General features: G+C 42.3%; 2 protein-coding genes and 1 long non-coding RNA gene across 5 annotated transcripts in view; 1 reads left to right on the forward strand and 2 right to left on the reverse strand.

The window, feature by feature from the left end:
* Positions 1–1,597: 1,597 nt before the first annotated feature.
* Positions 1,598–3,741, forward strand: LOC112267541. 2 transcript variants are annotated; one of them, XR_002956094.1, is made up of 4 exons: positions 1,598–2,044; positions 2,521–2,673; positions 3,407–3,538; positions 3,620–3,741. It is a non-coding gene; the product is annotated as an uncharacterized LOC112267541 (long non-coding RNA). The 2 variants fall into 2 exon arrangements; XR_002956095.1 differs by having other exon boundaries at positions 2,535–2,673.
* Positions 3,742–16,196: 12,455 nt separating this feature from the next.
* Positions 16,197–35,374, reverse strand: LOC112266609 (insulin receptor substrate 2). Its single transcript, XM_024444236.2, is given in 4 exon segments — positions 16,197–20,455; positions 31,615–32,120; positions 32,391–33,856; positions 33,859–35,374. Coding segments are annotated over 4 exon segments (3,144 nt in total). The 5' UTR covers positions 35,026–35,374; the 3' UTR covers positions 16,197–20,450.
* Positions 35,375–62,760: 27,386 nt separating this feature from the next.
* Positions 62,761–72,089, reverse strand: part of LOC112266610 (ankyrin repeat domain-containing protein 10) — a 24,382-nt gene continuing 15,053 nt past the window's right edge. The window contains exons 4-7 of one of the 2 annotated variants that reach the window (XM_024444238.2): positions 69,057–69,169; positions 68,743–68,833; positions 63,320–65,130; positions 62,761–62,919 (exon numbers count right to left, since the gene is read on the reverse strand). In XM_024444238.2, the coding sequence (XP_024300006.1) occupies positions 65,127–65,130; positions 68,743–68,833; positions 69,057–69,169 (208 nt within the window). In that variant the 3' untranslated portion in view covers positions 62,761–62,919; positions 63,320–65,126. Of the gene's footprint in view, positions 62,920–63,319; positions 65,131–68,150; positions 68,834–69,056; positions 69,170–72,089 lie in introns of those variants that run through there. The other variant, XM_024444237.2, reaches the window with a different exon arrangement.

The following is a 72,089-nucleotide window of genomic DNA, read 5'->3' on the forward strand; positions in this document are numbered from 1 at the left end:
ATGAGTAGGATTGTTTTGTCAAATGTAAACGTGATTGCTTTTGATAAAAACGCTATATCTGCCTTCCCAATGAAAACTAGTTAGAAATGTCAAAGATATTGTAGCGACTCTGGTTTATGAACATGGATTTTCGACTCTGCCACTTGAGCAGGCTTTTGTGGCAGTCAATGGCGCGCTGGACTTTGAGGGTTCGAGATGTGTTCCCTGCCTGTTTCATTACATTGGTGTTGGAAGGGATCAGACCTGGCATCCTTGGCCAGTGACCGCGTTCTTGTAAGACTGGGTCCTCTGGTCTAGTGTGTGAGGACGCGCTTTGAAAGGAGGGAGTTGTGGAGCGACCCTGGTTTATAAACGAAGATATCAACTTCGACTTTGTCACTTGAGCATGCTTTGGTGGCACAGTCGATGACGCGCTGGACAAGGCCCGCACGCGGGTGGCAGCCCGGGATGGCCCTAAACAGTTTCTCATGCATTGTCAACCAACCCGGATGTGATATAATTCTGGCCACATGTTGATTCAGTGGGGCTTCTCCGTGCAGGACGTGGGAAGGGGGAGGGACGCACACACTGTAAACAGGAATAGGTTCATCACCGGTCACTGAGTTAGCAAGCTAAAGTTAGCTAGTTAGTCACATAAATGTACGTTCAGCCTGTTAATTATTTCAGTTTGATTTGACTTATCTTACGAAGGCAGCATGGCTTAACATAGTTTCTTTCGTTTTTGACCTCAACATTGTTGCTCGATAGGTATTTTCATAGCTACCATGCTGTCGCTGTTAGCTAGCTAATGCTAGCATCGCTAGCTAACCTCATATCTGGATGCCTGGAAGGTTCCCGAAAGTGAGCAGCATACTGGTAAGTCAACTTTAGGTGGGTGGATAATAATGTGATGTACAGTAGGCGACAGTACCGTTATAGCATTACTGAATGACAACAATATAGCCTATATAATCACTACTATTTGGTTGATATGGGGTGCAGTAGGCTACAGTACAACATTCCTAAATTATAACAACGTAGCCTTGTGACCAGCTAGTAGTTGGGTTAGGGTACAGTATACAGTAACAATAACCTTCCTACTCTTTTGTTATTCGTTGGGTCGCTTTACAAATTATGTTGTTTTTGACATGGTAAAATAAGCTAATGGTTGTGTACACTCTCGCAAGATAGAATTGTGTGGTTTGGTAGCAGATTTTCAGAAGAAAATAGACATACAGTATAACATCATTTCTCAATCAGATGAGGGTACACAGCTAACCCATATTGAATTTCATTCATTCTTAAGTGTGGACACTAATTATTGTTAATATTCCAATTATCTAGGCCCTCCATTCCCAAACCTGAAGCCAACTGTTCCCAGCAGGAAAGACCAGGAAAAGGTGTTTAAGTTACAACTTCCTATTGAAGAAATGTAAGACAACTCAATGTCATATTTACTGACATGAAAAGGAGCATATACACGCAATCTATCAAATGTATTTTATAAAGCCCCGTTTACATCAGTAGTTGTCACAAAGTGCTTAAGCAGATACCCAGGTTAAAACCCCAAAGAGCAAGCAAGCAGACGTAGAAGCACAGTGGCTATGAAAAACTCCCTAGAAAGGCAGGAACCTAGGAAGAAACCTAGAGAGGAACCAGGCTCTGAGGGGTGGCCAGTCCTCTTCTGTCTGTGCTTGTGGAGATTATAAAAGAGTACAGCCATTTAGGCCAGATTATTCTTAAAGCTGTTTCAGCGTTCACAGATGACCAGCAGTGTTAAATAATAGAGAGTGCAATAGTTCAGCACCTCAGGTGTAAATGCCAGTTGGCTCTTCATAGCTGAGCATTTAGAGGTTGAGGCAGTAGGTCCAGTAGAGAGAGGCAGGATCAAACAGCGGGTCTAGGACAAGGTAGTACCTCCGGTGAGCCTTGAGCAGGTCAGGGTTCCATAGCTGCAGACATAAACAGCAGAGACTGGATCAGCAGCACGACCAGGTGGACTGGAGACGGGGAAAGCCAGGAGTCGTCAGGCCAGAAGGTCACACACGCATATCACATTGCAAGGGTAAGTACGATGAGCAGTTGCAAAAAAGAAGTCTGCTGCGTGGGTTGCCAGACACACACACACACACACACACATGAACATAATTCATTTGTTGTATTGTATTTATTGTGGATCCCCATTAGCTGCTGCCAAGACAGCAGTTACTCTTCTTCGGGTCCAGCAAAATTAAGGCAGTTATACAATTTTAAAAACATTACAATATGTTCACAACACATTAAGTGTTTGCCCTCAGGCCACTACTCTACTACCATATATATATATATATATATATATATATAACACAAACTCCTTGTGTACGTGTGTGTACAGTGCGTATGTTATCGCGTGTATGCATGTCTCTTCACAGTCCCCGCTGTTCCATAAGGTGTATTTTTATCTGTTTTTTAAGTCTAATTTTACTGCTTGCATGAGTTACTTGATGTGGAATGGAGTTCCATGTAGTCATGGCTCTATGTACTACTGTGCGCCTCCCATAGTCTGTTCTGTTTAGGTTAGTGTGTAGTCAAGGCTTTGCCAACCTGCTCGGTGGGTGACGGGTGACCGTCTTTCCACCAAGCTGTTCCAGGCCTGGAGTGGCACGCTGGAACTTCCAAAGGCTTGTAGACCTGAAGCAGTGTGATGTGGTCCAGGTACTTATCAAACACACGTATACACACTCACTCACTCTGTTTTGTTGTATAATTATTTTAACTTAAGAAAATTGTTCCTCTCTGTCGTCTGCTCCTGCATCTGCTACACTGGCCACAACAGGTGATACAGATAATTATCACATGAATGTATACACACATGCGCACTCTCCCACACTTGGGGCTCTATTCAATCACATCCGCTTTAGCCGACATCCACATAGCGGTTGTTTTGGCGGTGTCTGAGGTGGAACTGTGTTAGAGCTGGCAAATTAACAAGCGGCTCCTGGCATTATACCTTAAGCGGACATTGCCATTGGCTGCATGGAGTCGCATTAACAGAAATCTCGTGCAGCCCTATTTACAAGTTAGAACAGTGGAATTTAAGATGTAATCTGCATCCCAATTAGGCTGATAGAAATCCTCATTATTTAGATGAATGATTTTGAATTTGAGTGTCATTATTTCTATTGTTACATTTTCTTGTTCTGAACTTGTAACGCGAGTAGGATGGGTGTGGGTTTGTGACAATGATCAAGAGCTGCTTCTTACCAAGTTGACAGATCCAACGCAGATCCAACCTCCGACACCTCCAAGACATCAGCTATACGGGTGTCAGCTATCGCCGGTTAACGCTTAATCTGATTGAATCTAGGCCTTACACTCATACAGTCTATGACTTTTGTATAGTTGTATAGTTATTGTATGTTAAGAAAATTGTGCCTCTCTATTTTAGATCTGCCACGCCCAGCAGTTCAGCTGCAGTCACAGCAGTCTTCTGCTGTGGTAGTTAATTTACCAGCTGCACCAATGCCTTCTACACTGGCCGTGAAAGGAGAAACTTATGGGTATTCCCAGATGGATACAGGTAATTCAGAATTATTAGATGTACACACAGACATGTTGTTGAGCTGTATACTTACTGTCACTTTGTGCATCTCTCATTCAGATCTGCCATGCACTCCACCACTGCCTGACAGCCTCACCCAGAAGTGCATACACTGGGCCTATCAGAGATGGGTGTCTGACAAGGAAAAATAAAACATGCACACACACACACACATCCACAATGTAAATAAGTTGTAATTACTTGTTTAATGTTTGCTCCATTTTATTGTAGGATTGGAGATATCTACTCCCTCATAGACATGCTCAATATCTACATAATTACTCAAACTATCTATCAAATCAAAGTGTGATTGATAATATTGTAAAAGACTTGCTTAATATGTAGTTTTAGGACATTTTGTGTGCTTTTTTTCTGAGTTGAAAAACATGCCTCATACACACATTAGACCCAATGTAAATCAGTTGTAATAACTTGTTTATTTTAATGTATGGTGAATTTTATTTGAGGAAAATATCTGCAATAAAGTACATTCACAGTTAAAGCAATGTCCTATTTCTCAGAATACAATGTGTGGCCAGAAGGAAGTCGGCAGACCTGCACCCCTTGGCCTGTGTGCAGGTTTTGTCATCTGTAGATGGGGAGGAAGAGTGAAGTTTAAAGGTTTATCATTAATATTCTATAATGATTACATATTAGAATAATACATAAGAGTGTCCAATAGTTTCTGTATTGGGATTGTTTCATGTTTTATTTACTTAATCCTTCCTAAGGAGGGATCGAACCATGTCTCAAAAGCAGCAGAAAAGGTCAAGTAAGGTCACCAAAATGTCCGTTACAGCTATACACGACTGGCCCCTTGTGGGTAGCCAGCACTTCTGCTTCAAAACAAGCCGTTCTGCTTTATTTGACTAGGCAAGTCAGTTAAGAACAAATTCTTACTTACAATGACGGCCAAATCCGGACGACGCTGGGCCAGTTGTGCGCCGCCCTATGGGACTCCCAATCACGGCCGGTTGTGATACAGCCTGCACCAATTAATGATAACATTAGTATGATCCAATGTACTGTGAAGGTATCCCATATTGCGTAATCCTGGGGCTTAATTTATAACCGGAAACTAGAGACCTAGCCAAGAAGGTGGCTCTGGTACAAAAACATAAGGTGTAACATTTAAGTACAAAGGGTAAAAATACCATATCTGTGTCCAAATGACACCATATTCCCAAGTGCACTACTTTTGAACAGAGCCCTATAGACCCCACTCAAGAAAAATACTAGTGAATTACTACACGAAACCTGTTTGAGCAGTAGTGACTGTAGTTTATGCACTACTCAAGATACACAAGTAGAGTTTTGTAGTGTTCAGTAGGAAAACAGTAGTGTTTCCAGTAGTAATCAGGTAGAGATTTTTAATACTTGGTACTACACTAGGGCCAGGCTACCAGCTTTTCGCGACCACAGAAGAAGTCAAAACAGAAAGTAGTAGTAGGTTAGCTGGCAATAATCTTCCATCCTTTGTAGTCCTCTCTTTCATAGCCCTGTAGGTTTTTAGGATATACCCAAAAGCTCAGTAGTTACACAGTAGTCATTAAGGGAGAATGGAAATAAATTGTAAAAACACAGTGTTCACCAGTAGTGAAGCATCCCAATGTATCACTCATTACTACTTAAATGACTACATAAATCACTACCGGTTTATTACACATCTCAATAGCAATCAAGTAGTAAAACCAGTAGGTTTTGTGTAGATCTTGTGTAGTAGTGATGAGTAGTAATTCAGTAGTACTTTTTCATGAGGGTAATGTACTACATAGGGAATAGGATGCCATTTGGGACACAGATTTTGAGTAAACAGACCAGGTGGATGTTTGGGTTGTTAGAGGCCGGAGGTTAAATTCAGAGGACATTGTCTCGTAATTGTTATCTAATCCTGTAACTTAATTTAGAGTCTCGCATAAAATAGCTGTTGTGTATTTTGTGGTCTTGATGCATGTTGCGCCTAATGTGCCAACTGGGTTTTGAACCCAGGTTGTCTGCGCACCAGAAGACAGTGTTAGGCCGCTAAACTAATGCAAGCTAAAGCCTGGGCATTAGTTTGGGGAGTTAATACTAGTCTCAGGCAAGTTTACTCATCACATAAGCATGATGGGGCAACGCATTGGACAATGCCACTGTTTGTTTGACTTACGTGAGTGCAGGTTTTCCTTTTCCAGTTTCAATGCCATTGAAGGCATATATTCCCCTTGGAAAATGTCTTGTTTTAGAAAACTTTATTTCAATGTGCCTATCCAATATGCATCAGTTAAGATATCTATCACAGTGAGTTAGTTAGCAGACATGGTCTAGCCACCCTAGACCTGAAATGCAACTATCTCCAAATGAATGAATGTTAAATCTATTCAGTTCTTACATATATTATAGACCTGGCCAATCAAGTGTGACCTGTGACTGCAGTGTAATCAATTAAAAAACAAGCCAACCTGGAAACCTTAGTTTAGCATAATCAGTTTAACTCAATGGGGAAGCTCCTAGTCTCTGGGAATTAAATAAACATTTGGGAACTGAAGATCTGCTTGCAAATGGGCACGCAGTCCCCATTTTACAGGAGTATTTATTTTTTCTTTGAGCCACTTTCCCATGATCATACCTTTAGCTTTTAACGGGAGCTCGTCCGCGGTAGTCCCAATCTGAAACATTTGGCATGCTTCTCAACCCAATTAGTTGGTAAAGACCTTTCGAGTCTGTTAATCTGTAAACAAACATAGCAAGCCATTCATAGAACCCAACCAGGAAGCAAGCATATATCTAGTTCCATACCCTTTACACTAGGTGTGTGTAGCGACTGGCCTATCTAGTATGCAAATCATAGAGCAATGACTTGTATTTAAATGATGAGGGTATAGGAACACTTTGAGTTATATCATGAGGTTATGTAAAGTCATAGTTCAGTATTTTACAACTTTATGTTAGATGGTTCTTCAACCTGATAGTAGTCTATTGGTCAAGAATAAATGTAATCCAGGATTCTGTTTTTTAAACAGCCACTACAAACTTCAGCTAACCTTAGCCACCATAAGCAATGTGGTGACAGACAGACAGAGACCGATAGACTGTGTAAATCAGTGGTGTGTGTGTGTGGTGTAAATCAGCTACTGCAGCTTTACTGCTGAACTCACTGGCACTTGACTTCTCCATGTGTCTGATCCATCAGGGAAACCCTGGGCTGCAGAAGGGCAATCATTAGCCAAGTGTCAAGTTTGGTCTCCACATTCAACACCACAGTTCATGGTTTGGTCATGCAGTGATGTAGTCGAGTCACTAAAACAGTCAAGTCCCAGTCGAGTCCCAAGTCCGCAATATCTGATTGTCAGAGTCCGTAATATTCGAGTCAGGAGTCCTTTGGTAGTGAAAAAAGTTAGATTTTGAATTCTAGTACCCCTTTAGGTATAGAAAATATATATTACAAGATTATTTGATGAAACACTGAATTTGGCCTTACTGCTATTAGCCCACACAAACCCATTGAATAACCGATTTGTACGATGTAAAAAAAATAAAAATCTCACAAAAAAATCATAATATTGAGTCGTCGGACATGGTCTCTACCAGGTGTCGAAAGCAATGTCAATGCTTACCACAGTTGTGTCAAGTTGGCTGGATGTCCTTTGGGTGGTGGCCCATTCTTGATACACACAGGAAACTGTTGAGCACTGTTGAGCAGGCTACCTTCAGATTAGTCTTGTGAGGCTTGTACAACATGTACGTATGTGTTTGTGAGAGTCTCACCTTTCCACAGAGGGGTCATACTAGTGTTTAGGCCAAACTGTTCGGACGCAACAGGCAGAAGTTGGCAGATCGGGTGTACTGACTTCAAACGAGTCCCGTGACTCTTGTGGGCGTTGTAGAGCAGAACGGAGAAAACCATAGAGTTCGTGAGAGTCTCATCTTAGAGTGGTCATATTAAACCGTTTGTGGACGCAAGAGCTGTTTTCGTGAGAAAAAAAATCTATTATTTTTTTTTAGATGTCTCATGGTCTGACAAACACCGCTGTATCTCAGCCACCTTCCACCGCAGATCTGGAAGGTCGCCATTGGTAGATGTGTTGGATTGAGCCACGCAAAAAACAGATATCTCTAGTTTAAACAGACGGATTTTGATGGGAATATGTTTATTATGTTAATTACATTTTTGCAGGGCGCAGACACCGTCTCTAGGGGGTTAGGCTCCATTTGCTTACAATGGTGCACATTTGGTAGGCTAAATACACTGAACAGAAAGTTACATTTCATCAGTCAATTGAAATAAATTCACAAGGCCCTAATCTATGGATTTCAAATGACTGGGAATACAGATATGCATCAGTTGGTCACAGATACTGTACATTAAAAAATAAGGTAGTGGCTTGGATCAGAAAAACTGTGAGCATCTGGTGTGACCACCATTTGTTTCATGCAGCGCAACACATCTCCTTTGCATAGAGTTGATCGGGCTGTCGATTGTGGCCTGTGGAATGTAGACCCACTCCTCTTCAATGGCTGTGCAAAGTTACTGGCGGGAACTGGAACATGCTGTCGTACATGTCGATCCAGAGCATACCAAACATGCTAAAATGGGTGACATTCTCTGGTGAGTATGCAAGCCATGGAAGAACTAGGATATTGTGTACAGCTTCCAGGAATTGTGTACAGATCCTTGCGACATGGGGCTGTGCATTGTCATGCTGAAACATGAGGTGATGGCGGCAGATGAATAGCACAACATTGGGCCTCAGGATCTCATCTAGATATCTATGTGCATTCAAATAGCCAATGATAAAATTAAATTGTATTTGTTGCTCGTAGCTTATGCCTGACCGTACCATATCCCCACCGCCACCATGGGGCACTCTGTTCACAACGTTGACATCAGCAAACCGCTTGCCCATACCAGGCCATACACGCTGTCTGCCCGCTACAGTTAAAACCTGTTCAGTGATTAATCCGTGAAGAGCAAACTTCTAGAGTAGGAGAGGATGAGTGATATATAATGAGAAGGATGGATGATATTGTTCTCCCCTAAGTGGAGAGCTGAACAGACATGGGGTACATGATGTAGATAAAGAAATGGAGGGAACTACTCTACACTCTACCGTACATCTCAAAAATGTAGAGTAATTTCCTCTCCTTTTCTTAATCTACACTGATCTGAGAAGACATCTGGATAAAGACCTTTCAAATCAGCGCAGATTACAGAAATCAAATAGGGTCTGCGTCCCAAATGGCATGCTATTCCATATGAAGTGCACTACTTTTGACCAGAATCACTATGGCTCTGGTCACAAGTAGTGCACTATATACAGATGTAGGATCTTAATTTGATCACTCTTTTGTTGTGGAGAATTTTCCTATATAGCAGGAAATGCAAACTTGCAGTGTGTTCAAGATTTTAAAAGGCTTTTAAATGTTGAAAATAAATAAAGGTTAAATAAAGGTTACATTTTAAAAAATGACATGGTATGTTTGCAGTCAGGAGAACAAACCTCTCCTGAAATCTATCTGAACTATGTGAAGGGAATAGAAATAAAATATTTCCATGTTTTTGCCAGGTAAGTCAGCAAACATTTCCTTTGGGAGCTCATTTAAATGGCAGCATCAGCTACAGCAGTGTACAACTATTGTATACTATAACAGCTACTGTATACAACAATAAGAGAGAGTTTGTTGAAATATCATTTGCAATGCGGAAAACTTGCTGACTGCACATACAGTTATATTTTATTATCATCATAAATATCAGTGCAATAACTTTTAGGTATAAGCAAACGAAAGTGATACTTCCGGGTATAAGACATCGTATTGTAAACGTATTCATTCAGAAAAAGTCATATGAGTCATATGTGAGCAGAGTAAATAGTTGCAGTGAGTTCACATAGACTTTAGTGTAGCCTCTAATTTTCAGTTGTCATTTCCATTTTGTGAAATAACCCTGTGGACTGCAACAGGGAGGGACTACCTGCGCATGTCCAATAAAACATTTACAAAATCTGTTTACATTGCAAAACGTTTTGCTACATTCTACTAATTACAATACCCTTTAATGTCCATTAATTACGGCGGACAATGGAAATGTGTCTTCTGCTCCGTTCTCAACCCCCCCAGACAGCCACATCACACGTACAGTTGAGATGAGTGTACAAAACATTATGAACATGCTCTTTCCATGACCTAGACTGACCAGGTGAATCCAGGTGAAAGCTATGATTCCTAATTGATGTCACTTGTTAAATCCACTTCAAATCAGTGTAGATGAAGGAGAGGTGACAGGTTAAAGAAGGATTTCTAAGCCTTGAGACAAGTGAGACATGGATTGGGTATGTGTGCCATTCAGAGGGTGAATGGGAAAGACATAAATATTTAAGTGCCTTTGAACTGTGTATGGTAGTAAGTGCCAGGTGCACCGGTTTGGGTGTGTCAAGAACTGCAACGCTACTGGGGTTTTTCACACTTAACAGTTTCCCGTGTGTGTCAAGAGTGGTCCATCACCCAAAGGACATGCAGCCAACTTGACACAACTGTGGAAAGCATTGGAGTCAACATGGGCCAGCATCCATGTGGGACTCTTTCGACACCTTGTAGAGTCCATGCCCGAATTGAGGCTGCTCCTAGGGCAAAAATATTAGCAAGATGTTCTTAATGTTTTGTACACACAGTGTACATTTTCATTATGTCATTTTCAAAATCTGTAGTAGACAAATTAGTATAAAATCTATAGGTATACCAAATGGATAAGTGATTATCAATTAAGAGCCGTCATATTAAGTAATAGTAAAATGTATTGCAACAAATGAGAAGAGAATATCAAAAGTAAAGTGAGCATTGCATTGTGAAAGGCAATTACTTTATATGAAGATGTATTGTAATGTGAAATATGTATTTCTAGATTAAACATTGATTAAGTTTGGTGAAAAGGTGACTATGATTTTGTGTGTTGTACTTGCCTAAGTACAACACACAAAATCATAGTCACCTTTTTAGTGAAACTTAAAACAGATCATCAGAAGCCAGTTGTTTCAAAACTCTAAGCACATTTTCAATTGACTAATTGAAAATGTGCTTAGAGTTTTTAAACGACTGGCTTTTGATGATCTATTTTAAGTTTTTTAGTAAGATTTGTGAAAATGTACCACATACGATAAAAAAAAACGAACATAAGTTTACATTACGTTATATTGCATTGAGGATCCCTACAGGTTCATGAATAAGCACTTTATGTCACATTGCACCACAAGCTTTGCTTTTATGTCCAAAAACGTAAATCGGAGGTGTTTGATGGGCCATGTGCTATTATGATTTAGGGTGGAGGACTTTTGTCTTTAGGGAAATCAAGCCTAAGACGGTTGAATTACAGTCAACACTGGGACTTCCTATAGGACCATCTTTCCATTATTATGGGTTAGTAATGAGAAAGTAAATTATAATTTTATTCTATATGGTTAATGGCGTTAACCTGCAGTCACATGGGTATATGGTAATAATAGACCTTATTGGTGATTGGGTGCAGAATGGGGGAGGGGGGTAAGGTGCGCATGGAGGGAAGAGCTGTAAGAACCAGCTATTCACTCGGATTGTATTTTTACATCAAATTTGTGTCCCAAATGGCCCTATGTTGTGCACAAGCTTTTACACTGGCCTATAGGACTCTAGTCAAAAGTAGTGCACTGTATAGGAAATGGGGTGGCATTTGGGACACAGATCTAAACCGTTTCTCTGTGAAATGCTATTGGGGCCAGTTGCACGGGAACCTGAACAGAATGGACATCACATAGACACATCATTGAAACCTCTTCCCACATATGTCTGAGGGCCTCCTGCTGAAGAGAAAGAGGGAGAGAGGGGGGAGAGGGGAGAGAGAGTGTGCAAGGGAGAGAGAGAGAGAAAGAGCACGAGAGAGAGGGGTGGGTGGGTGGAAGGAAAGATGGACGGATGGAGCGGAGGGAAAGTCTTCAACCATTTCTGTTGCTGAAAGTACAGTTGGAACACAAAAATAAAATACTATGACCTGTGAAGACACTCAGATGGCTGGTGAATGTGTGCTCTCAGCAGTGTAAATAACTAAATTACCAGGGGTAATATCTGTTTTTCAAATCAAATTTTATTGGTCACATACACATATTTTAGCAGATGTTATTGTGGGTGTAGCGAAATGCTTGTGTTCCTAGCTCCAACAGTGCAGTAGTATCTAACAATTCACAACAATACAAAAATCCAAAAGTAAGAGAATGGAATAAAGAAATATATAAATATTAGCACGAGCAATGTCAGAGTGTCTGTCACGTGTGCTCCCTCTCTGGCCTCTAGGTCACCAGGCTGCTCGTTAGGGCGCACACCTGTCACCAGCATTACACGCATAATGACACTTACCTGGACTTCATCACCTCCAAGATTACCTGCCTTTGGTTTTTTCCCCAGTCGTCATTGTTGCTAATTATCCGCATAATTTTCCTCCCTCATACTGCCATCTATTCTGTGAAGTGCACCAGTCCTTCCTGCAGCAAAGCACCCCCACAACGGGATACTGCCACCCACGTGCTTCACGGTTGGGATGGTGTTCTTCGGCTTGCAAGTCTTTTTCCTCCAAAAATAACGATGGTCATTATGGCCAAACAGTTATATTTTTGTTTCATCAGGCCAGAGGACATTTCTCCAAAAAGTACAATCTTTGTCCCCATGTGCAGTTGCAAACCGTAGTCTTGCTTTTTTATGGCGGTTTTGGAGCAGTGGCTTCTTCCTTGATGAGCGGCCTTTCAGGTTATGTCGATATAGGACTCGTTTTACTGTGGATATAGATATTTTTGTACCTGTTTCCTCCAGCATCTTCACAAGGTCCTTTGCTGTTGTTCTGGGATTGATTTGCACTTTTCGCACCAAATTACGTTCATCTCTAGGAGACAGAAGGCATCTCCTTCTCTCTCCTCAGAGCCTCAAAAAGTTCTACACCTGCACCATAACTGGTTGCATCACTGCCTGGTATGGGAATTTCTCAGCCTCCGACCGCAAGGCACTACAGTGGGTAGTGCGTACTGCCCAGTACATCACTGGGGCCAAGCTTACTGCCACCCAGGACCTCTATACCTGGTGGTGTCAGAGAAAGGCCCTAAAATTTGTCAAAGACTCCAGCCACCCTAGTCATAGACTGTTCTCTTTGCTACCGCATGGTACCGGAGCGCCAAGTCTAGGTCCAAGAAGCTTCTAAACAGCTTCTACCCCTAAGCCATAAGACTCCTGAACATCTAATCTAATGGCTACCCAGACGAGTTGCATTGCCCCCCCTCTTTTAAGCAGCTGCTACTCTCTGTCTATGCAGTCGCTTTAATAACTCTACCTACATGTACATATTACCTCGACTAACCGGCGCCCTAGCACATTGACTCTGTACCAGTACCCCCTGTATATAGCCTCGCTATTGTTATTGTTACGTTCCCCAGTTTCTGTGTTGTTGTGGGTTTGTATGTGTGTGTGTATTTCAGGAAATGGAATCCTGGATTCCTCAAACAGCTGATTGGTCGGCCCCATCGATGATTGGAGCTCTGAACCCTCCCTCTCGTCAGGAGAAACAGCTGTCTTCAATTACCAACTCCTTCTCAATAAAAGCCAGTGTTCCTTTTTCAGGAAGAGAGAGCTTATTTTATGTCTTGTATTGGTTGTTAGTCCATGAAAGTATTTTGTAGCTGCTACTCCTGAGGTATGTGTATGCCAATACATTCATTATTCTGTTTTATTTGTTCCCTGGGGGGAAGGGGAACACACCTTGGGAGTGTTTAGGCAAGAGGCCTGGGGGCCTACATATCCTGTAGTCTTTACTCGGTCTATACACACTAGGTAAGACCTAGGTGGATCACCCCCTGTATTTTGGTTAGCGCGCCAGGAGGTGCTAAAAGATTAGGTAATTAGTGGGTAGGCAGGTAAGGTAGGAGAGGGGACTCTGACTTTTACTTTCTTTGCTTTGGTTCCGTCCAGCTCCTTTTCCCCACAATACCGTGTTAGGATTTTTTTTTAAATCCCTGTAAATGGTAATTTTCTCTGCCTCTGTTGACCTTCCCCTGCACCTACAATCACATACCTTTTTCACTCCACTGGGAGTTGAGTTGTAGCAGGGTGTTGCGTTCCCTCCGCCAAGTCATTTTACTGCTGCTCTTTAAATTAGTTAAGGGCACAGGGCGAGACCCAGGTTCAGACACAGGAGGCAGATGGTTTGAGTCTCTATGTATTATAATCCAAGGGGCAGGCAAGTAAATAGTTGTGGACAGGCAAAAGATCATAAGGTCAGAGTCCAGGAGGTACAGAGTGGCAGGCAGAAGGGTCAGAGTCAAGGCAGGCAAAGGTCAAAACCAGGAGGAAAAGCAGGAATACAGAACAACCTTATGGTTGAACTGGCAACAGGAAACACTGGAATAAGTACCCAGGGACTAATGGGGAAAACAGGTGACACCTGGAGGTGGGTGGAGATAATGACAAAGACAGGTGAAACAGATCAGGGTGTGACAATTTGTTAGATTAAAAATATATATATATATATTTGTAATATTTATTTTTTAAGGGCTTGCAAGTAAGCATTTCACTGTAAGGTCTACCCCTGTTGTATTCGGCGCATGTGACAAATACAATTTGATTTGAAGTATGTGATGCTTGGTGTGTGGATACAGTGTATTTTAGGCTCTGCAATCCAATTTCTCCCACACCTAAAGTTAGTGGTGGCACATTCCAGGTTGTCTTTTTTGCAGTCATCTCAGTAGATTTCTACATGATATTGATGGGGTTTGTGGGGTTTTTTAGTTAGTGTGTGCATGTGTGTGTAGTTAGTGTGCGCATGTGTGTGACCTGTTCTTATTATTGTTGTCTTACCGCCCATGCTTCGTAGTCCAGCAGGCGTCACATGTATGCAGGTACACTACCGGTCAAAAGTTTTAGAACACCTACTCATTCAAGGGTTTTTCTTTATTTTTACTATTTTCTACATTGTAGAATAATAGTGAAGACATCAAAACTATGAAATAACACATATGGAATCATGTAGTAACCTGGGCCTGACTGGACCTGATTGGAGTCTACATGTGGAAAATTCAATTGATTGGACATGATTTGGAAAGGCACACACCTGTCTATATAAGGTCACACAGTTAACAGTGCATGTCAGAGTTAAAAACAAAGCCATGAGGTTGAAGGAATTGTCCTTAGAGCACAGAGACAGGATTGTGTAGGCATTGAAGGTCCCCAAGAACACAGTGGCCACCATCATTCTTAAATGGAAGAAGTTTGGAACCACCAAGACTCTTCCAAGAGCTGGCTGTCTGGCCAAACTAAGCGAACATGGGAGAAGGGCCTTTGTGAGGGAGGTGACCAAGAACCTGATGGTCACACTGACAGAGCTCCATAGCTCCTCTGTGGAGATGGAAGAACCTTCCAGAAGGACAACCATCTCTGGTGGAGTGCTGCAATCAGGCCTTTATGGTAGAGTGGCCAGGAGTGTGCCCCTGACTATTCTTAAATAAATAAACAAGAAAATTGTGCCGTCTGTTTTGCTTAATATAAGGAATTTTAAATTATTTATACTTTAACTTTTGATACTTATGTATATTTTTGAAATTACATTTACTTTTGATACTTAAGTATATTTTAAACCAAATTATTTTACACTTTCACTCAAGTAGTATTTTACTGGGTGACTTTCACTTTGAGTCATTTTCTGTGAAGGTATCTTTACTGTTACTCAAGTATGACAATTGGGTACTTTTTACACCACTGTCTAAAGGACTTTCAAACCAAGAGGAATCAGATTCTCTGGTCTGATGAAACCAAGATTGAACTCTTTGGCCAGATGCCAAGCATCACATCTGAAGGAAACCTGGCACCATCCCTACGATGAACCATGGTGGTGGCAGCATCATGCTCTGGGGCTGTTCTTCAGCGGCAGGGACTGGGTGAATAGTCATGATTGAGGGAAAGATGAACGGATAATAGTACAGAGAGATCCTTGATGAAAACCTGCTCCAGAGCACTGAGGATCTCAGACTGGGATGAAGGTTCACCTTCCAACAGGACAACAACCCTAAGCACACAGCCAAGAGAATGCAGGAGTGTCTCTGAAAGTCCTTGAGTGGCCCAGCCAGAGCCTGGACTTGAACCCTATCTAACATCTCTGGAAAGACCTGAAAATAGCTGTGCAGCGACGCTTCCCATCCAACCTGACAGAGCTTGAGAGGATCTACCTGACAGAGCTTGAGAGGATCTGCAGAGAAGAATGAGAGAAACTCCCCAAATACAGCTGTGCCAAGTTTGTAGTGTCATACCCAAGAAGACTGTAATCGCTGCCAAAGGTGCTTCAACAAAGTACTGAGTAAAGGGTCTTAATACTTTTGTAAATGTGATATTTTGTTTTTGTTTTTACAAACTGTTTTTGCTTTGTCATTATGGGGTATTGTGTGTAGATTGATGGAGAAAACCATTATTTAATCAATTTTAGAATAAGATTGTAACTTAACAAAATGTGAAAATGCACGGTATGTACATATAGTTAAGGGTAAATTGACTAGGTAACATGAGAGATGAACAGTAGCAGCAGTGTATGTGATGAGTCAAAAGAGTTCAATGCAGATAGTCCGGGTAGTTATTTTGCAGTCTTATGGCTTGGGGGTAGATACGGGCTACCCACTGGGCAAAAACTGGTTTAATAAACGCTATTTCAACAAAGAAATTACATGTGATGACGTCGAATCAACATGGAAAACTTTTTATAAATGTTTTATTTAACTAGGCAAGTCAGTTAAGAACAAATTCTTATTTTACAATGAAGGCCTATCCCAGGCAAACCCAGATGACACTGTGATACAGCCCGGGATAGAACCAGGGTCTGTAGTGACTGAAGGGGTTAAACCAAGGCCTTATACCTTTTAAACGTGTTAATAAATTGTAATGATAAACTGTAAGGTCTCCTGTAAGGAGAAACTGTAAGGAGAAAAAATAATAATTTGTTGCCAGGGAAAGTCACACAAGGAGGACTGGGGAGGCTATATGTTACAGGATGTCTTAGACATTTTGCAGAACCTGGGGAGAGCTATCATATACTGTACTCTGTACCAACTTCTGCCTACAATTGTATTACTAAAGGAGATTTTTAATACTTAGAGTCTGTGTTTACTTTCCATTACTAATATATGTTTGATAATTATATAGACTTGATCATCTGTTGAAGAAATTTACCAAAATGACTCCTCTAAGCACTGAGATGCAGTGCCTTAGACCGCTGCGCCACTTGGGAGTTTGGGAATTTCATATTTTTTTCACCCAACTTTGAACCTAAATCCAATGTCATTGTGTCATTTTTTGTTGATTTCACATTAAATTCACGTTAGTTAACAAATTAAATCAAAAATAGACATTGAACTGACATCTGTGCCCAGTGGGCAGTTGATCTGGACATTAATAAATAATCTCTAAGGTCTGCCATGACCAACATGACAAGAGGAAAACTCCTCATGGACTTCCCAATTTTGAAAATGCACCCTGTGCATTCTATTTATTGCAACTTTCAAGAGTAAATTGAAAGCCTGAAAAGGCAGATGGAAGATGGTGGATGTGTATTCTTTAATGCTCTGGAACTGTTTGGAAAACTCTGATTTAGCAGTGAAGTTAACACGACCAGATGTTGGGAGATGGAGAGAATTTGAAGGACCCTTGAAGGAAGCTTAATTTGATGGGCCAAATGTCACTGTCACTCTGAGGTCGTGGTGTGGTCCTTTTGTGGAGGTCAGTGCTTTTTGACCACATTCGGTCGTGTGGTTGAACCTCCGGTCGAGCCCCAGGGTCAAAAGAAAACCAAGGCAGCTGGGGTTGTGGGGGTTCTATTTGTGTTTCAGTGTTCCTCTCAGCTGGGTGCGTAGGTGTGAGAGCAAAAGAGAATGAGACCGAGAAAGGATTTGGTTATAATTTTTGTGTGTGTATATATGCAGCAGCGGTGAAACAATTATGTTTTCCCATATCCTCCAGATGCTGATAAAATGATCAGATGAAACTATTTCCCCAACACACTCCACCAGCGGTCATACAACAAGCTCTCTCAAAGAAGACTGAAGGCGCCCTTTCTTCTATTTTCTTATCCATCCTTTCTTTCCTGCTGTAGTTTGAAAAAAATATGTCCATAAACAGGGCCTGTGAGACTGGAACAGAACAGTAGCTCAGTGGGGGTATGGAACACTTTGTACTTGATATGATGACAGGCGTTGCATAAGACTCATATCTGCCTGGCTTCTGAGCTCCAGTCATCTAGTACTGCACGTATGTGTGAGAGAGAGACCCTTTCTGGCTGCCTTATTAAGCCCTGTCCGACACTAACCAGGAAGGAAGTCATTTGCTGAACATGAGCTTCCTATGGTCTCCTTCTAAAAGGGGAAAATGTTTCCAGGCAGCAGGAAAAGGCAACGATACTAAAAAGCCCAAGAATATCCCGATGGGAGTTATGGGGATGCAAATGTGCAGGGATCTTCTGAATGGAGAGAGGACATGGTCTCTGTTATGGTTTTTTTCGCAGTGGCGTGTTATTTGTCCCATCAAGCGTACCTAGGAGGGATAGAGCCTCCACAGGGACAATAGAGCTGAGTACTCTGTGCACTACGGTTGAGAACTGGAGCAGTTGGCCTATTGATGTGAGAGTGTTGTGGTGTGAGTGAGAGAGAGAGAACCCTCTTGACCCTCTCTGGCTGCCCAATTATGCCCTGAGTCCGACACTAACCAGGAAGGAAGTTATTTGCTGAATTAGTTTTCTATGGCCTCCTAAATAGGATAAATTTTTCAAGCAGCAGAAAGAGGCAGAAATACTCAGACGCCTAGAATATCCTGATGGGAAGGAGAGTTCTCTTTTCATTTCAACCCATTACATGAGTTTGTCCATGAGTCCCAAATGCCACCTTATTTCCTACATAGTGCACTACTTTTGACCAGAGCCCTATTGGGCCATGGTCAAAAGTAGTACACTACATAGGAAATAGGATGCCATTTGAGACAACAAAAAAGTGTTAGTTGGTGACTAATACAATTAAAAATCTCTTTAGCATCAATCAGTTATGAAGACATGTTCAATCTGTGCCATCTCAGTATAGTTCACATTTCAATCTTCTCGAGTAAGAAACAGTAGACATACACTAAAAGTGAGCGCACTGTTGAATATATATATATATATATATACACTATATGTCTCCAGTGACAAAAAAAAGCATAAAAAGTAGGTAGAAAGGTATACAAAGATCAAAATAGTTTCCTTTGTTAAAAAACTTAAAATATAAATCAACACAATGTGTACATTTGGTTACACTAAGTTAATGTGTTTACCCATATGGCATATTCAATAGTGAAAGTGTTGTCAACAAGGCAAAGATAACTAAATATATACTGAAGGTAATTCTCTTTTTAAATATTATAGACTTATTCACAAGTAAATGTGAGGGGGTAAAGTCATACATTTTACAATCCAAAAACATAATTTTCAAAAATATTTTCTTTACATTGTTTAGTAATTTCATTGCAACATGACTAAATGTATCTTCACAATCGAAATCCTATTTCAGATAAACTCTTATGTACATAATCTACACAAAAAAAGCCTTTGAGGAAATACTTCATAAGTGTAGTACATATTAAATAATACAGTTTGATAAATGTCTCCCCCTCCCACTTAATTTTCAATGGTCGTTTCTACTACATTCAGATGTGTCTCTAGTGTGTTACAATCTAACGAGTTGTGAAAACTGGGTAGTAAATCATTAGGGCACCAAACATTTACAGTATATGTCCAAGTAGTCTTCCCTTGTTTCAGTCCATTTTCTTCCGTTTGGTGCCTAATGAACAGGACCCTGGCACTATGTACTCCTCCTGCTTACGCCAGCAGTGACTGCGGCAATCCCAATGACCCCAAAATCGTGTGGTTCTACCCCAAAAACTAAATCATTGAGATGTTCTATCATGTAATCAGGTTACAGCTAGGGATTATGGGTAATGCATTGCAAATACAGTAAATGCCTGGGTTAGTTTAGGTTCCGACTACTACTAGGAAGTACACAGACCAACATCTTTGCATTCTTACTACATGAATGTACTTAAAAAAATATTTCTCATCTCATAACTGGAACTAGTAATAAATGCTCTTAAATAGTATCATATTGCATGAAATTAGAATTAAGAAAATACTTTAATAGCAGGAGAATAAATCAGATTGTCTTTGTTGTGCCTTACAAATACAACCACAGTAAAGACCGTAAGGCTTTGGGTTGGTCTTTATGAAGCATTCCAAAATAAATACAACCTAAATATACATACATTACTCAGTATGCGGCCTTGCTCTTTCTGAGGTAGGGATTGGATTATTTTAAATGGTTTGCTAGCGAATGTGTTACTGAAACTATCATGGTGTCTGCTTTTACACAAACAAACTTCGACCCATCCATACTCATGTAAGTAAATAAATAATATATGCGTGCTGTGTGTTTGGGGGGGGTTGTTGACTAATCTTTTGAGGAGGGTGTAAGTACTGTGCCTTACATGTCCTGTCTTGTGGGTCAACAGACAGGCTACTCACAGTCCACGAGACAAAACCAAAAAACGAGAGGGAAAATTCAAAACAAATGAACAGAGCCAGAAATATAGCCTCTAGACACATACAGAGGTCCCCCATATACAGGAGCCTCTGGCCCCATCTTCTTTTTAGTACAGAGTCTCTGGGACAACACCAGTGTTAGGATTCCCGTCCATGGGCGAGGGAGTTAGTCGTGGTGGGGATGTTTGTTGGGTCACAGCCTTATTTCTCAAGTTCATTCACAGCAGCAGGTTGTCTCGGCCACCCCCAATGTATGACTGTCCATCTCAGAGCATGGATGATGAGGGCTTGGATCGTTCACTGTCCTGTTCAGTCTTGGGGGGGGGGGTTAAGAATGAAAGAGCGAAAGAGAGAGAAGAGCATGTTAAGTATCATTGCATTACATAGCGCTTTGAGTCAATACAGACTGCAATTAGCTTAGTAATTCTTGGATTTCTTAGAAATATCTTATATCAGTCAAGCTACCTCAAATTATTTGATTTGATTTGATTGATTTGATTTGATTTGAAATTAGGGTTCTTAGTTTCCACTGCTACCACAAACAACTCTTATAGACCAAAAATCCCACAGTTATATCTGACATTTGGAGAGAGATAGATGTAAAACAGACTCCTGTTACCATTCATTCCATCCTCGGAGAGATTACAATGTTGAGCCTGTTTGTGTGTCACAACAACACACTCCGAATTATAGATGTAGGATCTAAATTTGATCAGTCTTTTGTTGCTGAGAAATTTCCTGCTCAACTATAATCCACATGTCCTGTTACTGTAGGATTATTCTCCTGCTGTAGCTCATATTAAGATCCTATATCTGTAGCTGTTGGGGTAAAAAACAACAACTAGACAACCGGAACAGCAAGTGTGCGTCGTACGGCTCTCGCGCACACACAACTAGAGGGAGTCCAACCACAACTTATTTGATTGTGCTGGGTTCAAAAGGTTCTACGCTGTGTTACAAAAAAACCCACAGCGAGTGGCTGTGTGACTTGCACCCATCGTCTCCCTCTCTCCCTGCTGGAGCGACCACCACATAACATCAACAGTGTTTATCGCGCTGTCCGTGTTGCTGAGGCTGCAATATAACGACAGCCATTTGTGACTGAAAAAGTCTGTTACCCAAATCCCTCATTTGTTTAGGAAAAACATTCTCTATTCCCTCAACCCTTGCTCTCTGTATATAACACATGTATGCATCGCATGCATGTGACCAATAGGGCCTGACCTATAGCATATCATAATCACATCAATAAATTCAACAAACCCCGAACATGTTAACACATGTGACACCAAAATGGATGCAGAGGACTTGACAAATGAACTCAAAAATGGGGGAATGTGTAGGTTGCTAAGGAGGTAAATGTTATGGAAAATACTGGAGATGAAGAAAAATAAGTTAAGGAGCAAGCACTGAGTGCAGATTATGTGTGCCAATTGCCAAACAGGTGCTGTTTGATTACAATACATTTTCTCTGACTGTTTGGAACAATGTAAACAACACTAAATAAATGACAAGCATATCAGAGTCTCTTTTTTTGGTAAAGCCTTTATTACAGCAAAGTCTAAAATCAGTCGCAATCATTAGTGAATGCAATTTCCAAAATGCATGTTTATTTATTGTTTATGCTAATTATTCAAGAGTCACTTTGCTATTTTATTTTAAATCTAAAGGGTTGATTGCATTTTAAATCATGTATGACTTGTATGCTGTGTGATAACATGAATTAATTAATGATTGATACAGTATATACGCTACCAGTAATGTAAGTATTGAAACATAATACCATAACTTACTTTGGCCTAAGACTAAACAGGATGCACTTAGGCCTACAGCTCGATGGTGGCTATACAAGGTTGCTATACTAAGCCAACTAATGATAATGACATTACTTGTTATAATAATGATTATCATAACAATAAGGAGATCAAGAAAAAGGAGGGTTATTATTATTATAGCTCAGTGGAGCGATGCGTTTGGGACGCCATCACGCCAAGCAAGCAGCAGCAGCTTTGTAGGGGCTGAGGAGGGGAGGAGGGGGGTTAGGAGTACTGCAGTAGGGGGATAAAGCACCAGCTGTGGAGCTCCTCTATGCCATCTGGGTCTTCCAGAAATGGGCCCGGCCAGCGATGATGGGGGCTTGGAGAGCAGAGCAGGAGAGCAGAGTGGCCCTGCAAACCGTATTACAGAGGGCACGGTTGGGGCAGAGAGCCTTGTACCTCACTGCAAAGGCTCTGATATGTTGCTGTTCAGTGATTGTACATCTCATAGACTGCTTATTCACATATAATACACATGCCATGGTATGGTGGGCTTCTGAACTGCAGTGCAGCTAACAACTAAAGCAAATTTGTGAATGGTTTTGGAAGATAGTGTGTGTTAATGTGAGTCTAAGGCAGAGAGAGAGACAGAGTGTGTATGCACACACCCTTTCATCCCACCTCCATAACGAGCAACCTGGACACGGCTGCGGTGTCTAATCCCCAGCCACATACGGTGTGTAATCTCATCTCTAACTCTAACCCTGGCTGCAGCTGCTGAGTATAAATGTAAGGGAGTGCTGCCTGGCGACGCCTGCCGCGTTGGTTATCTGGCGCCGGGAACATCCTGGCCTAGTTTAGTCACCGTGTCACAGCGTCTGCACTGCAACCGCCACCTGCTGGAAACTCTGACGCAGCAGTGCGTGTGTTTGGAGGGGATGTTTGTGTGTGATACTAAACGGAGTGTGAAAGAGAGAAACATGAAAAGAGCGGTAGCACAGAGTAAGCAAAACAAAAAAAACTACTAGGAGAGAAAAGAACACCAAAAGAGGAAAGAGAGAATTGGAAAAGAGCAGGAAGGAGTGAGAAAATAAGCCCGCGGAAAAGAGCGGGAGCAGAGGGGGAGACAAATCAAAATAATCTGCATCTGGCGTGCGTGATGCTCCACTATTCTACTGTATTTGGGTGTTCTAAACCAAAAGCAGCACTGACAAATGATGATGATCTTTGATCACAACCGATTCAACACGCAATCTGGAGATGAAGAACAATCTGATTCACAGTCACGGACAGGATGGATATCTGAGAGAGCTGTGCTAGAGAGTGAGCTACTGGCTACGGCTTCATCCCCCCACCTCAACCCCCCGTACCCCTCCCCAGGTTGATGGACATTAGACTGGCCCCTGGGCTGCACCTGCAGCAGCAACAGAGGCAGCACATGGTGTGCAGTAGGGCTGGGCAATAAATCAATATCAATAATTATCGAGGTAATTACTTCCCTCAATAACAATATAAAACGTTTAGATGAATTTTCGATAATGTCGATATAGAGTAATTAGGTACAGCAGTCCATTTCACCTCTGTGATGCAGCAGGAACATGTGGAGAAATGACAATATGCACTTGGAGAGGTATACTCCCACTAAAAACCACTTAGCACCTTGAGTGATGGAGTAGCCACTATTAACCATGAAAAATTAGTGATGGAGGTGAAAACAGTGGCAGTGATAGCCATGGAGAAGGAGCAGCTTCCAACAAAGAAATAATTGATAAAAAGGGTTAAACTGTTTCAGTAATTTGGAAGTGGTTTGGCTTTTTGAAGTCCGACAAAGAGCAGAGCAATGTTCGGTGCATATTGTGCTGTAGACAGGGGGCTACCAAGTCTGGTAATACAACAAAACGTTTTCACCATCTGAAGCAAAATTACTCTTTGGAACAAGCAGGAAGTTTGAGTTTGCGTCACGATATTGATAAACACCCCTCAAGCACCAGCCAATCTAGGGATGTTTGCCCGAAGCAGTCAACACTGACAGCGTTTATGCCCTACAAGCAAACATCAAAAAGACAAAAGACATCACAAATGCTATTATGCATTGCATTGCTAAAGACATGCTACCAATTAGAACAGTCGAAAATGAAGGTTTCAAGAGGCTTATCAATTTAATTGACCGCAGGTACGTGCTCCCTGGCAGCAAACATTTCTCTCACACTGCACTGCCTAAACTCTACGCAGAGTGTAGGGAAAAAGTTGAGGAACAGCTCAAGACAGATATTACGTATTTTGCTACTACTACCGATCTGTGGTCTAGTCGCATGTCCGAGCCTTTCTATATTGACAAAGAGTGGAATCTTATAAACACCATACTTTCCCGACGACCAAGCTATAAGCAGAGGGGCTTATTGATGCTCTCGCCTTCTGGGGACTCAGTCAAGACAGACAGGTCTGCATTACAACGGATAGTGGTGTGAACGTGGCGAAAGCCGCTCAAATCAACAAATGGACCAGACTGAAATGTTTTGGACAGCATCTGCACTTGGCCATTGGTCAGTAACCTTGTCAATTGTGCATATTGAAGTGATTGGATAGATGAAACTAAATGTGCATTTTTTTCATCAACTGATTAAGTTAAATATTACATTTGTACATAACTAAAGGGATTATTGGTATTTTAACATTTTATTAAAATCTCTTGATTTCTCTTAGAGAGAGTGGGTAGAGACAAAGGGGTGGATCGCGCAATTGGAGTGTGTAAGAAAGTGGTAGGTGCCTTATCCTATTCATGGAAAAAGAAGAGAGGCAGTTGCTCAAAAAGAACACAACCTACCCCAGCACAAATTGGTGACAGAGTGGGGATCAAGTCAAAAGGTGGTGCAGAGTACTGGAGCAGGATAAAGCCATTTCACAGGTCTTGTTCAGTGACAAGAAGACCCGGCACTTAGCTCCCACCTATACAGATATAGACGTTCTTGAGTCCATCAACCAGGCATTGAGCCAACTCCTAGAATTCACAGATGCTCTGTCTGGTGAGTCTTATGTCAGTGTGTCTTAGCTGAAGCTAGTATTACACCTATTCAATACAGAGGTCATGAAACCTGATGATGGTGAAACAGAGCTCACCCAAACCATCAAAACAATAGTCATGGACTATCTGAATGAGAAATATGATGACCTAGCCAAAGATGAGCCTCGTTGGTTGACCCTCAGTTTAAAACACATTTACATCAAAGAGGAGAAGGTGGGCCACATAAAAGCAAGAGCTGTCTCAGAGATGGTCAATGAGGGATATGAAAACCCAAGCCCAGCACAGGGAGACGATGATGCTGCTTCACCACAACTGCCAGCTAAAAAGAGAAAGTCACTGGGCAGTTTTTTCAAAAAGCCATGCTCCACTACCACAGGTCTCACTGAAATCCAGCTGGTAGAAAAGGAACTCAACTGCTACCTTCAGTCTCCTGATGCTGACAGTGGAGCCAATCCACTGGACTGGTGGAAGATCCACCCAAAAAAACTTTCCCAAAGTCAGCCACCTGGCAAAGCGCTACCTGTGCATTCCTGCGACCAGCTCCCCCTCCGGATGTGTTTTTAGCACAGGTGACCTGCCATAGGGCAGCTTTAAAACCAGAGACCAAAGACAGACTTGTCTTTCTTGAAACTACCCCAACTTCAACTGTGATGTGCCACTAGGCTAACAGTAATAATGCATATTGACTTGCACTATTTTATTTCGTTTTTTTTTTTTTTTTACTCATGAATTGTAACGGTTTATTTGAGAGTTCTACTTCTGACAATAAATAAGAAACATTAAAGCTTTTGGTTTGTTCAGGCATTCTTGAGTCTGAAGCAGATAAAAACAGATTAAAACATTATTTGATTAATATTGTGATAATTATCGTTATTACATTAAAAGTGTATATATATATACACACACACATACAGTGGGGCAAAAAAGTATTTAGTCAGCCACCAATTGTGCAAGTTCTCTCAGAGCCACGTGTGCTACATGCTTGTGGTCCATCGGTAATGAGGTGGAGGTAGTGGGGGTGGAGGAGGGGACAAAGGTGGGGGTTGACGGGGAGATAGTGGTGCGTGGCAGGTGCATTATCCCCCCTTCCTCCTGGATGCAGAGCCATCTGCCATCACTCAAGAAGAGTTTGCAGTTTTCACCGAGCACCGCTCATAGGAGCACTCACTCTCCTCTCAAGGAGGCCCAAGTGTGTGTCCGCACGTGTGTGTGTGTCCGCACCCAAAAACTCTGGGTGTTTACCCTCGTTGCTGCCAGCCATTAGGGCAAAACACCTGACGTCAAATCACAGAGAGTGATGTCAAATGAGAGAGAGGGGGATTGAAAAACAAGACAGACCTGATCAGATAAAAGGCTATTAGTCTCCAGAGAGGAAGAGACATCCCTAAACCTCTGCCTGCCACTTCTACTAATCTCTGAACACCTTGCTCACCTATGATGAGCACCCAGGTCATGGGGTTAGCTCACATTAGCACACTCTCAGGTCATTGTGATAGGATTTACATTACCTCTGTGTACTAATGTATGCTAAACAGAGTTGGTGCCCTCGTGCCCTGGCCTGCCGATAAGGTAGAAATTAAACAAACACAGTGACTGTTCTGTGACCTCTCTATTTATGCAACCAACTGTCATCTGGATAATCACGCAAAATATCTATCCATCACCGCCGAGGCCCAAGTCCTTTGACTGATTGACAGTGACGGAGAGGGAAGTTCGGGAGTCTGTCTGAGGGGCGCCGTTTATCCGAAAACAACCCTGGGTTGGCATTCCAGGCAGACGCACATGGTGTCGGAGGCTCTAAATACCTGGGATGGCTGAGTTGATACTTTGTACCTAGCAAAACTGCCATGTCTCTCTCCCTCAATGTGTGGCTTTGAAGTTAAAGATAGACACCGTATTAGGCCTCTGACTAGCAAGAAGTCACCGAAGATATGTGGACACCTGCTCGTCGAACATCTCATTCCAAAATCATGGGCAATAATATGGAGTTGGTTCCCCTTTTGTTGCTAGAACAGCCTCCACTCTTCTGGGAAGGCTTTCCACTAGATGTTGGAACATTGTTGAGTGGACTCGCTTCCATTCAGCCACAAGAGCATTAGTGAGGTCGGGCACTGATGTTGGGAAATTAGGCCTGGCTCACAGTCAGCGTTCCAATTCATCCCAAAACGTGTTCGATGGGGTTGTGCAGGCCAGTCAAGTTCTTCCACAAGTTCTTTTTCCACATTTTGTTGTGTTATAGCATACATTTAAAATGGATTCAATTGAGATTTTGGGTCACTGGCCTATACCCAATAATGTCAAAATATAATTGTTTTTGTACATTTTTACAAATTAATAAAAGCTGAAATGTCTTGAGTCAATACGTATTCATCCTCATTGTTTTGGCAAAATGTGCATAAGAAGTCACATAATAAGTTGCATGGACTGTGAAATAATAGTGTTTAACATGATTTTTGAATGACTACCTCATCTCCACACATACATATAATTGTAAGGCCCCTCAGTCGAGCAGTGAATTTCAAAACATAGATTGAAACACAAAGACCAAGGAGGTTTTCCAATGCCTCCAACACCCAGTCACTACAAAGATACCTGCGCCCCTCCTAACTTGCCGTAGAGGAAGAAAACTACTCAGGGATTTCACCATGAGGCCAATGGTGACTTTAAAACAGTTACAGAGTTTAATGTCTGTGATAGGAGAAAACTGAGGATGGATTGTAGTTACTCCACAATACTAACCTAAATGACAGAGTGAAAAGAAGGACGCCTGCACAGAATACAAATATTTCAAAGCAGGCATCTTAAAGTAAAACTGCAAAAAAAAAATGTCAAAGAAATTAACGTTATGTCCTGAATACAAAGTGTTATGTTTGGGGCAACCCAACACAATATATTCCAGAGTACTGCTCTTCATATTTTCAACATTATGGGTATGCTTATCTTTTTATTTTTTATTTTTATTTTTTATTTACCCCTTTTTCTCCCCAATTTCGTGGTATCCAATTGTTTAGTAGCTACTATCTTGTCTCATCGCTACAACTCCCGTACGGGCTCGGGAGAGACGAAGGTTGAAAGTCATGCGTCCTCCGATACACAACCCAACCAAGCCGCACTGCTTCTTAACACAGCGCCATCCAACCCTGAAGCTAGCCGCACCAATGTGTCGGAGGAAACACCGTACACCTGGCAACCTTGGTTAGCGCGCACTGCGCCCCGGCCCGCCACGGGAGTCGCTGGTGCGCGATGAGACAAGGATTTCCCTACCGGCCAAACCCTCCCTAACATGGACGGCGCTAGGCCAATTGTGCGTCGCCCCTTGGACCTCCCGGTCACGGCCGGTTGTCTCTGGTGGCACAGCTGGCACTGCAGTACAGCACCCTTAACCACTGCGCCACCCGGGAGGCCTGGGTGGCGTATGCTTATCATCAGCATGGACTAGGGAGTTTAGGATAATAATGTATGTTCAGTTGACCCGTCCCTCCCAGCAGCCTTTGCAACACAGACAGGAATTCCGAACGTGACACCTCGTCATTACCTGGTGTCTAGTAAACAACGAGCTCACTTATTATTCTGACCTGCGGAGCGACTAGTGACTAGCCAAATACATGAAAGACATTGGCGTGGACACCTTCTCCAAGGGACCCGCACATGGATGAGGCCTCACGCACAGAGAAACAGTCACATACGCTCTCGCTCGCTCTCTCTTTCAAACACACACACACACACACTGTTTGATAAAAGTGCAAGCAACTAAAAAAAACTCACCTGTCAACAAGTCTCCTGCACCTCAATGTTTACAAGGTACAATGAGTGAATGACTGCCAAAACACTGACTCCGTGTGCCTTGCCCCCGAGACTGGAACATTGGTTTGTTTATAGCTACCACAGGGACTATTCTGGGCCAGAAAACTGACAGTGACACCAGGACAGTCAGATGGACCTGGGATATGCCTTGGATGATTTAGTGACGCGTGTTTGGGGCTGCAGCATGTTTTATTGCCGGTCTGCTTTTCTGACTGAGGCATGGAAGGAACAGGCAGTGCCGAGGGCTGATGTGTCATAAAAACACTGACAAGATGCTCTAGCTTTCTTAGGCTGGATCCCTACTTTGAGTACAGCATTCTTACAGCACTTTCCTAAACAGATCTCTGAAGGAGTTGCATACAAGCTCTGCAGGTGAGTATTTATGAATGAATAACGTGAAAAGTTTTATTACAGTAGATGTACAGTACCAGTCAAAAGTTTGGACACACCTACTCATTCAAGGGTTTGTCTTTATTTTTACTATTTTCCACATTGTAGAATACTAGTGAGGACATCAAAACTATAAAATAACACATGGATTCATGTAGTAACCAATATATTTTACATTTGAGATTCTTCAAAGTAGCCACCCTATGCCTTGATGACAGCTTTGCACACGCTTGGCATTCTCTCAACCAGCTTCATGAGGTAGTCACCTGGAATGCATTTCAATTAAAACATGTGCCTTGTTAAAAGTTAATTTTGTGGAATTTCTTTCTTTCTAAATGCATTTGAGCCAATCAGTTGTGTTGTGATAAGGTAGGAGGGTATACAGAAGATTGCCCTATTTGGTAAAAGACCAAGTCCATATAATGACAAGAACAGCTCAAATAAGCAAAGAGAAACGACAGTTCATCATTACTTTAAGACATGAAGGTCAGTCAATACGGAAAACTGAAACTGGCTCTCATGAGGACCGCCACAGGAAAGGAAGACCCAGAGTTACCTCTGCTGCAAAGGATACTTCATTAGAGTTAACTGCACCTCAGATTACAGCCCAAATAAATGCTTCAGAGTTCAAGTAACAGACACATCAACATCAACTGTTCAGAGGAGATTAAGTGAATCAGGCCTTCATGGTTGAATTGCTGCAAAGAAACCATTACTAAAGGACACCAATAAGAAGAAGGGACTTGCTGGGGTCAAGAAACACGAGCAATGGACATTAGACCGATGGAAATCTGTCCTTTGGTCTGATAAGTTCATATTTGCGATTTTTGTTCCAACCACTGTGTCTTTGTGATGCAGAGTAGGTGAATGGATGATCTCCGCATGTGTGGTTCTGAAGAAGGTTAAACCAAGGCCTTATACCGTTTAAAGGGTTAATAAATTATGTTATGATAAACTGTAAGGTCTCCTCTTCAGGAGACCTCTGTGTGTGTGTTAAAACCTGTTTTGAGGGTTGTGACCTTCAGACACTATCAGAAGGCATCTACATTCAGACTCCTCCTGTCTGGATCCCACCGTGGTTATCTGGTTTCCCCGAGAACACATAGCTGCCTTAGACCTAATGAAACCAACCACCTGTCAGAAGATGCTTACACTCGTTCACATTGTTATGACTCCATACTTGTGGTGAAACACCACGTGACACGTGACTGGGTACTACCATAAGCTTCATAAAAATGTAGCTTGTGAAATTAAGAACGCAATGTTCTTTATCTCCTAATGTATTGCACAAGTTGACTGCAGGTATTTACTTAAAAAGTAGCTACAAATATTTACTTTTTTTTTTTTTTTAATTCCAAGAAATTGTTTAAACAGTATTGACGGTAATGAAAAACCATCCTGTGGCTATTTACAAATACCCTGGTATATGGTATACCACCCAAGCCTAAAGGTGATGCCATTGCGCAATATATTAAACATGTGATAATCATAAACAATGATAATTGCTACAAAAAACGTGCTTCTCAATAGGAGATCAATGTAAGTTTAATGTAAACAAGCCTTTATATCGACATTAATCTATATTGACATTATTTAAACCCTTCGTTCTTCACTGTTCATGTATACACCTCGCCTGCGCACTGTGCGTTATATCAGTGTGTAATTCGATCAACCATATTCGCTCATGTGTCTTTTCTAATGTAATTAGTATGACACAGAGAATAAACACTTCTCACTTGTTTTATAAAATGGCTGGTGCCCAAAATCAATTTTGTCCTGCAGTGTCATGGTGCCTACGTACCCACCCACCACTTGTTTACTTCAGTGATTTCAAAAGTCCAACATTCCTCACGCAGCAGGTCCGTTTTGAATACATGTACCACCTACGCATCTTCGGTGGTAAACATTAGAAATTCAAGGCCGCCACCAGCAAATAATCTCAACGTGTCCATTTCGAAAGATGTGTTTTTCATTATCTCGTCTATCACAATACACTTGGCAGAATAGCAAGCTGAACAGTAGTAGGAGGGGGCCTATGCTGTACTAACTGAAATAACATTCATTTTTAATTATCTCATTGTCAGTCCTTCATTCAGGTTTTCCTCTCACGCAATATAAATCCCCTTATTGTTGTTGACAGTGACAGCACCCTCCAGTATAAATGAGTGAAGCCATAAACTAAAATGTCCATGATCACCATAGAGTTGGACACATTTTTCACCCCAAACATACCATCAAAGTCTCATAGTCTCTAAGGCAGCCAGTCAACAAGCATTTAAATTATTTTCCACCCATTTCTAAAAATGCGTTGATTTAATTATCATGTTTCTTCATATAAAGTATGGACAAAGTTGTTTTCAGCAACATTGCCTTAAGTATATGACCACTGCAGACCTCTAACCCTACCTTTACAAACTCTGACCAGCCATGAAATGGGCAGTTAAAACACACACACACACACACACACACACACACACACACAAACAGGAGCATCACTCACCTTTGACAGTGGTTGCCGCCTCCTTGAACCCCAAACAGACGTACGGCGTGACGTGTAATCCATGGAGGGCTCCCTTGCAGCTGGTGGCCGGCTTAAAGCTGACCGTGGGCAGGTCTTCGCAACAAGGTCCCTCCAGGTCCCTGTCCCAGTTCTCCATTAGGTTCAGGGCAATATAGTTCAGTCCATTCTGGAAGCCTGCAGAGGTCTCTCTACTCATGGGGCTGTCACACTCCTCGTCTGAGCCCTCGCTGCTCCGCATCGACAGGTTCTCCACCGAGCTATGGCGTTTGGCATTCCCATGGGCGAACGAGGGGAACACAGGGGTGACGGTAGCCGTAGAGGAGAAGGTTTCGGAGCTGTGCCGCCTGCGCCCATTGGGGTCGGCCCGGATCACCTTAGCGGCCCTGTCAGGATCCACGGGGTTGACGGCGCCAAGGAGGAACACCCCAATGCCGACAGGGAGGCCCTGCTCACCCAGGGATAGACTCTTCTCTCTGGCACTGGGGCTGAAGATAATAAACAGAGTTCATATGTATTACAGTACATGGTCTATTACAAAACATCCATAGATAGATGCGATATAGAAAATATTTTATACTTATCATGAACTCAATCCACTTGAACTTAATACACTTACAAACACAACATAAAGTGCCTGCCGTGCCAGGGGAATCTTAATCCTATTCATAGTTTGAGATGCTTTTCTATAACTACACAAATAACTTTGCTGAATAATGTATTTATAACTGACATTATGGCTAGAGTACTGAGTGTACCTTGCTGAGGTCTGAGGGACGAACTGGGGAGGCATGTTGGCCATTCCAAGTCCAAATGTCATCTCGGTGTACTCATCCTTGCCTCTCTGGGGGCACTTGGATTCCCTCTTCGATCGGAGATGGTACACTGCCTCCCCATCCAGACAAGGGCACAGGGATGACTCAGGGACCGTGTCCAACCGTCCAGCAGGGGTGTCTCTGGCCTTGGGTGAGTGCGAGACGATGTGGTGCAGGTTCATGTAGTCGGAGAGAGGGGACCTCGGCTGGCTGCCGATGGAGCCCAGAGACAACTCCTGGCTCTCATTGGATGCTGACAGCGAGGAGTACTTGGTGCTCTCACTGAAGTCTATGTTGATATACTCACCCGGGCTCCTGGGTTCCCCGGGCAAGAGGTGCTCGTTCATGCTGGGCAGGATCCTAAAGCTGTCGAGAGACAGCCGGTTGGGTCGCCCCATCCTCCCCCGGTGGGACGTCAGGCTCTCAGTCCCCCGGCTCTGTCTGATGGCCGAGGGCACCGAGGAGTTGAGCGTGGCCGCATTGGTCATCACTGAGTAGTAGTCATCTGACTCCCCACCTAGCGACTGATGGCCTTGAGGGCTCATCAGGACGTACTGGTGATCAGTGTTCCCCACCTCCTTGGAAGTCTGGTGGAGTTTGGTGGGGCGTGGCAGGGAGTCGGCAGAGTAGATGGAAGGCTCACCACCCGGAAGCTGCTCCAGGAAGTAGTCTGGGGGGGTCTGCGAGGTGGTGTAAGCAGCGTTGCTAGGGGACATGTTCATGTAGGTCGAGCGGCTGTCAGGGCTTTCAATGGACGACTTGGAGCTGCACCACATCCTCATGTAGCCACTGTCCTCCAAGGAGCCTCCGCTGCTGGGTGAGTTGGTCCGGTAGCCGCCCCCGTCCTGGTGGATTTGGGCCCAGGGATTGATGATCTGCTTGGGAGCCGAGACACACATGGGGCTCATGGGCATGTAAGCGTCTGCCTTGCTGTTGTTTCTGTTGGATTCGGGGTAGGACACCTTTGGGGAGGCAGAGATGGAGCTGTTTCTGGAGTGGTGCTCACTGTTGGTGTGGTGGGCAGCCCACAATAGGGTGTACTCATCCAACGAGGCAGACGACAGCTGGGCGGGCACCCTCTGTTGGCGTGGTGTGGTGAGAGAGTATGTCCTCTTCCTGTACGCCTTCTCCAATGTCAGGCCCTCCTCCTGGCACGCCCGCTGTTGGTCATTCGTCCTGTCCATAATCATGTAGCCACACAGGTCGTTGGCCTCCCAGGAGGAGGGAGTGCTGGAGAGGGAGTCGTGGGTGTCACTCCTGGTGAGGGGTAGGAGCCTGGAGGTGTCGCCTGGGCTGGAGCTGTTCTCGTCGCATAGCATGAAGCTTGCGTCACTGAGGGAACCTGAGATGGAGGCACTGCAGCTGAAGGGGCGGTGGACCGCATCAGGGGTGGGGAGGGTCCCACTCATGGGAGAGAGGCAGATGGAACTGCAACCTGGGGGGTGGAGACGGGCAAGGAGCGGCTGTGCTGGAGGCTGGACTCCAGTATCTGGCAGATGCGCCCGCTGGAGAGTGTATTTGACCGGCTCAGGGGGATCCGGTTGGAGAGGGGACTGGTGGGACTCCCGCTCATAGATATTGACATAGACACTGGCCTGACCATGCTGCCATCCCCCCCATTAGCAGTCCTTATCCGACAGGATGTGAACTTGCTCATTGGAGATGTGGCCACTATGCTGTTTGTTCTCGACCTCCTCACTAACCCTGTCTGACTTGGGGGAAGATTGTTCAAGTTGCGTCTTGTGGGCACTGAAATGGGGTTGGTTCTAGCCGACTGACTCTTACTGCGAGGTCTGAATTCGGACAGCTCTTTCATGGCTTTCATTGCCTCCAGGATGGTTTCGTGGATGTTTTGTGCAACCACCGAGTCGTCAGCCTGCATCCAGAGCTCACCGGGGCCTGTGACAGCCGACCTACCAACCTCGATGAAGAAAAAGCTGTCAGAGTGGCCACATCTCCGGATATTCATGAGCTGTAAACTGACAGCTGCAACCTCCGAGTTCAGTTTCACAAAGCTGATAGTCCGACTGGATAAACACAGCCTAAACACCCCTATCAAATGTTTTGTTTGACCCAGTCCTCTGGATTTCAAATTAACTTGCCATACCTCCTTGTAAAAGGCAGTGGTTGGCGTGATCATACCGTAATTCGCCTCCTCGAAACTGAAAAGAGAGGTGGAATTAGACGCGGGGCTGTCATAGACTTTCCCCTCTTCGATCATATCCGACAACACTCGAAACCAGCTCTCCTGCTCCTGCTTGTTTTCGGCTGCCACTGCAAAGTATTCGTCCTTGGTGTAAAAGGCGATGAGGTGTTTGTGCTTAGAGTCAGCTCGCTTGTTTATGCAAAGACATGAGTCCAGCAGTATCACCCTTTTAGCAGCCGACTTATTTTTCCACTTCTTCTCGCTCTCGTAGTATTCCAGACGGGCAGGAAAGCTCTCGCTGGGTTCTCGCAACACGAAAAAACGTCTGTGTCCATGCTTCTGTTTCTTTAGATATCCACATTTCTTAACGTTATTACTGTTATTGGTCACATTAGACAACATCTGTCCTCCACTCGTAGGAGGACTCGCCATTCTAATGCGCACGCTTCACTTATTTTAGAGAAGTTGTTTGTGCTATTTTCCAAAGTACCGAAAAAACGAATGTAAATCCGTTTTACTTATTCCATTACCCGAGACAGGTATTTCCTCCCGCTGTCTGCAACAGTTAAGCACCAAATAACACCACGGTGAATGCGCTGGAGAGAAAAACAACATGTGACGTTATTACATCCAGTTCTGGCTTGCAATAAAAAGTAGAAGAAAACTACACAGTCATAAAAGGCGGCGCAACCTTGGAAAGGCGTGCCTGTCAATCTAGCCAATTCTGCCCAACTCATTGGTGGAATGAACGAACAGCTGGTAAACGGGACCCGACTCACTGCAGCCATAGCCATCCCTTCTGTTCTTTTAAACCCGACTCCTATATTACCCGTTTTTCCTTTCCATGTACATATAGTACAGCAGACATCACTGTAACGTAGGGTAAAATGTATCAAAATAGCCAATTAACGCCTCCTTCCGCTACATTGTAACGATGTAATAACCGAGTAAGTGTCAAAATGCAGGCGTTCTACATAGCAGAAATAGGCTAGATGTTGCCTCTTGCATTGCACTCTGATCATTTTGGCAGAGACGCGCATAGCCTTCAGCATCGGTGCATAATATAGAGGATTACATTTTTTTATTATTTTTTTTGCTGTGGAAATACAATAGGCCTACCCTGTATAATGTGGTAAACTGTGAATGTTTATTCTTTATCAAATGCACAATATGTAGCTAAGCACTATTCGCATTGTTGTGAGACTGCAGTGCATGTCATGGAGCGTCGCAATCGCTAAATAAGCATCGCCCTACTTTTAAATAACCGTGCGTTATGATATATTTTGCGCGCTTGGGTATCCCTCTCCCTGTCCAGCAGAGAACTGCGTATACGACCTCTATATTCTTTCTACTTTCTACTCATGGTTCATCAACAAGCCTGCAATTTAAAGCATTTGATCTTCCAGATGGAACTGTGATAATTGTGTTTCCATGCACATTGATAGTTTTTCAACAAAATAATTGTAATCGCTTGTCATACTGTGGGAATCACGTTTAGGTTGGAGGGTGGCTATTTACATCGTGATGGTGATGACATGGATGAGATGTGTTTTGGGGGGTTCTATTTACTTGCTTCTATTGTGCGTAAAAGCCTGAAATGCTGCCACCGTCTGGCTATTTTTGATATAACTTTATTTCTCGCGTGAAAAATAGTAATAGTCTCACAAGACACTTCCAGTCTGGGGATGTTACATACAGGCCTACTGGAGCAACTCGACTAGATATAATACCATTTATTTCATTTCATGTACTTAATCGACCCCTTAGCCCTATTCTGTTTTCTCTAAAATACAAATCTGCATGCACAGTTGACCTCTCAGCAAACACAACATTCTCAGTCATGGATAAATGATGCCCCCTACTCCCATTTGGTGTGTAGGCTATGCGTCATCAACACACTTGTTATTCATTGTGCTGTAAAAACAAGTGCTTAATATAGGCTAACCTAAGCTCATGGTCCCTGCTTAGAAAAACACCTATGTTTGTAAAGCTACTGCTTTATTGATTTGTCTTATGGTGCATTTCCATACAGAATTTACCCCAGTGTTTTACACAAAAGGCTCAGACATTTCTGTTTCCATCTATGTGGGCTGGCATTCGTATCTCACTGGGCCATGGCTCAAGGGGACCTGCTCTCACTTGGGGCCACTGGTACTTTTCAGCTGCCCTTTACAATAACAATGGCTAACTGTGAAGTTCAACATCTTCTCACAAAGCAACTGTTTGGATTATGCAGAGGTTGTTGATTCTGCTCCTCATTGCCGGGGCGGCAGGGTAGCCTAGTGATTAGAGCGTTGGACTAGTAACCGGAAGGTTGCTAGTTCAAATCCCCGAGCTGACAAGGTACACATTGAAAATAAGAATTTGTTCTTAACTGACAAATAAATAGCCCAAAGGCTGGCAGAGGATGATATTGAGTGGTTTCTTCTTACATTCCAAAGGGAATGCATGCAGCCGGCTATGCATTCGTACCCCCGTGGACTGGTTTGGACATTAAACAGTCTCCATTCAGGCTGCAAAGGTGTTGATTTCCTCCTTAATTAAATTGTATGGTGAGAACGTGAGAAAATAAATGGGGAAAATATGCATACTTTCTTTATGAAACACCATGGGCTATGCTCTTCACAAGTCTACACTGTCAGCCATAGCTATGGAAACCCAATTTTCCCTAGTATAACATAAGGGTGTAAACACTAGTATCACTGGTGTTACAGTTGAAAAGCAGCATTAGTGTCTTTACAATAAGCAGAGGAGCAAATATCTGCCAACTCTTGGATCATCCAGCCAATTGTGGGCCACGATGCTAAATACTACCTACATTTGATTTGTCTTGTCCTGCTCTCTGAACTTTAATGTCACAGCCTCCCTCCACCCCCAACCCTCTAACAGTCATATGAAACCCCACTCAACACCCCATTTAACCCCCCTGTCCTCCAGGCTCAGCTGCCCTGATTGGTTTCATAAGCTTTCAAAACACACAGACGTCAGAACAGATTAAATACAATCCCCAGGGGTGTCTAATAAGTGTTGTTCTCTGGTGTTATTGTTTATGGCATTGTGTTTGTGATCCTTGTGACGTTTGACCATTGCCTATTTTTCTGTTTTTGATTAAAGTGTTGATTCAGAGGTTTAAGCTTGACCACAACATGTGTTCTTGGTACTAACCACCACCTCTTATCAGACAAAAATATATAGTGTACTGAGGAGAGGGCTTTATAGCTACGATACTGGTAATCACCAAGAGAAACCTGGCCTGGCTTGGCCTTTCTGAGACAAACAGAAAACACACTTTTGTGTCATTGTTTTTGTTGGGAATTGTTGTTGTTATTAACCATTAACAGTGACTTAAACCATTTGTATTGGTTATTTAGGAAATTGTTAAAATCCACAAACTGAAAAAGTCAATCTTGGGCCTCCCGAATGGCGCAGCGGTCTAAGGCACTGCAGTGCTTGAGGCGTCACTACAGATCCGGGTTCGATGAGGCGACGAACAATTGGCCCAGCATCGTCCGGGTTAGGGGAGGGTTTGGCCAGTCGGAATGTCCTTGTCCCATCGCGCTTTAGCGACTCCTGTGGCGGGCCGGGCGCATTCACTCTGACACAGTTGCCAGTTGAAACATTGGTGCAGCTGGCTTCCAGGTTAGGTGAGCAGTGTGTCAATAAGCAGTGTGGCTTGGCGGGGACGTGGCGCATTGGCTCTCGACCTTTGCTTCTCCTGAGCCCTTACAGGAGTTGCAGCGGATGGGACAAGACTGTAATTACCAATTTGGGAGAAAAAGGGGTAAAAAAGTCAATGCTGACTCACAGCAGGCTGTAAATACATACATGTTTACAGAGAACGCACGTCGCTCACTGTATAGTACAGTGTTCCAGAAGAAACAGAATGTACGCACTCTCTCCCTCGCTCCCTCAATGCTCTCTTACCCTGTTTCGCTCTCTTTAACGGTAATGTTTTTCTGTTTCTGTTGTTTATGTCCCTCCTTCAACCCCCTCACTATCTAGCCTATAATCAAAAACCTTTCCACAAAAGTAGTGCTATGGTATTTTACTAGTCCTGTACGGGCCCTGTTGGCACTCCCACCCCCAAACATCTTCACACAGCTATGTTTCTGTCTCTCTGTTTTTGTCGCTCGATCAAATCCCTCACCCTCTATATTCACGTGTTCTCTCCATATATGTGATAAATGTTTTATGATTCAAACATATATTTTTGTCTAGCAAATGTATTTCTGTTTCTTTGTTTTTGTCCTTCGTTCAACCCCCTCACCCTCTTTATTCATGTGTTCTTTCCATATACAGTACCACACCTACTCATCAAGGGTTTTTCTTTATTTTTACTATTTCCACATTGTAGAAAAAAATTATGAAATAACACATATGTAATCATGTACTAAACAAAAAAGTGTTAAACAAATCTAAATATATTTTATATTTTAGGTTCTTAAAAGTTAGCACCTACACCCTTGATGTCAGCTTTGCACACTCTTGGCATTCTCTCAACCAGCTTCACCTGGAATGCTTTTCCAACACTTTTTGAAGGAGTTCCCACATATGCTGAGCACTTGTTGGCTGCTTTTCCTTCACTCTGCGGTCCAACTCATCCCAAACCATCTCAATTGTGTTGAGGTCGGGTGATTGTGGAGGCCAGGTGATCTGATATATGTATATTATTTAACCTTTATTTAACTAGGCAAGTCAGTTAAAAACAGATTCTTATTTTACAACCCCGGCCAAACCCTCCCCTAACCCAGATGATACCGGGTGCCAATTGTGCGCCGTACTATGGGACTCCAGATCACGGCCGGTTGTGATACAGCCCAGGATCAAACCAGGTTCTGTATTGACGCCTCCAGCACTGAGATGCAGTGCCTTGGACTGCTGCGCCACTTGGGAGCCAACACTCCGTCACATTTTTTCTTGGTCAAATAGCCCTTACACAGCCTGGATGTGTGTTGGGTCATGGTCCTGTTGGAAAACAAATGATCGTCCCACTAAGTGCAAACCAGATGGGATGGCATACTGCTGCAGAATGCTGTGGTAGCCATGCTGGTTAAGTGTGCCTTGAATTATAAATAAATCACTGACAATGTCTTTAATTTTATTAAACTTTAAACTAGGCAAGTCAGTTAAGAACAAATTCTTATTTACATTGACGGCCTAACCCGACCAAAACCCTTACCCGGACGACGCTGGGCCAATTGTGCGCTGCCCCATGGGACTCCCAATCGCGGCCAGTTGTGATTGGGAGTCACTCTGCGCCACTCGGGAGCCCTAAGAAGAATCTCAAATTTAAAATACATTAGTTTTGTTTAACACTTTTTTGTTTACTACATGATTCCATTTGTGTTATCTTATAGTTTGATGTGTTCACTATTATTCTACAATGTAGAAAATAGTACAAATAAAGAAAACCATTGAATGAGTGGTTGTGTCCAAACTTTTGACTGGTACAGTATGATTTCAATATATTCCTCTCTGGGTGATTGCCAGGCAAAGCCATGTCTTACCATGATGATCATTCCCAATGTTGTTAACCCGATACATGTAATCTTCACAGAGCTGAGTAGGGCAGAGAGGTTCTACTCAGCTCTGTTCCAAATGGCACCCTATTCCCAAATAGTACAGGGCTCTGATCAAAAGTTCTGCACTTGGAAATAGCGTGCCATTTGGGGCACCGCCTAAGAGATGCAGCTGCTCTGCACTTCCTCCCCACCACCTGTCACAATGCATAAATCCACATGATTACCCAGCATACAGGGGAAGTCTTGAGAATATTGGGCAACCATTCCATTAGGTCCATTAAGGGTTTCGGCGCAATGAAACAAGAGGTTCACGGCGTGATGCCATGAACCACAGCGATGCCATGAACCAAGACGTTGTGAGTTTCAATCCCAGGTGTGGAAACATTAAATAATAAACACTGTTTGAATAAATATACACAACATAATCATGTACACTACCATTCAAAAGTTTGGGGTCACTTAGAAATGTCCTTGTTTTTGTCCATTAAAATAACATCAAATTGGTCAGAAACACAGTGTAGACATTGTTAATGTTGTAAATGACTTTTGTTGCTGGAAACGGCAGATTTTTTATGGAATATCTACATAGGCGTACAGAGGCCTATTATCAGCAACCATCACTCCTCTGTTCCAATGGCACATTGTGTTAGCTAATCCAAGTTTATCATTTTAAAAGGCTAATAGATCATTAGAAAACCCTTTTGAAATTATGTTAGCACAGCTTAAAACTGTTGCTCGGATTAAAGAAGCAATAAAACTGGCCTTCTTTATACTAGTTGAGTATCTGGAGCATCAGCATTTGTGGGTTTGATTACAGGCTCAAAATGGCCAGAAACAAAGAACTTTCTTCTGAAACTCGTCAGTCTATTATTGTTTCTTAGAAATTAAGGCTATTCCATGCGAGAAATTGGTAAGAAACTGAAGATCTCGTACAACGCTGTGTACTACTCCCTTCACAGAATAGCACAAACTGTCTCTAACCAGAATAGAAAGAGGAGTGGGAGGCCCCGGTGCACAACTGAGCAAGAGGACAAGTACATTAGAGTGTCTAGTTTGAGAAACAGACGCCTCACAAGTCCTCAACTGGCAGCTTCATTAAATAGTACCCGCAAAACACCAGTCTCAACATCAACAGTGAAGAGGCGACTCCGGGATGCTGGCCTTCTAGGCAGAGTTGCAAAGAAAAAGCCATATCTTAGACTGGCCAATAAAAAGAAAAGATTAAGACGGGCTAAAGAACACAGACACTGGACAGAGGAGTGGCCAGCACAGTCACCTGATCTCAACCCTATTGAGTTGTTGTGGGAGCAGCTTGACCACGTGGAACGTAAAAAGTGACAATCAAGCCAATCAACTTGTGGGAGGCGCTTCAGGAAGCATGGGGTGAAATCTCTTCAGATTACCTCAACAAATTGACAACTAAAATGCCAAAGGTCTGCAAGGCTGTAATTGCTGCAAATGGAGGATTCTTTGACAAAAGCAAAGTTTGAAGGACACAATTATTATTTAAATTACAAATCATTATTTATAACCTTGTCAACGTCTTGAATATATTTCCTATTCATTTTGCAACTCATTTCATGTATGTTTTCATGGAAAACAAGGACATTTCTAAGTGACCCCAAACTTTTGAACGGTAGTGTGTCAAAGTGTGCCAAATATGTAAGTTCAAAACACTATGTTAAAAGCACTGTTTGTGTGTGGGGGGCGGGTGTCACGAGCATTGCCAAAAGACAAAGAGCTGTGACTGGATCAGTGGTTCACCAATCAGGGCCTTGATGGTCTTGGCAACAGTAAAATGGGATGTGGGTAATGAAACTAGGGTGCTCATGCCTTGGGGGTGGGGACGTTTCTTTAAGACTATCAGGTGACGTCCCTAGGACAAACCAGGAACAAGGCAAGACCACCAGGGGACCATGACACAACGTCCCAAGAACGACCTAAAAACGTTTTTGGAACATCCCCGTAACCAACCGGGAACTAGACAAAACCTCCAGAGGACCATGACACTTTAGGCAACCATTTGTGATAACCAAGAGACAACCTATTTACTCATTTTTGTTTGCATTGTATGCTGTCTGTGGCCAAATGCAAATCCCCAACCCTTCGTGATTGACTAAGATGTGTGAGTTTCTTTTGCCCGAGCAAAATTCTTAGAAAATCATAGAGATCCCAAATGAGGTTAATTGATATTCCACCTTACTGTGTACATTATGTGAAGCCTGTAAGTTCCTGCTATCAAGATGTTTCCCCTATCTGTGTTCTGAATCACAGCTATGTTCCTATCAAAATGGAAAAAATAAAATGATATGTAAAAGTGGTACCAATCAGGTAAAAGTAACTGCATGTACATACCAAACCTCTTATATGGTATACACAAGTCTGTTATTCCACTGTGCTTATTATACTACAATAAGACCATGTTTTTCTCATCCTATTTAGGAAACAACTATCATAGTTCATACATATTTTTTTTCTTATTCGATTGAACTTAAAATGGTCCTAGAATCATGTTCCCACTAGCTATTGTAGTATATCAGGAAATGTGGATTATGTTAACGGTAGGTTGTGTATTAAACACCTGTGTTGGCCCGGTGATATTTCTATTTGAGTATGATTAGTTAAGATCATTTTAAGCCCTTCACATTCCACTTGACTGGATGTTTTTGTTTATGTTTTTCAGCTGTGCAGAATTACACATGAAATTAGAGAGCAGGACCTGGTAGGGCTAGCGTACCATAATCCTATTTTCTTCAGTTAAATATAATTTTATGTGTTTGAGGTGTTGACATAAGTGGCATATGGAAACTAATAGAGCTGTGTAGTGTGAATAAATAAAGGAGAATATGCAGAGAGAGAGAGAAACAGAGAGAGAATAACATAATACAGTGTAGTAATATCATAACAACTTAAGTTGTTTTTTGTATCATGAGATAGAAGATGATTGCATTAGAAGATCATAAAGGGGTTGGATTACATTTTGTTGTAAGATGGAAAAGGGCCATCCAATGGAATGGAAATAACTTGAATGAAAAACTAAAATAGAAAGCTCAGAGTTCAAAGATCACGATAATAAATAAATAATAATATTAATAATAATAGGGCCAAAACAGAGGGGGTAAACAGACATTATTTCTGTGTGTCTGTGTGTGTGTGACATAGACATAGAAACACAAAACATAGACTGCCCACCCCAACTCACGCCCTGACCATACTAAAATAAAGACAAAACAAAGGAAATAAAGGTCAGAACGTGACACGGAGTGTATGTGAGCGTAGGTGTAAAAAATTATTGGCACCCCCCCCCCCAAAAAAAATTTATACGTAAAATCAAACAACATTAAATCTGCATTACCATTCAACTTTTTTTAGGTTAATCTAATTTTAAGGAAATGTTATGTGGCCTTCCATGGCTTCCTGTTTCACTGGGATATAAAAATTAGGTAACACACATGTGCAATCCATTTGTATTCCATCACTATGGAGAAAGGCAAAGAACTCACAATGAAAAAAAAGAAAAATGGTGTGTGACTTTTATAAATCAGGCAATGATAACAACTGAAAAATCTAATATAACAGTTACCATTATTAGGGCAACAATTAAGACATTTACAACCACTGTTGGTACACTTGCCTGGTAGAGGACGCAAGTGTATCTTGTCCACACATACAGTGAGGAAGATGGTTTGGAAGGCAAAGAAAAGTCCAAGGGCCACAGTTGGAGAATTACAGAACTTGGTCATATCTTGGTGTCACCAAGTCTCAAAATCTACAATTAGACACCACCTCCATGCCAATATGCTATTTGGAATGGTTGCCATAAAAAAAAACTTTGAGAGCATTGGCACTTGGATTGTAACTGGGTGCTATTGTCAGATGAAACCAAAATATAACTCTTTGGCCATGCACTCCAGTGGTCAGTTTTACCTCGAAAAAGAAGGATGCATGGTGGTGGTGGATCTTTGATGTTATGGGGCTGTTTTGCTTCCTGGGTCATGAACCAGGACATTTTAGACCTAAACCTGGTTTCTCTTCCAGGAGACTAAAACTTAGCTGCAAGTGGGTCTTCCAGCAAAACAATGACCACAAACACACATCAAAATCCACAAAGAAATGGTTAATTGACCACAAAATCAATGTTTTGCAATGGCAATCTCAGTCCTCCGACTTGCCCCCAATGAAAACCTGTGGTTTGAATTGAAGAGGGCAGTCCATAAGCGCAAACTGAAGGATATCAAGAATCTGGAAAGATTATGTAAGGAATGGTCTAAGAACCCTCCCAATGTGTACTCCAATCTCAAACATATACAGTTGAAGTCTGAAGTTTACATACACTTAGGTTGGAGTCATTAAAACTCGTTTTTCAACCATTCCAAAAATGTATTGTTAACAAACTATAGTATAGGCAAGTAGGTTATAGGACATCTACTTTATGCATGACCTACCTTCAAACTCAGTGTCTCTTTGCTTGACATCATGGGAAAATCAAAAGAAATCAGCCAAGATCTCAGAAAAAAATGTAGACCTCCACAAGTCTGGTTTATCCTTGGGAGCAATTTCCAAAGGCCTGAAGGTACCACGTTCATCTGTACAAACAATAGTACGCAAGTATAAACACCATGGGACCGTCATATCGCTCAGGAAGGAGACGCATTCTATCTCCTAGAGATGAACGTACTTTTGTGCAAGAAGTGCAAATCAATCCCAGAACAACAGCAAAGGATCTTGTGAAGATGCTGGAGGAAACAGGTACAAAAGTATCTGTTTCCACAGAAAAACGAGTCCTATATCGACGTAACCTGAAAGGCCACTCAGCACAGAAGAAGCCCCTGCTCCAAAACCACCATCAAAAAAACAGACTACGGTTTGCAACTGCACATGGGGACAAAGATTGTACTTTATGGAGAAATGTCCTCTGGTCTGATGAAACAAAAATATAACTATTTGGCCATAATGACCATTGTTATGTTTGGAGGAAATAGGGGGAGACTTGCAAGCCGAAGAACACCATCCTAACCGTGATGCACGGGGGTGGCAGCATCATGTTGTGGAGGTGCTTTGCTGCAGGACGGACTGGTGCACTTCACAAAATAAATGGCATCATGAGGAAAGAAAATTATGTGGATATATTGAAGCAACATCTCAAGAGATCAGTCAGGAAGTTAAAGCTTTGTCACAAATGGGTCTTTCAAATGGACAATGACCCCAAGCATACTTCCAAAGTTGTGTCAAAATGGCTTAAGGACAACAATGTCAAAGTATTGGAGTGGCCATCACAAAGCCCTGACCTCAATTCCATAGACAATTTGTGGGCAGAACTGAAAAAGCGTGTGCGAGCAAGGAGACCTACAAACCTGACTCAGTTACACCAGCTCTGTCAGGAGGAATGGGCCAAAGTTCACCCAACTTATTGTGTGGGAAGCTTGTGGAAGGCTACCCGAAACGTTTGACCCAAGTTAAATAATTTAAAGGCAATGCTTCCAAATACTCAATGAGTGTATGTAAACTTCTGACCCACTGGGAATGCAATAAAATAAATATAAGCTGAAATAAATCACTCTCTCTCTACTATTATTCTGACTAACTGGTCCTAATTGACCTAAGACAGGGGATTTTAACTAGGATTAGATGTTAGGAATTGTGAAAAACTGAGTTTACATGTAAGGTGTATGTAAACTTCCAACTTCAACTGTCCAGTATATATAAAAAGGCTAAGTGCTGTTTTCCTCAAAAGGGGATGGTGAACACTGAACAATAAGCCTTCTTCTTTCCTAGAATCACAACATGGCCAGATGGCCACTACATCTAATTCACTAATTTATTCTATACTTATTCAGGTTATGAGTTGTCATTTATACCAATGCCCTACATTCAATAACCATTAAGCCCAGATGATATTTCAAAACAAGAATTTTGTTTATGCCAGAATAGCCCATCTGATATTCAAATCAGGAGGCCCCCTTTCCTCACAGTGTTGCACCCATCTGGTGTGGAGCCATAAGAGATGCAGTATTTGGGGCATAAGTGTCAGTTACTGCAACCACAATGACATTGAAACTGCATCCAACTTTAGCCAAGGCCCAACCAGCATGGACAAGATGGTGGCAGAAGTTAGAACTGCTGCTGAGAAACACTTAAGCCTAATGTTTCTTAATGGATTATGAAGCTTTTAAAATAACACTCAAATCATCACAGACTTGTGACGCAAATGAGAGATTCATGTTTCGGCGCAGCATGACGACAGGGTCACCGCAAAAAGTGAATCACAGCACCATAATTTGTGAATTATTAACAATTACTCACTGTAAGACATGACTGAGACAAGGATACATCAGTGCCAATCAGCCTGCATTCCCTCTTCAAGTGTGTGGTTGGGTCATTTACATATTTGCTTTCATGTCTGATTAGCATTTACTGATGTCAGGTGTACAGCTGGCCTGGCTGGGACGTGACTGGGAGGGGGATTAAAGTGCGTACGGCAGACATGCAGTGTCTGCAGCCTCTTCTGGGTCAATCTCATTAGCCTTTCCTTGATTCCTCACTTCCTTTCTCCTTGCCTCTGAAGGAAAAAGAGAGATTAGGTGGAGAGGAAGGCTGGAGACACCAGCAGTCCACAAAGCATTGGTCATCTTGTGTCAAGGCCTTGTGTACCGAGAGGCATGGTTGGGTGAGTGAGTGAGGTGCATCTACAATATATCTATTATTACTTTCTAAAATATTATGTGGGGCACACACTGCCTCACAGGTTAACATTGGAAACCCATGTCATCTCTAGGTAGCTACCCCAGCCATACATGTACTGTGTATGGGTTGGGTAGCCCATGCTCAGGGTAGCAGATGGGAGTATAGGTCAACAGTGATGGACTTCTAAACAGATTGATTTGAATGAGAATCACAACAATACTCAAGATCAGCTTCATATGAAGTAATCTCAGACACCCAGAGCGAAAATGTGTCGTAAATGCGTCAGATGCTCGATTAAGTTCTGGGCGAGACATGTTAGAAAATGTATTAACAGGACTAGCAAAGTCTCAGGTACGTGTATGGACCAAATGCCCCTTCTGAAATTCTAAAGATGTGAGCATCTGCGAAATCGTGATTTGTCCAAATGATCAGTGACAAAACAACTGTGTACCGGAACAAAGTTCCTCGTTAGTTGTCGCATCCCACAGTCTGTTAGTCTGTCGACAGATGCTACTACCATTTGAGTTACGTGCATCTGTCCACCAGTTACATAATGTATGAAGAGACGTTAGCTAAGCCGCTAAGAGCTACCGCTGGCTATATAGATGGTGTCCCAAATGGCACCCTATTACCTATATAGTGCATTACTTTTGACCAGAACCCAATATGTGCCATTCAGAGGGTGAATGGGCAAGACAAAAGATTTAGGTGCCTTTGAACGGGGTATGGTAGTAGGTACCAGGCGTACTGGTTTGAGTGTGTCAAGAACTGCAACACTGCTGGGTTTTTCATGCTCAAACGTTTCCCATGCGTATCAAGAATGGTCCACCACCCCCTTAACTGTCAATCATCCATGTCTCTGCTATTGTGGGTCTCTGTTGTGGGTTGTATCTCTATCTATAGGCCGTTATTGATCATTCACTCCTGTTGTCACATTAAGGAAAGACAAAGAGGCCATCACTGGCTATGTCAGATAAAGGACAGCTCAGTGATTGAGAGGCTAGCCAACTGTTCTGGAGGTGACTTGTCGTGTTAGCAAGGGCAGCAGAGTATTTAGGAATAACCACTTTTGTTTACATGCTATCAAGTTATAGCAGTTATTTTCAGTCAGTGTGTGTAACCTTTTGCCACTGATCTAAAAATATTCTGTTACTTTCCGCCAACAGCACCCCGCCCACATCCATGCACTTGCGGGGGCACGGGCACACAGAAACATACACACACACACACAATATCCAAAGCAATGCTGCAAATAGCCAACAATTGATAAATGCCCAAGGAAACAAATAAGCTACTGCTGCAGCAAAAAAGTTAACAATCTTAATATCACATTCTCTATTGCTGTGTTATGAAATTATATACAACTCCAAGCAGTGGTAGATAAATACACAGATGACTGGCCTGACTGTAAAAGATGAGTTGGAGACATTTCCCTCTCAGCATTTAGCGGTTTCCCTTAAACCGTTAAAATACAGGTGGGAGCTGGGGTAGTGTCGAGACAGCATCTAGAGCACATTCTTTAATCCATAACAGAATTTCCACATTTCCTTGTGTGCCATGGCGGGCTGTCACTGTGTGTGTGTGTGTGTGTGTGTGTGTTTGGGGGCTGTGGCAGGAGCACAAAGGAATATTCTCCATACAATACCAATTAGCCTTCTGCTGTATGCTGCTTCTCTCCTTTGGTCTTGATGGTGAAGTGTTTGTGACAGAGATCGGCTTGGAGGGTTGAAACCGCCGAGGGGTGAGAGGAGCAGGGCGGGGTGAGGGGGTTGTTGTTGAGGGTAAGGTTAGGAGAGGGCATATACTGTCGAGGGCATATACTGAGTGAGGACGATCATGCAAAATCCAAATATTTCCGAATGGACATTGTTGTTTGTGTGGTTCTCGTCTTATGTAGTTATTTCGTGAAAATGTGTTTCTCAGAGTGCAAAATGTTACATTTTTGCGTGCATATTTTTACGTGCATATTTTGGTATATACTATATATCTTATGACTAGACACCTTCCTGTGCATGTTTTCCCATTTCTGGTGAGCGGTGACAGATTACCAGAGAAGATCAGCTCACTCTCAACTCTGTAAACAAGTGCCCGGGCGATCACTGGCCCTGCTAGCAGGTCATACATAAGGGGTCAGTCCGGGATACCAAATCCTACTAAGGTTATTCAACGTCAGTAATCGCAGAGCGCAACGGGATCAAAAGTTTAACCACTTGTGTTTTAATCATACGATCTGAGGATACGGACCCCCTCATTCAACCATATGATGCCCGAACATAGTGCCAGTGTGGGGTGGGCTTAAATCCACACTGGGGTCAGACCAAGGGACTTCACCCAGAGAGAGCACAAGAGAGGACATCAAGGGGGGGGGTAGCCATTTGAGTCATGGGGACCCTATGAAATAATTTTGTTTTAAGGGGTAACTTGAGCTAGCGTAGTCCCAGATCTGTTTGTGTTGCCTTGCCAACTCCTATGGTCATTGTTACACCAAACATATCTGGGACCATGCTACTCTTGGACCCTTTCGCTCACTGTATAATCCTACTGAGGAACCAGTGCTAGACACATGGCCACAACTTTCTCTCCCTGCGAGCTATTTTACACCCCTGTGATTGGTCTATGGGGAATTAACTCAGCTACTTAGCACAAGGGTAATTTAGCATTACTGGTATAAACCCGCTCCAGAAGTATGGGTGGGTCGCCTGTTTAATATCCCCAGGGAGGATGCCCACTGTTCAGGTAGGGAGAGCTGAGGAGATCCTTACCCCCAGAGCTCATCCTATGGATGGAAGGTACAGTATATGATAGGGCTGCACAATTTTGACAAAATATCTAATTTCGATTTTTGTGGGCAGATATTGCAATTGCGATTATAAATTGTGATTTTCAAACACTTAGGTGAAACTTAACCATCAGACATGGTTAAAACAAGTGTCAGGGTAGAAAGCATCACTTCTAAAATGAGTTCATATGAATGAATACATACTGTGCTAACTGAATACAAAACCAAATGAAACAAATATTTTCCAACACAATTATGCATATAATAGAGAAGATTATTGCACCTACATAAACAAACACACATTTGTAACGGGATCATTAAAATATAGTGTGCAATAAGAGTATCCCTTGTTCATTAACTAACAAACATTGAGTTCATATTTCCTATATTACCATTATGAGTTCTTAATAAGGCTGCAGATGGAATAGGAAACTTATGATTGTGTAATTATCCTGTATGTGTAGGCTCAATCATTATTATAATTGAAATTATGAGTCTAATTGCCTTAAAAACATGTAACACGTAGCCTACCAATTGCAAGGTGCAGCCTGTGTCCAAAACATTGGTGTCTGGTCCATTCAATGCGATGGCCTTTAATATGTTTGTGCTGTTATCCTTATGCACACTTGCTGCTCCTCAATCAAGACCCAGGCATTCTCTCAACCCAAGAGCAATGTTTCTCCTGTGTGATCTCTGGAGATGGAGCCTATGATGTTTGCAAGCACTGACCGTTCAGTTGAAACTCTTCATCAATGAAGTCTACTGTCAAACTAATGTACAGTAGGGCTCGGTTGTTTTACTAGACCAAAGGTCTGTTGTAGTCTTGTAGGCCGTCATTGTAAATGACGTCCTATGAATAAGAATTTGTTCTTAACCGACTTGCCTGGTTAAATAAAAATAAAATAAATAAAAATAAATAAAGTAGCCTAAAAATCAACACGTGTGATTTCTGTTTCAACTTCTCCCTTAATTTTGTTTTACAGTATTGGGATGGTGACTTGGGAGATGGAATCTTGTATCTGTGCTGTCCAGCTTGTTTATCATCTTCTTGAGGATGTCTTCGCTGACTGTAAATAGGAACCATTTATTTGGCTATCCACTGAGTATCCCAAACATTAGAAACACCTTCCTAATATTGAGTTGCACTCCCCCTTTTGACCCCAGAACATCCTCAATTCATGGAGGCATGGACTTTACAAGCTGTCAAAAGCATTCCACAGGGATGACACCAATGCTTCCCACAGTAGTGTCAAGTTGGCTAGATGTCCTTTGGTGGTGGACCACTGTTGAGGCTGAAAAACCCAGCAGAGTTGCAGTTCTTGACACAAACCGATGTGCCTGGCACCTACCATACCCGTTCAAAGGCACTTAAATCCTTTGTCTTGCCCATTCACCCTCTGAATGCCACACATACAAAATCCATGGCTTTGTCTCAAGGCGTAAAAAATCCTTTGTCTCCTCCCCTTCATCCACACTATTGAAGTGGATTTAACAGGAAACATCAATAAGGAATCATAGCTTTCACCTGGTCAGTCTATTTCATGGAAAGAGCAGATTTTCTTTATGTTTTGTACACTCTGTGATTTCTGTGTCTGCGGACGTTTTGAAAACGAATCGGTAATCAATGCCTGTTTAATGTAGGTGGCTGGCTGTGGCTGAGGGGCTTTGCTGCTGTCAACGCTTTTTTCACCATGCAATCGTCGTAAAGTAGGGGCTTGCTCTTCTTCAAATTATTTGCCTAAACAACATTTGTTGTCGCCTCAATTCCGAAGCACTTTACACAACTCTTGCATTTGTTTAATATCGGTTTGCCTATAGCCCAAATACTGCCATACCATTGAAGATGCGCCTTTCTTTGGCATCAAATCGATCTCGTTTAGCAGTCACAGCACTCATGTTTCCGAGGTTTACGGAGGTAAAGCTCTCGCTCTCCTCACTAGCATCTAACAGCGCTTAGGACACTTGTGATTGGTCAGCATGTGCATGCCATGCAGAGAGTGAGAGGTCAGCAATCAAGGTTTCCTAAACTCAGTCCTCAGGACCCCAAGTGGTGCACATTTTGTTTTTTGCCCTAGCACTACACAGTTGATTCAAATAATCAACTAATCATCAAGTTTTGATCATTTGAAACAGCTGTGTAGTGTAAGGGCAAAAATGAAGACGTGCAGCCCTTGGGGTCCCAAGGACCGAGTTTGGGAAAAGCTAGTGCATCTCATTGGAAGAGATGCCATGTTACTGCTGTATTAATGGAGTGTCAAAGGAGAATCAAAGCCATTTGCGATATGGATATTGCAATTTCGATCCGACTTTGATTTAATCATGCAACCCTAGTATAGGGATTGGCAAACATGCATGCTTACCAGTGTAGCACAAATGCTAACATATTACATCTAGACGTATTCAGCTGATGTGCAAATGCAAAGACAGTGAGAAGCACAAACAGAACAATTTTCCACTACATAGTGCTATACCCAATTACACAAGACAAACTTCTTTAGCATGTGTGGCTGAAGAGAAACGGATTGTAGAAAGCACACAGCCTTCATGAATACAATACATGGTAAGAAAACAGAAGTCTGGGAGTCATACAGTACGTCAATATTTAAATCAAGATTAACCTGCTTTACTTACAGTGGATATAAACATAGGCCCAACTGTTTTCGGTCCATGATATCACAGTATCTAAGTCAAAGAGCTTGACCAATGACAAGAGGATTTGCATATATATATATATATATATACACAGTACCAGTCAAAAGTTTGGACACACCTTCTCATTCAAGGGCTTTTCTTTATGTGTACTATTTTCTGCATTGTAGAATAAAAGTGAAGACATTAAAACTATGAAATAATACATATGGAATCATGTAGTAAGCAAAACATTGTCAAACAAATCAAAATATATTTTATATTTTAGAATCTTCAAAGAAGCCACCCTTTTCCTTGATGAGAGCTTTGCACACTCTTAGGATTCTCTCAACCATCTTCATGGAGTAGTCACATAGAAAGCATTTCAATTAACAGGTATGCCTTGGTAAAAGTACATTTGAGGAATTTATTTCCTTCTTTATGCGTTTGAGCCAAATCAGTTGTGATAAGGTAGGAGGGTATACAGATGATATACCTATTTGGTAAAAGACAAAGTTCATATTATGGCAAGAACAGCTCAAATAATCAAAGAGAAATGACAGTCCATCATTACTATAAGACATGAAGGTCAGTCAATGCGGAAAATGTCAAGAACTTTCCAAGTTTCTTCAAGTGCAGCCACAAAAACCATCAAGCGCTAAGATGAAACAGGCTCTCATGAGGACCGCCACAGGAAAGGAAGACCCAGAGTTAACTCTTCTGCAGAGGATAAGTCCATTATGGTTAACTGCACCTCAGATTGCAGACCAAATAAATGCTTCACAGAGTTCAAGTCACAGACATGTCAACATCAACTGTTCAGGAGAGACTTCGTGAATCAGGAATTCATGGTTGAATTGCTGCAAAGAAGCCACTACTAAAAGGACACCAATAAGAAGAAGAGGCTTGCTTGGGCCAAGAAACACACACCATGGACATTAGACCAAAGGAAATCTGTCCTTAGGTCTGATGAGTCGAAATGAGAGCTTTATGGTTCAAACCACTGTCTTTGTGACCGAAGGATCTCTGCATGTGTGGTTCCCACCGTGAAACATGGAGGTGTGATGGTGCTTTGCTGGTGACACTGTTGGTGATTTATTTAGAGTTCAAGGCACACTTAACCAGCATGGCTACCACAGCATTCTGCAGCGTGACGCCATCCCATCTGGTTTGCTCCTACTGGGCATATAACACGTTTTTCAACCGGACAATGACCCAAAACACACCTCCAGGCTGTGTAAGGACTATTTGACCAAGAAGGAGAGGGATGGTGCTGCATCAGATAACCTGGCTTCCACAATCACCAAACCTCAAACTAATTGAGATGGTTTGGGATGAGTTGGAATGCAGTGCAGAGTGAAAGAAAGGCAGGAAACATATGCTCAGCATGTGTGGGAACTCCTTCAAGACTGTTGGAAAAGCATTTCTCATGAAGCTGGGTGAGAGAATGCCAAGAGTGTGTAAAGCTGTCATGAAGGCAAATGGTGGGTACTTTCAAGAATCTCAAATAAAATATATTTTGATTTGTTTAACACTTTTTGTTACTACATGATTTAATGTGTTATTTCACAGTTTTGATGTCTTCACTTTTATTCTACAAAGTAGAAAATAGTGAAAAACCCTTGAATGAGTAGGTGTGTTCAAACTTTTGACTGGTACTGTGTGTGTGCATATATATATATATATATATATATATATATATATATATGTGTGTGTATATATACATATACATACATATATATATACACATATATATGTATATATATGTATAAGTGTATATACAGTGCCTTGCGAAAGTATTCGGCCCCCTTGAACTTTTTGCCACATTTCAGGCTTCAAACATAAAGATATAAAACTGTATTTTTTGTGAAGAATCAACAACAAGTGGGACACAATCATGAAGTGGAACGACATTTATTGGATATTTCAAACTTTTTAACAAATCAAAAACTGAAAAATTGGGCGTGCAGTATGTGTGTGTGTGTATATATATATATATATGTGTGTGTATATATATGTATATATATATATATATACACACACACACACACACACAACCATTCAAAAGTTTGTGGTCACTTAGAAATGTCCTTGTTTTCCATGAATACATACATGAAATGAGTTGCAAAATGAATAGGAAATATAGTCAAGACGTTGACAAGGTTATAAATAATGATTTTAGTTCATTTCAGCCCATGCTTCCTGAAGTACCTCACACAAGTTGGATTGGATTGATGGGCACTTCTACGTACCATACGGTCAAGCTGCTCCCACAACAGCTCAATAGGGTTGCAATGCGGTGACTGTGCTGGGAAGACTGCTTCTTCCCTAAATAGTTCTTGCATAGTTTGGAGCTGAGCTTTGGGTCATTGTCCTGTTGTAGGGGGAAATTGGCTCCAATTAAGTGCTGTCAACAGGAAATGGCGTGGCATTGCAAAATGGAGTGATAGCCTTCCTTCTTCAAGATCCCTTTTACCCTGTACAGATCTCCCAAATTTCCCCACCAAAGCACCCCCAGACCATCACACTGCCTCCAACATGCTTGGCAGATGGCGTCAAGCACTCCTCCAGCATCTTTTCTGTGTCTCACAAATGTTCTTTGTGATCTGAACACCTCAAACTTAGATTTGTCTGTCCGTAACACTTTTCCCCAATATTCCTCTGTCCACTGTCTGTGTTCTTTTGCCCCTCTTAATCTTTTATTTTGATTGGCCAGTCTGAGATATGGCTTTTTCTTTGCAACTCTGCCTAGAAGGCCAGCATCCCGGAGTCGCCTCTTCACTGTTGACGTGGAAACTGGTGTTTTGCGGTTACTATTTAACGAAGCTGCCAGTTGAGGACTTGTGAGGCGTCGGTTTCTCAAACTAGACACTAATGTACTTGTCCTCTTGCTCAGTTGTGCACCGGGGCCTCCCACTCCTCTTTCTATTCTGGTGAGGGACAGTCTGCGCTGTTCTGTGAAAGGAGTTCATTGTCAGCTTTGTCAGCTTTGTACGAGATCTTCAGTTTCTTGCCAATTTCTCGCAAGGAATATCCTTCATTTCTCAGAACAAGAATAGACTGACGAGTTTCAGAAGAAAGTTATTTGTTTCTGGCCATTTTGGTCCTGTAACCGAACCCAAATGCTGATGCTCCAGATACTCAACTAGTATAAATAAGTCCAGTTTTATTGCTTCTTTAATCAGAACAACATTTTTAAGCTGTGCTAACATAATTTCAGAAGGGTTTTCTAATGATCAATTAGCCTTTTAAAATGATAAACTTGGATTAGCTAACACAACGTGCCATTGGCACACAGGAGTGATGGTTGCTGATAATGGGCCTATGTACGCCTATGTAGATATTCCATTAAAAATCTGCCGTTTCCAGCAACAATAGTGATTGACAACATTAACAATGTCTACACTGTATTTCTGATCAATTTGATGTTATTTTAAATGGACAAAGAAAATGGCTTTTCTTTCAAAAGCAAGGACATTTGTAAATGACTCCAAACTTTTGAACGGTTGTGTGTGTGTGTTTTTATATATATATATTTTTTCTGGTCCCAGTCCGTCAGGTAGGGAGCTTAGTTTAACCGGCTCAAGACACTGAAACAAACACCATCATATCAATGGCACAGTTCTAGACAGACACTCGGCCACGTAAACCTCTTACTAGAACACTTGTTCCAATGGCTAAGGTGACAGGTGAGTAAAGTGGCCCCAATAACAAGTCACTCAGCCCTAGTTGTTTTTCTGAACATATCAAAATGTTTCTGTTCTAATTTCCCAGAGAATCAAAATGTTCTAAGAACATTTTTGAGTAGCGTATGTGTCAAAATGTTGTTTAAATGAAGGACAGTAGTTTGAAATCTCATCAGGGACTCGGTCTCACCAGTACATCAATTCTGTTCTATTTCAAATCAAATCAAATCAAATCAAATTTTATTTGTCACATACACATGGTTAGCAGATGTTAATGCGAGTGTAGCGAAATGCTTGTGCTTCTAGTTCCGACAATGCAGTAATAACGAACAAGTAATCTAACTAACAATTCCAAAAAACTACTGTCTTATACACAGTGTAAGGGGATAAAGAATATGCACATAAGGATATATGAATGAGTGATGGTACAGAGCAGCATAGGCAAGATACAGTAGATGATATCGAGTACAGTATATACATATGAGATGAGTATGTAAACCAAGTGGCATAGTTAAAGTGGCTAGTGATACATGTATTACATAAGGATGCAGTCGATGATATAGAGTACAGTATCTACGTATGCATATGAGATGAATAATGTAGGGTAAGTAACATTATATAAGGTAGCATTGTTTAAAGTGGCTAGTGATATATTTACATCATTTCCCATCAATTCCCATTGTTAAAGTGGCTGGAGTTGAGTCAGTGTCATTGACAGTGTGTTGGCAGCAGCCACTCAATGTTAGTGGTGGCTGTTTAACAGTCTGATGGCCTTGAGATAGAAGCTGTTTTTCAGTCTCTCGGTCCCAGCTTTGATGCACCTGTACTGACCTCGCCTTCTGGATGACAGCGGGGTGAACAGGCAGTGGCTCGGGTGGTTGATGTCCTTGATGATCTTTATGGCCTTCCTGTAGCATCGGGTGGTGTAGGTGTCCTGGAGGGCAGGTAGTTTGCCCCCGGTGATGCGTTGTGCAGACCTCACTACCCTCTGGAGAGCCTTACGGTTGAGGGCGGTGCAGTTGCCATACCAGGCGGTGATATAGCCCGCCAGGATGCTCTCGATTGTGCATCTGTAGAAGTTTGTGAGTGCTTTTGGTGACAAGCCGAATTTCTTCTAGGTCAAGGTGGCAACAGAATGTCTTGAGGGTAAAGAGGATCTTTTGGGTTCTTTGGCCATATTCTTAGTCCTCCAATTCAATGGGAGCCCTCTAAAAACAGTCCCTACACTACCCCCTGGTGGTAGCATTCTACACCATATGTAGAATAAGCCTTCAAAAATGAGAAACCATGCTATTCACAGAAAGCTGAAATTCAATAACCATTATTGAGGTAGAATGGGTTTAATTTAGGCAGATTGTAAACAAAGGTAAAGAAAAAAAAAGGTGTCTGAAAATTGAAAATGCCACAAATCAAGTGAAACTGCATTTTTCTATCTAGGACAAACAGCTTAGATAAGTGACATGTTTGTGCAACTCAGTCCAAATATTACCCAAGATCAGAATTGACAAAAAAAACTGAAAAACGGATTTCCGTTGTGTGAAACTATAAAATAAATCTAGAAATCTGAACAGCAGTGCCGGACTACCGGGCTTACTTACTGAATTAGCACATTTTGCCATGGTGCAGAGAGAAACATTTTAAGTTTTCTAATGCTATTCAATGCATTGTGTCATGAGGCCAAGAGCACATTTTGACATATACAGTTTTACAAGAAATCCTGCTATGCCTGCAAACAGGCAATACAGGGCTAAGATTGAATCATACTACACCGGTTCCGACGCTTGTCTTATGTGGCAGGGCTTGCAAACTATTACAGACTATGAAGGGAACCACAGCCGCGAGCTGCCCAGTGACATGAGCCTACCAGACGAGCTAAATCACTTCTATGCTCGCTTCGGGGTAAGCCACACTGAGGCATGCATGAGAGCATCAGCTGTTCCGAACGACTGTGTGATCACGCACTCTGTAGCCGACGTGAGTAAGACCTTTAAACAGGTCAACATACACAAGGCTGCGGGGCCAGACGGAATACCAGGACGTGTGCTCCGGGTATGTGCTGACCAACTGGCAGGTGTCTTCACTGAAATTTTCAACATGTCCCTGATTGAGGTTATAATACCAACATGTTTCAAGCAGACCACTATAGTCCCTGTGCCTAAGAACACAAAGGCAACCTGCCTAATGACTACAGACCCGTAGCACTCACATCTGTAGCCATGAAGTAGTGCCAGTATAACAACCTGTCCTTCAACGTAACCAAGACTAAGGAGATGACTGTGGACCACAGGAAAAGGAGGACTGAGCACGCCCCCATTCTCATCGACGGGGCTGTAGTGGAGCAGGGTTGAGAGCTTCAAGTTCCTTGGTGTCCACATCACCAACAAACTAGAATGGTCCAAACACACCTAGACAGTTGTGAAGAGGGCACAACAAAGCCTATTCCCCCTCAGGAAACTAAAAATATTTGGCATGGGTCCTGAGATACTCAAACGGTTGCATCACTGCCTGGTACGGCAATTGCTCAGCCTCCGACCGCAAGGCACTACATACAGAGGGTAGTGCGTATGGCTCAGTACATCACTGGGGCTAAGCTTCGTGCCATCTAGGACCTCTAAACCAGGCGGTGTCAGAGGAAGGCCCTAAAAATTGTCGAAGACCTCAGCCACCCCAGCCGTAGACTGTTCTCTCTACTCTACCACATGTCAAGCGGTACCGGAGTGCCAAGTCTAGGACAAAAAGGCAGTTTTTACACCCAAGCCATAAGATTCCGGAACAGGTAATCAAATAGCTTCCCGGACTATTTGTATTGTGGGCCCCCCCCAACCCCTCTTTTATGCTGCTGCTACTCTCTGTTTATCATGTATGCATAGTCACTTTAACTATATTTTCATGTACATACTACCTCAATTGGCCCGACCAACCAGTGCTTCCACACATTGGCTAACCGGGCTATCTGCATTGTGTCCCGCCACCCGCTAACCCCTCTTTTAAGCTACTGCTACTCTGTTCATCATTTATCATTTTTTTCGTGATGCGGATCCTGTGTTCTGCCTTACAACCAGTGTAACGGAGTGGATCACATGCAGCGACCAAAAAAAAAAATGACTCAGAAAAAGAGGGAAACGAAGCGGTCTTCTGGTCAGACTCCGGAGACGGGCACACCGTGCACCACTCCCTAGCATTCTTCTTGCCAATGTCCAGTCTCTTGACAACAAGGTTGATGAAATCCGAGCAAGGGTAGCATTCCAGAGGGACATCAGAGACTGTAACGTTCTCTGCTTCACGGAAACATGGCTCACTGGAGAGACGCAATCCGAAGCGGTGCAGCCAGCGGGTTTCTCCACGCATCGCGCCGACAGAAACAACATCTTTCTGGTAAGAAGACGGGCGGGGGCGTATGCCTTATGGCCAACGTGACATGGTGTGATGAAAGAAACATACAGGAACTCAAATCCTTCTGTTCACCTGATTTAGAATTCCTCACAATCAAATGTAGACCGCATTATCTACCAAGAGAATTCTCTTCGATTATAATCACAGCCGTATATATCCACCCCCAAGCAGACACATCGATGGCTCTGAACGAACTTTATTTAACTCTCTGCAAACTGGAAACGATTTATCCGGAGGCTGCATTCATTGTAGCTGGGGATTTTAACAAGGCTAATCTGAAAACAAGACTCCCTAAATTTTATCAGCATATCGATTGCGCAACCAGGGGTGGAAAGACCCTGGATCATTGTTACTCTAACTTCCGCGACGCATATAAGGCCCTGCCCCGCCCCCTTTCGGAAAAGCTGACCACGACTCCATTTTGTTGATCCCTGCCTACAGACAGAAACTAAAACAAGAAGCTCCCACGCTGAGGTCTGTCCAACGCTGGTCTGACCAAGCTGACTCCACACTCCAAGACTGCTTCCATCACGTGGACTGGGAGATGTTTCGTATTGCGTCAGACAACAACATTGACGAATACGCTGATACGGTGTGCGAGTTCATTAGAACGTGCGTTGAAGATGTCGTTCCCATAGCAACGATTAAAACATTCCCTAACCAGAAACCGTGGATTGATGGCAGCATTCGTGTGAAACTGAAGGCACGAACCACTGCTTTTAATCAGGGCAAGGTGTCTGGTAACATGACTGAATACAAACAGTGCAGCTATTCCCTCCGCAAGGCTATCAAACAAGCTAAGCGCCAGTACAGAGACAAAGTAGAATCTCAATTCAACGGCTCAGACACAAGAGGCATGTGGCAGGGTCTACAGTCAATCACGGACTACAGGAAGAAACCCAGCCCAGTCACGGACCAGGATGTCTTGCTCCCAGGCAGACTAAATAACCTTTTTGCCCGCTTTGAGGACAATACAGTGCCACTGACACGGCCTGCAACGGAAACATGCGGTCTCTCCTTCACTGCAGCCGATGTGAGTAAGACATTTAAACGTGTTAACCCTCGCAAGGCTGCAGGCCCAGACGGCATCCCCAGCCGCGCCCTCAGAGCATGCGCAGACCAGCTGGCCGGTGTGTTTACGGACATATTCAATCAATCCCTATACCAGTCTGCTGTTCCCACATGCTTCAAGAGGGCCACCATTGTTCCTGTTCCCAAGAAAGCTAAGGTAACTGAGCTAAACGACTACCGCCCGTAGCACTCACATCCGTCATCATGAAGTGCTTTGAGAGACTAGTCAAGGACCATATCACCTCCACCCTACCTGACACCCTTGACCCACTCCAATTTGCTTACCGCCCAAATAGGTCCACAGACGATGCAATCTCAACCACACTGCACACTGCCCTAACCCATCTGGACAAGAGGAATACCTATGTGAGAATGCTGTTCATCGACTACAGCTCGGCATTCAACACCATAGTACCCTCCAAGCTCGTCATCAAGCTCGAGACCCTGGGTCTCGACCCCGCCCTGTGCAACTGGGTACTGGACCTCCTGACGGGCCGCCCCCAGGTGGTGAGGGTAGGCAACAACATCTCCTCCCCGCTGATCCTCAACACTGGGGCCCCACAAGGGTGCGTTCTGAGCCCTCTCCTGTACTCCCTGTTCACCCACGACTGCGTGGCCATGCACGCCTCCAACTCAATCATCAAGTTTGCGGACGACACAACAGTGGTAGGCTTGATTACCAACAACGACGAGACGGCCTACAGGGAGGAGGTGAGGGCCCTCGGAGTGTGGTGTCAGGAAAATAACCTCACACTCAACGTCAACAAAACTAAGGAGATGATTGTGGACTTCAGGAAACAGCAGAGGGAACACCCCCATCCACATCGATGGAACAGTAGTGGAGAGGGTAGCAAGTTTTAAGTTCCTCGGCATACACATCACAGACAAACTGAATTGGTCCACTCACACAGACAGCATCGTGAGGAAGGCGCAGCAGCGCCTCTTCAACCTCAGGAGGCTGAAGAAATTCGGCTTGTCACCAAAAGCACTCACAAACTTCTACAGATGCACAATCGAGAGCATCCTGGCGGGCTGTATCACCGCCTGGTATGGCAACTGCACCGCCCTCAACCGTAAGGCTCTCCAGAGGGTAGTGAGGTCTGCACAACGCATCACCGAACAAAAATTGTTCGTTATTACTGCATTGTCGGAACTAGAAGCACAAGCATTTCGCTACACTCGCATTAACATCTGCTAACCATGTGTATGTGACAAATAAAATTTGATTTGATTTGATTTGATGAATAGTCACTTTAACCATATCTACATGTACATACTACCTCAATCGGCCTGACTAACCAGTGTCTATGTATCCTCGCTACTGTTATAGCCTCGCTACTGTATATAGCCTCGCTACAGTTTTTCACTGTCTTTTTACTGTTTTTATTTCTTTACTTACCTATTGTTCACCTAATACCTTTTTTGCACTATTGGTTAGTAAGCATTTCACTGTTGTATTCGGCGCACGTGACAAATAAACTTTAATTTGATTTGACTTAAGTCCTGATGGGTAATGATGGAGAACGGCAAAAGGATATGATTCATATCTGCATTTTTACTTTATTTTATTATACATGACATTTTCATCTTAAAGGAAGTGCTGAGAATTTCAAAGTCCTTGAATAATTATATAACGATAAAGGTAAAGTGTTGATCTACAGTACATTACTACTTTTAAATCAATAAACATCATTAAATGGTTTCAGGCTTGCACTATAGGAAAGGTAATTAGTTTTATAACAAGTCTTCATTCTTCCTAATTGAGGTAATATCTACTTCATGTGTGTCCATCTCTTTCACTTGTCGGACTTCCTAGAATCTTACTCCGTCAATGAATTCCGAATGTTCTGCCTGCTGACCAAATACAGATCAGGTGTGAACACTTTTTGGTGGTTTTTGTGGTACACTGGTTTTCATTTTACTCAAGTGATGTTGAGCTCATCGTTTTTGTTGTTCATAGCAATCAACTACAGTGACACCAGCTTGAACGAAGCCTGGAGCTCCCTGGCAACCATTACTGCCTTCACCCATGATGCCAAGGCCTACATGAGGGGCCAGCTGCAGTGCCAGGCTGTGCAGGAGGGGGCATTATGGGAAAGGTAGGGCCTACATCTCCTTTCTGCTATTATACTTATATGCAGTGTAGTACAGCGTTGAATACACACAGAAGTTCATTCTAGTTCAGGAACATCGCATCAGGAGAGTCACTTGCATTCTCAGTTGATTGAGACATTACTGCAATTTTCAGTTTTGATGAATGTTGGTATAATTTCATTATTCCAATATGTTTTCATTAATTGAATTCACTTATTCTATTTTATGAGAATTTGTAAGATTCTAATTTGCATAAAATAGACAGAGACCAGTCTTATCAAAAATAGATAATAGTATTTATTCTCGGAGCGTGCTGCCATGTAACAACGAACAACAGTTTATATACAAAATATGACATCATAGGTTATAAAATATTCTTTCTCCCAACAGTTCAAAAGTTCATTCGAGATAAACCTTCTGAAGTTTTCATCCATCACCATTCAGCAGACAGTTCCAGCTAATGGAAAACCTAAGAACACACACACTGCCTTACATTCCAGAGCTAAGTTGAGTCGGTTCAACCATAGGTTTATGACCCTTTCTGCTTACTTAAAAAAAAACACTTCCAATCTTCTCCAATCTTCTCTAACCTGGCTGGAATGGTATTTATTTAATGTAATGACCCCCCTGTTTCAGGCACCACAATCCCTCACTTATGAATTAATATTGTTAATCAGATATAATAAAACAGAGTATAAGTTTACTTAGTTACATTTCTATTTAAAATGGGGATATTGTTTAGTCATTATTCATAAAATTCCTAACAATGATGCCTTTGTCAAGGTGATATATTTGCTTGCATATTTTACACAAGGTGGGTCACTCATGTCTATGTTTAATAAGTCTGGTTGAACAGTTAATTTTCCTACCATAGCCCATGTCCTTCAGACGGTAAGCAGATAAACCTCGACCAATTCCTTGGCGTCTGTGTTTTCAAGGTTGGCTGAAACCAAAGCAAACGTCGTCAGATTACTTTGATACGCCAAGGGTCGTCAACGCCATCATGAGCCTTGTTTACCATGGGAACCGCCATCTTCAGCCCATCACTAAGGTAACCTGTCAAGATGAGAACCATGACAAACTGAGGAACAGGTTCAGGCTAAGAAAGTCAACATCTCAGCATGTCAGCACAACTGACCTGAATAAGATGTAACATCACAAGTCATACCTTCACACATTGCATTGAATTGTTACAAAGATGACAATTTATCATGTAGATTTTCATGTGTTTCATAAGGGGATGGCTTATGGTGTACCACTGAATGGATTAAATCCCTGCCTTTTTCCAGTGCAACATATGATTGTGTACATGGTGTGTGTGCACCATTTTAATGGTAAATGTCCATAAACGTTACACTTTTCTTTCTGTGGTTAAAATGGCACCAATTATGGGCTTAAAATCAGGTTAATTATACTATACTGGAAGACACGCCCCTTGGAGAGCCCACCCATGCCAGTCCAGCACCACACTCAGAAAGGGTACCCCTCCTCACAGCCTGCGACACCCTGCGGGAAAGACCTTGCACCTTTGGGAGGGAACATAAGGGTTAGTGTGTGTAGGTCAGTGGAATGTTCCTCAAAGGAGGAAGGGGAAGACGATCCTACTCAGTGAATTTCATAAAAATAGTGAAACTTTAAGTTGTCCTTTTCAGAAAATCTATACTAAATATATGCACTTCAAATAACTGATTTAAAACACACTGTTTTGAAATAAAGGTCTACAGTAGCCTCAACAACATTCTCTCGGGTAGCACCATTGTGTAGCCGGAGGACAGCTATTTTTCGTCATCTGGGTACATTGACTTCAATACAAAACCTAGGAGGCTCATGGTTCTCACCCCCTTCCATAGACTTCCATAGATATTTACAACGACTTCCAGAGGACGTCATCCAAAATATTAGAGCTCTTGCAATATGAACTGACACGTTATGTTACCAATCAAGAGTGTGGACATTTACAAGCTAAAAATAACGAGATTTTGTTAGCATTTTGGTAGTAGACACCCAATGGGCTTTTTACATTTTTAGTGCCCCCTTGTATGCTAAGCCGGTAATACCATAAATCCCAGAATGGCAGAAGAATGGTATGAAAATCTGGATAACGCCCAAGCTTTTACTGTACTGCGTGATTGTAGCAGGTTTACTAACGCATTACTTCTAGTAGCTATGTTGACTATAATTTTTTTTAACCTTTATTTAACTAGGCAGGTCAGTTAAGAACAAATTATTATTTTCAATGACGGCCTAGGAATGGCACTGAGTACGGCCTGGTCGTAAAGCTGCTCGACGTGCACCAAGCTGCTGTGCTCCTCTGCTGTGTCCCCGACACCATGGTAGTGTCCGTAGTGCAGGGTGTCCCCCGGGTCGCTGGCCATGGCCTTCCAGGAGGGCCGGTGGGAAACGCAGCTGCTGGGGCTTCCCGTCAGGTGTAGTGAACCGCACATCTCGTGGGCTGAATGCCGCCGGGTCTCCTCCGCCTCCTGATAAGTTGGCCGTGATGACGACAGCCCGTTTTCAGTTGAAGTAGCCAAGGCCAGCAGTCCCCATGGCGAGAAGTTGGTTGACAGCACGGCAGTGTTGGCCCCCTTGAGGTGTGTTGGCATGTGGCCATTGGTGGAGGTGGCACCGTTCTGTGGCCAACCGTTGCCATTCGTCTGACCCATGGTGGCTTTGGGTTCATCTGCCGTGAGGAAAAAAAGACATGACTTGTCAGATTCAATGTTGGATGGCACATAGCACACGTGGCAGGTTCATGAACACCTAAATAAATGGTAAGCATATTGATTTTCTTTTGCAAACACGTCCTTGCCTCATTCTCTGCTCTGCTTGCAAAAGTGCTCACACCATCACACTTTTCCTCCAACATCTGAATTTGTTGTATTTTGGAGTTTATAGAATCATTTAGGAAATATTGATTCTACCACAGAATAGATTAAGTTTGAAAATGTGTATAAAATACAGAGGCAGTGATCATGTCAGTCTTTCCTATGGCCACTAGAGGGGGATAACACAACAAAAATAAACCTTTGAATTTGACCCAGACAATTACTTTACCCCAGACAGAGGATTTCAATGTAATTAAATGCCTATGAAATTTCATAATGTCAAGGTCATCAAATAGGTGCGGGGCGGGCGGCAGGGTAGCCTAGTGGTTAGAGCGTTGGACTAGTAACCGGAAGGTTGCAAGTTCAAACCCCTGAGCTGACAAGGTACAAATCTGTCGTTCTGCCCCTGAACAGGCAGTTAACCCACTGTTCCTAGGCCGTCATTGAAAATAAGAATTTGTTCTTAACTGACTTGCCTGGTTAAATAAAGGTAAAATAAAATAAAGGTTCATTAAAGTATAGTACTTTGAGTATACATTCTCTCTCGATGTGCCTTTCAAACACACATGACAATGTACCATAAATACATACCCCTGGTCAAACTAGATTTGTACTTACAAGGATGAATAATTGTAACAAAACATGAATAGAAAAAAAATCTAGTCATACTATAAACATATGTAATTATTACTATAATGTACAGTTGAAACATACTGTGTCAAATTAATCACTACCATCCATATCACATTGAGAATGTATTATTTGCTAAGGGTCGTCAAATACAGTGATACAGGACAAATCCTTATTTAGCCTATTATACAATGCAGTCCATATTGTTGTATGTTTCATGAAACTGACTCAACTCAATTAAAATCTCAACTGGCCAACTTTATAGTACAAACAAGTTCATTTCTCATTGCTTCCCTTTGGAATTTAGAATCAGTCAGGGGAGTAAGAAGTATGCCCTTTGGCTCTTAAACACAGTTAAATGAAAGCACCAGCTTGTATCTCATTATTTCATAATTTTTTAAAGATCAAACAGGGTATGGGACAAGGTTACTCTAGTTTTGTGATTTTGTATTAGTTTCTATTTAAATTTTTATTTCATTCAGTTTAGTTTCAGTTAATTTTACTCATTTTTATTTAGTTTTATAAAATCACATCTATTTTGTTTTTGTATTATTTAATTTTACGGACAGAAAGTAGCCCATGTGTAGGAGGCTAGGAGCCATTTATGTGTCGTAGGCCTATAGTTGTTTTTTGGGGATGTCACATCTTGCCACTGGGGGCAGTAACACAAGATGAAGGGTCAGGTCATAGGTTTGGCTATGTTTTAAAGGATCTTAATGTGACTTGGATTTTAAAAAGGAAAATCGTCTGTGTCCGACTCAGATTCAGACATTTATGCCAAGCCGTTTAAAATCATGGCCAGCTCTGGTTGTCGTTGTTCAAGGGTATTCTCTTGCCTGTTTGGAAAGCTTGATAGCTATGTTCGCCCTGTTGCCAGTTACGAGTAGGCTCTTCTACTCTGGTATGTCCAATGTGTAGTCAATTAACACTCCGGTGTGTGGATCTAAAATCCAATGGAGGATGATCAACACGTGTGGTGTCTTGTTGGAGGAGCGGTGATAGAAGCAGGCTGATATGTACACAAACAGAGCAGTTAGTCCTTTCTCGCTTTTAGAATGTCCTTAACTTTATGGGTTGCTGTATCCATTTGCAACGCAATCAACACGTTTACTCCAGCAGAGGCAGGTGTTTTAAATTTGGTATCAAGTCCCACTGGGCACAGATATCAATTCAGCATCTATTCCACACTGGTTCAACATAATTTCATTGACATGACGAGGAAACAACTGATTCAACCAGTGTATGCCCAGTGGGGTATCTGGTAGAATTTTGAGGCCTGGTTCATCACACAGTCTTGTGGTATTGCCAGACTGGATGAATAAATTAACCATTGCTTCTTTTATTTTTTACACATTTGAAATGAGGTTTCCATGTTTCTGCTATTTTCATTCAAAACAGCTAGTTGGTTGTCCTAATGTTGCCGTGCAGCTACTTACAGCTTCACCTTGTCTTTAGCCTGAAATTGTATGATTCGCTGTTGGGTTTTGGTTGGCTTTTCCCTTTTATCCCTGTTCCATACAAGCTGCTGACACTAAAATACATGGATCTTTCCAGCAATGTACTCAAAACAATCCCATACAGGGTTTCACCTTTTGTTGCCACCATATGGTTCATGCTCACCCTCAATTTTTTCCCCCCCGTTAGGTTGTTATAGTGATGCAAGCCTATTTGAAACATGGCCATCTACTGGCAGCATTTGTCCACCAGATTCAGAATTTTTATTGTGTTTTACCCCTTTTTCGATCTTGTCTCGTCGCTGCAACTCCCCAACGGGCTCGGGAGGCGAGCAGGTGGCCGATCTGCCACAAGGAGTCGCTAGAGTGCGATGAGCCAAGTAAAGCCCCCGCCGTCCAAACCCTTCCCTAACCCAGACGACGCTAGGCCAATTGTGTGCCGCCCTATGGGCCTCTCAGTCACGGCCGCTTGTGACACAGCCTGGGATCGAATCCGGGTCTGTTGTGACGCCTTAGACCACTGCGCCACTCAGGAGGCCAAATGTTTTTATTTTAATTTGTTATACAGTCAAAGATATTTAGAAAAATAAACTATTCTTAATTTTATTCTAACTAAAATTGGAAAAACTATTTAGTTTTGTTTACTATAATAACCTTGGTATGGGCGGAAGGGAATATGTAGGGGGCGAACTTGGAATGCCACTTATACCATGTAATCAGTCAATGTACTTTCATAAACACTCTCTTTCAAGAAAACCTTAATCTACAGGATACAGTCATTAGCCGTACAGTTTTATTCCAGGTATGGATTACGTCATTGGGTTGCCAAAGCATAAAATTACACAGGGATGTGGATATAGCCATATTTTCTACACAGGATTCGACTAGAGCATTACCAAAATGTGGATGAGAAAGATGTTTGAAAAACAAAATGTGTAAAATTTGTTGAGGTTCATTCACACAACTACCATATCGTGGAGGCCTATCAAAAACATTCAAACTGAACAGTAAGGAAAGAGCATTTGGGTACACACGGAATGGGAAAATGCATTAAATGGATTCCATGAATAAAATACGCATGTCTGGATTTGTGTGCATACCTACATCTTGAAATTCAATGTGCTAGAAATGCAGGTGTAGGATGAGCTTCTCAGAGATGGTGAAATATAAATAACATTGACATTACTAGAAGCTTAATGCATTTCTGGACCATGGAACATTTTCAGATGCCTTGACAAGATATTAAACCATAACAACCTAGCTTATACATACACATGATTCAAAGCGTGAAACTGGCTTAAGGCAGGCCACTTCAAATAGGCACAGGAGTTAATGCAGTAGAGATATCCTGTTCTTTGGGGGCTGTGGAGAGGCAAGTCCCACCTGAGGATGGGGTCTGGGGCTGCAGACTCCACATACATGGTCTCCAGCTCCTCCCCACAGCCATGATGCATCCACGTGGGCAGGTCCACACCTGAGGGTGAGAGAGCTGCATTAGACATAGTTAAGGACCTACTATAAGAATGTCTACAGATCAAATTTTGTTCGCATATGGTATCTATACGAGTTGTAATAGTTTTTGTAAATAGCTAGAAAGATAGTCCAACTGATTCATATCAAATCAGCATATTGGCAAAGATAAATACACACGTTTGAACATGTCTCTGGCCCTGCAACAGACTAGACAGGCCCTTTACCATCTGTTCTGGCCTTCTTGATGCGATTGGCCTTCACGCTGTCCAGAAGCCTCTCCCAGAAGCCCTGGGCGTGGGCCAGGTCTGCCGCCGTCAAGCCATTAGCGTTCCTTAAGCTGCACGGTGAGATGGGACCGAAGTTAGGAACTTTCGCAAGCTAAAGCAAGAACGTACAAGACAAGTCACACAGGCCTCTCTATAACCAACCCTGTCTGCTCTACTTCTGCTATCATTCTACAGATTATTGGACTGACTCAGTGTTACACTGAAACTGACCCAATTCTTATCCTGGAATAACAAAAATAGACAATGGATGGTAGAAACCAACACTGCAGTAAGAGATGATTAACGTCCATCTATGGGTAGCATTAAATGTGACAATCCAAGAAATAATTACTTTCCGTAGTAGTTCAGTAGATAGAGTAGGTCTAGATAAACATAAAAGGACCATAGCTTCAACTGCAAAGTCATCCAAAGTGAGATTTTAGAGAATGCAGTCCAGTTCTACCAACTGGTAGAAAAAGTGTTCTGTTTACATATTTTCTGGATAGCAAGATAGAATGTCCCACCATGTAGACAGAGCATCTTAGTTGTTTATAAGGATTAAAATAGCATTTCTTTGCTTTGAAATTCACTACAATACTCAAACAGTTGATTGTTGTAATTAATCATTCATTGACTCCATGGTAAAGAAGAGTTAACACACGTAAGAAAACTATCCTTTTAAAGACAGACTTGAGAATGTAGGCTACTGCAACAACCTATAGGTGCTGGGTGACTGAACTACCAGTTAAAATATAAGTAAACATTTCTCTACACCCTACCAATAACTTATATTCAAAAGTCTTGCCAAGAGGATGCCATGTCAACAAGCTCCAAAGTCCAGATCTTCATGATGTGGTTGATGATGGAAAAATAAGAGTGGGATCCATCGAGAAAGTGAAGACCGGGTGTGGTATCCCTTCAATATAGACATTACAGAAAAGCCAAGATTGTCAAGCTTCATGGATATGGACAGGAGAATGTTCAAGTGAAAGGCCCTGCCGGAATGTCGATCTGCATCAAAGCCATGATCCCATATGGTATTTCAGGCATTGAATAGGTCTAGAAGTTCAGTCCATATAAATTCAGTCCATATTCATAGCTAACAAGGTTAGATATTCAGAAGCAGGAACAGAGAAGACCAAAATAATGTTTAATTGAAGTTAAGGAACTGTATTCCTTTCTCCTAAGTGGATAACGTGAAAGTAGTAAGGCTGTGTTTACACAAGTAGCCCAATATGGATCTTTGCCCATAATTGGCCTGTCTGTGTAAAACACAGCCTGAGTCACACAGGAAAGACATGTTGGCCAAATGACTGCTTGGAATGGACAGCATCAACATGGATTGTAGCATCCTCACCTTAGACTTGATCATCTCTCACTGCAGTGTAAGATAATCCTGGTCCGAATTCATGAATGAACAAAACCCTTTAATTTGTGTCGTAACTCACTTGTATATGATGAGGCAGGGACTCAATACTATTCAATGAAGAAATCTGGTAATAAAGTGCATGTCACTAGTATGGGTTGTCTGTGCCACAATACATCAAGATGTTCAGAAATCTAATTGAATATATTTGTATATTTTTTATATGACTAGTTGTAAAAGTAGAAGATGTTACTTGATCTTTATCTTGTCATTTAAGAAAATATGTTCTGAGACTAAAATACCCTTGGTTTTAATGATGGGAAGAAAAAAAATGATAGTTACATATCAGTATATTATTTTTGACGATATCATATGGTATCAATTTGACAATATTGCAATATTATTTGTGCGCTAGTTGACTGTAACTGCGCCAAAACTCTGCTTAGCTTGTTCTCCATCTTTTGTAAAATACAGAGCCAATTTGTTATCAGCACTTATAGGACTGATCAACTGTAGGAATGATCAAAATTAATGTTCTCACGGCTCGCCTGTCCCTCTGCAGCAGACATCTGGTGAGCACTATGATTGGAACATCAAATTGCAAAACGTACAGAATCGTGAGAATTACAATACATATCGGCACCTAAGTATCGTGATAACATCGTATCATGAGGTCCCTGGCAATTCCCAGCCCTACTTGGTTTCAGTGTCAGCAAAATGTTTACACAACATTTCCCATCGGACCTAAACTGTCAATTCCTTTGGCCCAAGTCTACCTAATTTTAAAAAGAGGTAGGCAAGAAAATTACAATATACAGTGCATTCGGAAAGTACTCCGACCCCTTGATTGTCAAAATTGATATATCGCTTCTAGGATGAATTAGGATTCATTTGTTCCAATGATAATAACCAGAGGGCGAAAATCTTGAAAAATGTTGGCAGTGATCAGAACTACAAGAACCTTGGCATCTACTTTAGGAAGCAGTATGGCCAATGATGGTTGTAATTGAGATCAGCTGTGCAGGAAATAACCTTGTGTTAGTTCGTTGGGCAATGTTTGTTGCAATAGGCCCAACAGGTGTTATATAACATTAATTTGGCCATTACTACTACTTATGGAGATTGATCATTTATGAATTCAGACAAATGCAATATATTGGCCTAGCTCTACCTTATTCCTCATCACTTATATAACAAGCTCAAATAATGTAGTAAAATAAACAGCAAAATGCAATTAGTTGTGAGTTACAGAATTTCAAGTGCACAATCATATCACAATAATAATTAAATGAACAGATTATCTGCATGCAGCTATTTCGCCAGTAGCCCCCAGCTATCCACTACTTAAAAATAAAATGTTTCCAAACATGATCAGAATCATTTTTTAAAAACTGTCTCATAACAGACATTAGTATTGGACAGTCTCTCTCAATTCCAGGCAACCTGCAAGGAAGACCCCTAACCCAAAACTTTTGAATGGTCTGCTCATCAGTTGAATGGAGGTTGGTTATAACCAAATCTGTAGATCCTAATAAATCACAGTTAGGAAAGCACAATTTGGGCTCCCGAGTGTCGCAGCAGTGTAAGGTGATGCATCTCAGTGCTAGAGGCGTCACTAGACAGCC

This window comes from Oncorhynchus tshawytscha, linkage group LG14 (genome assembly GCF_018296145.1).
Source record: "Oncorhynchus tshawytscha isolate Ot180627B linkage group LG14, Otsh_v2.0, whole genome shotgun sequence".
Taxonomy (NCBI): domain Eukaryota; kingdom Metazoa; phylum Chordata; class Actinopteri; order Salmoniformes; family Salmonidae; genus Oncorhynchus; species Oncorhynchus tshawytscha.